The 60,948-nt window shown below is 43.1% G+C and overlaps 1 protein-coding gene across 2 annotated transcripts; it reads left to right on the forward strand.

Moving 5' to 3' along the window:
• Positions 1–13,092: 13,092 nt before the first annotated feature.
• LOC126344512 (apolipoprotein D-like) lies at positions 13,093–55,325 on the forward strand. 2 transcript variants are annotated; one of them, XM_050002025.1, is made up of 6 exons: positions 13,093–13,215; positions 25,715–25,859; positions 29,741–29,874; positions 39,406–39,494; positions 40,816–40,908; positions 55,026–55,325. In XM_050002025.1, the coding sequence occupies exons 2-6, from the start codon at positions 25,734–25,736 to the stop codon at positions 55,151–55,153; spliced, it is 570 nt and encodes a 189-aa protein (XP_049857982.1). In that variant the 5' UTR covers positions 13,093–13,215; positions 25,715–25,733; the 3' UTR covers positions 55,154–55,325. The 2 variants fall into 2 exon arrangements, with proteins under 2 accessions (XP_049857982.1, XP_049857981.1); XM_050002024.1 differs by having other exon boundaries at positions 13,094–13,215; positions 25,728–25,859.
• The last annotated feature ends 5,623 nt before the right edge of the window (positions 55,326–60,948 follow it).

Here is a 60,948-nt window from a genome sequence, read left to right on the forward strand (position 1 = left end):
GCCATCAGACACTGTGATGCTCGTGGTGAGAGGTAATGCCTGAAATGTGGTATTCTCCTGACACTTTGGATCTCGGATTATTGAATTCCTTAACAATTTTCGGAATGGAATGTGCCGTGCGTCTAGCTTCAACTAGCATTCCACGTTAAAAGTCCGTTAATTTCCGGCGTGCAGCAATAAACACGTCGGAAACCTTTCCACGTGAATCACCTGAGTGCAACCGACAGCTCCGTCAATGCACTGCCCTTTTATACTCTGTGTACGCGACGCTGCCGCCATCTGTATATGTGAATATCGCTGTCCCGTGACGTTCCACAGCGGTGTAATACGCATGCAAACATTACTCCAAAGTACCTGCAGTATTAAAATATTGTTTACAGACAAGAGAATTTAAAGTGAATATGAGAAAATAATTTTAATTCAATAGTAAGAGATTTAGAAAACATCCACAATGGAAGATAACAGGACAAGCAGCTACCCCGCGCAGCTGATAAACAGTCTGGATGAATGGTCTGCAAAACCTATTGATTCTGAATATAGCGGCAGTGTGGCAGATCTCCATCTAGGCTAAAATTACATGTGTGCGAAAATTAATGTTGTGCTTCTGCAGAAAGGTGCAGTCAATTTGATGTCTGTGTGGCAGAAATCAGTTTAACTTCTGACTGCTGTTGTTGCTCAACACTCCTACTCCATTTCACGTCCTGCTGGTTGGGGATGGACACATCCATATTTGCTCCCCAACACCCTCGTCTCAGACAAATGCTAAGCATCGGCGTGGGCTGTTGTAGAGACTCCTATGTTGTTGAGAATTGTATCACCTCGCGGTATGCTATTTACTCTAAGAGGATATGCGAAAGATACACTAAGGCCATTAAAATTGCTACACCACGAAGATAACATGCTACAGACGCGACATTTAACCGACAGGAGGAAGATGCTGTGATACGCAAATGATTAGCTTTTCAGAGCATTCACACAAGGTTGGTGACAATGGCGACCCCTACAACGTGCTGACATGAAAGTTTCCAACCGATTTCTCATACACAAATAGTAGTTGCCCGGCGTTGCCTGGTGAAACGTTGTTGTGATGCATCGTGTAAGGAGGAGAAATGCGTACCATCACGTTTCCGACTTTGATAAAGGTCGGATTGTAGCCTTCACGATTGCGGTTTATCGTATCTTGACATTGCTGCTCGCTTTGGTCGGGATCCAATGACTCTTAGCAGAATATGGAATCGACGGGTTCAGGAGGGTAATACGGAACGCCGTGCTGGATCCCAACGGCCTCGTATCACTAGCAGTCGAGATGACAGGCATCTTATCTGCATGGCTGTAACGGATCGTGCAGCCACGTCTGGATCCCTGAATCAACAGATGGGGACGTTTGGAAGACAACAACCATCTGCACGAACAGTTCGACAACGTTAGCAGCAGCACGGACTATCAGCTCGGAGACCATGGCTGCGGTTACCCTTGACGCTGCACCTCAGACAGCAGCGCCTGCGATGGTGTACTCAACAACGCACCTGGGTGCAGGAATGGCAAAACGTCATTTTTTTGGATGAATAGAGGTTCTGTTTACAGCATGATGATGGTCGCATCCGTGTTTGGTGACGTCGCGGTGAACGCACATTGGAAGCGTGTATTCGTCATCGCCATACTGGCGTGTCACCCGGAGTATGGTATGGGGTGCCATTGGTTACACGTCTGGGTCACCTCTTGTTCGCACTGGCGGAACTTTGAATAGTGTACGTTACCTTTGAGATGTGTTACGACCCGTGACTCTAGCCTTCATTCAATCCCTGCGAAAACCTACATTTCAGCAGGATAATGCACGACCGCACGTTGCAGGTCCTGTACGGGCCTTTCTGGATACAGAAAATGCTCGACTGTTGCCCTGGCCAGCACATTCTCCAGATCTCTCACCAATTGAAAACGTTTAGTCAATAGTGGCCGAGCAACTGGCTCGTCACAATACGCCAGTCACTACTCTTGATGATCTGTGGTATCGTGTTGAAGCTGCATGGGCAGCTGTACCTGTACACGCCATCCAAGCTCTGTTTGACTCAATGCCCAGGCTTATGAAGGCCGTTATTACGGTCAGAGGTGGTTGTTCTGGGTACTGATTTCTTAGGATCTATGCACCCAAATTGCGTGAAAATGTTATCAGTTGTCAGTTCTAGTATAATATATTTGTCCAATGAATACACGTTTATCATCTCCATTTCTTCTTGGCGTAGCAATTTTAATGACCAGAAGTGTAATTACCGCACAATTAAGGAAACTATTCAGCGATACTAGCAGGGGCGTAAGATACAAGGTAAGGTACACCCAGATACAAGGGAAAAGTTGAATGACGGCCGCAGTGGTCTCGCGGTTAAGGCGCTCAGTCCGGAACCGCGTGACTGCTACGGTCACAGGTTCGAATCCTGCCTCGGGCATGGATGTGTGTGATGTCCTTAGGTTAGTTACGTTTAAGTAGTTCTAAGTTCTAGGGGATTGATGACCACAGATGTTAAGTCCTGCTCAGAGACATTTTTTTTTTTTTGAAAAGTTGAAATCTGGTGGTAGTCAAGGGAAGGCAGGATTCGGTTACGATTGTGGACGGGGCCGTTATCAGTTACTACTGGCTGTCTTTTACAATGACACACAATTTATTTTAAACCAGTAATTCCAGACTCAACAATAAATAAAAAATACTACACGTTATTAATGAAGAAATAAAGAACATTGTAACTAATAGAGTTTTCAGTGAGTTACAATTTAGCAAATCACCATTAAATACAGATACAAGAGATAGTGGTTTAAAAGCAAGGCCTTACACACCAGGAATGGAAGTAAATCAAGAATTGTTTAAAACTCGCTGAAACATACAAATTATAGGTATTGAGATATTACAGTCAAGTCGCCACAAACACAGCACAAGGCATCAACTCCAGGAATGGCAGTAGATAAGGTTTTAAGGCTTACTACTAAAAGACAAACACCAAATTATAATTTTAAGGCATATGACCACATCCATGGTGAAAGCCTTACACGTCAGGAGTGGCAATAATATAAGAAAAATTGAAACAGCAAATACAGTAGCAAAAGTTAATTAAAAAACAAGCAACTGATCCAGACAGTGCTTGAGGAATCGACCTCTGAGAAGGTCCGGCGACAAACACTTTCGCGAGCAATGAGGTAGGCAGCCAAGAGGTGCATTCACTTCGCTTCACTCAGATTAGTGGCAGTCTAACGAATGACTAATGACAATCTTGCAGAAGCTACCTGACGTCCGATAAACCAAATGCAACAATGAGACAATACGCCAAAGCCGGAACCAGTGGGTCTGCACTACGTCCAGAATATTGTGTTTAGAGCTCCCGGAACGAATAAGGAATCACTACCACCAGAGCAGAGGAATCACCAACTGGCCTGCAATCAAGAAAGCTGTCAAAACTACACGCCTTACCGGCCGGCAGCGGCAAGGCCGGGAAACGTACACTGTCGTTACATACATTAACTTCCAGGGCAGGTAACTGGGGTGTTAGCGGCCACCAGGCAAGAAAAATCACCGCTGGTTAAACTTAACAAATTGTAACAAGTTGCACGCAATAAATAGTAATAAGGAGTCGAAGAAAGCTAATCAGATTCGCCTTCCCCAAGCACTCCACTCGCTGCTCTTCGCCTCAGCGACAGTACGAGCAGCAACACTAACCCAAGCCACTGGAGAATCGCGGGATATCAAAGTGGTGGAGGTTTCTATACTTGGATTGAAATGCACTCATCTTAAAGCTTGCTGGATCCGGCTTACGACGAGGTCGTGCACCCTCGTGAAAAACAGCCCTTCCATCCGACAGTCCATGCGTGCCGCCAGCGGCCCCGGCGTGTTCTGGCACAGTGCGGACCTGGCTTCCCCTGAGTCCTCAACCGAACTGGCCCACTCAACCGACCCGGAGAAACAACGATGTCGCCCCAACGATAGGGCAACAGTTACTACATATCGATAACCGCCGTTGCTATCACTAGCGGACAGGCAACGCTTGCGAAACCGAGTGGCGCCAGTCAACACGAGAAGAAGACAAACAGCTGCAACCTTGCCAACTAAACGATACCTTCTGGCCTCCAACAGAGGGCGGAAACCTACAAACAGCACCAACGCGAGCCATAGCATGGCTCAAAAGCGAGGAAAAATTGCAAGTGGAAGGAAAAGTTTGAAAACTAGTAAAATCGAGCAGCCAAGAGAATTCTTTGAGTGTATTAAACTGATGAAAGCTAGTTCCCAGAGTCATTCTGGTGTTACGATCTGCGAATAATTTGCCTCCTTTACCCAAGTCAAAAATCAGTCTGCATTAAGATATAAAAATCAGGTAAATGAATATGTAGGACTCAAATCTACAATATAGGGATGTAAGGTGAAAGGCTAGAGCCCAAGTACCACAATGACTCATTTCCTGTTGCTACCTTATTGATATAAATACCTCTGAAACAGGTAGGCCTTTACCAATCAATTTCAGTTAATTGCAACACAGATTGAGTAAGATATCAGATTTGAATAATATTTCGATAGAAACAGGAAATTTTTTGCACCGCAACGATTGGCTCCTCCCTTGAAAAAACAAAGACGCTGCCTGTTGTGCTGTGGAGAGAAGTTTTGGGAGAAAAAAATGGCCCTGAGCACTATAGGACCTAACATCTATAGTCATTAGTCTCCTAGAACTTAGAACTACTTAAACCTAACTAACCTAAGGACAACACACAACACCCAGCCATCACGAGGCAGAGAAAATCCCTGACCCTTCGGGAATCGAAGTTTTGGGAGAGGTCTGTCATTGTCGTCTCAGGAGACCTCCAGAGTAGCGCCTTGTAGTGAGAACAAAAATCAGTTGTTTCTTTTTATACATGACAAATCTGTCGGCCAGCATTACACTGGGCTGCGCCAGAAAAATTTCTTCTAGAAGCAGATATATATGCGTTATCTGGCGACATTATTGAGGCAAGAATTTCAATTTATTCAGAATGATCTTTCAGGGCCATGACGCAGCACTGCTGACGTCCAAATTTACCAGTTTAAATTCATAGTCAATTATTGAAAGGTTATAAGTGAGCCACAATTTTATTGAGAGATTAGTCACGTCATTATTGTGAGGTTACAGAACAATAAACTGTTGGGAGATTACGCTAAATGTAAATGTTATAAATATTTTTTCTGTTGCTAGGTTACACTAAATGTTAATGCTATACATATTTTTACTGTTGGGAGGTTACACTTGGCGACAACCGGCCAGGATCGTATTTTTGTGAATTTCTGAGTAGTCAGTTATGTATCTGATCTTGTTTACCTAATATTAAATGTAGTTTTGTATTCTCTTGTGCACTGTGCGTAAGAGTGTGAACTCTCAGTGTTGTTTGTCAGCATCTGCGGACAGTTTCGGTAAAGCTGGATCGCACACCACCTGGCGTCATCTAAGGAAGCGGATACATGCAGCAGTCCACGTCGGCAGCCACACCGCTGGACGCAGCTCCGTCTGAAGATGGTAGTATACTCTCCACCGGCTTGTAGGCATCTCGATCACGATTCCAACCCACCTTAGAGTGGCTCACGCAAAGCAGCAGACTTCCAGAGGAGCACCTTGTAGTGAGAACAAACCGCAGGAGAGCGTTCCATCACTGCACTATCGATGTCAGTTGCTAATCGTCCGTTCAGATTGATAGTATAGATGTGATAGAGTCATACCGAACACTCGTAATATTCGTACTTGCCCAACTAGGAGTATTGCCAGCATATTTGATTTCTCATCGTCTCACTGAATGAATTGTCTTTCTAGGAAATATTCGAGCCATAACCAATTTTGTGTACACTTTATAAGAAAGTGTCATTCAGGCAGTAAGTAATTGTTTATCAAGAAATTATAGCATTTCACACATTTGCATATGCTCTTCCCTGACGCTTCCCACATGCCACCCTCTTTTTGGAGGTAAGAATCAATTACATACGTAGGTAGTAGGTAAATTAAATTATACTTACTGTGTTAAGTTAGCCAGCTCCACCAGAGCTGTAGTGGGGTTAGTTGTCAGACCAGATCACCTGGCGCAAGAGAGGTGCACTCTGAGTGAGCGTGGAAGGAGGCCCCGAATAATTAACTTACATAGTGTAAGTAGGCTGTTTAAGTATTTTTATTGGTAACGCCAACACCACGTAGCGCTCTGTATGAAAAATCACTGGCTGTGCCGTGTGCAGTCTGTGGCTGGTTTGCATTGTTGTCTGCCATTGTAGTGTTGGGCAGCGGCAGCTGGATGCTAACAGCGGGTAGCGTTGCGCAGTTGGAGGTGAGCCGCCAGCAGTGGTGGACATGGGGAGAGAGATGGCAGAGTTTTGAAATTTGTAAGAATTGGTGTCATGAACTGATATATATATATTATGACTATTAAGGTAATTACATTGTTTGTTCTCTATTAAAACCTTTCATTTGCTAACTGTGCGTCAGTAGTTAGTGACTTCGGTAGTTTGAATCTTTTATTTAGCTGGCAGTAGTGGCGCTCGCTGTATTGCAGTAGCTTGAGTAACGAAGATTTTTGTGAGGTAAGTGATTTGTGAAACGTATAGGTTAATGTTAGTCAGGGCCATTCTTTCGTAGGGATTTTTGGAAGTCAGATTGCGTTGCGCTAAAAATATTGTGTGTCAGTTTAAGCACAGTCTTGTATAAATTTTTCTAGCCATAACCAACTTTGTGTACACTTTATAAGAAAGTGTCATTCAGACAGTAAGTAATTGTTTATTAAGAAATTATAGCATTTCACACATTTGCATATGCTCTTCCCTGACGCTTCCCACATGCCACCCTCTTTTTGGAGGTAAGAATCAATTACATACGTAGGTATTAGGTAAATTAAATTAATCATACTTACTGTGTTAAGTTAGCCAGCTCCACCAGAGCTGTAATGGGGTTAGTTGTCAGACCAGATCACCTGGCGCAAGAGAGGTGCACTCTGAGTGAGCGTGGAAGGCGGCCCCGAATAATTAGCTTACATAGGCAAGTGGCACGCACCAGACCCCGACCATAGGCTAACGTGCACTCTCTATTCCTCAATACTTCCACATCCCACGTCTTTGCACACTGATTCTTCCTGACTAGACTCTTAAACTTCGGTCTACTCCTCATCACCACTAAATTGTTGTCAGGGTCTGTTGTATCTGCTCCTGGGTACGACTTTACGACTTACAACCCAGTGTCGGATTTCGGAATCTCTGCCTGTCCATGACTGAATCTAACTTCAATCTTCCCGTACCTCCGCGTCTATTGCAAACATATCTCCTCTTCTTGTGATTTCTGAACGGTGTATTCGCGGTTACTACTTGAAATTTACTTCAGAACTCTGTTATTCTGCCGGCCGGCGTGGCCGAGCTGTTCTAGGCGCTACAGTCTGGAACCGCGCGGCCACTACGGTCGCAGGTTCAAATCCCGCCTCGGGCATGGGTGCGTGTGATGTCCTTAGGTTGGTTAGGTTTAACTAGTTCTACTTTCTAGGGGACTGATGGCCTCAAAGTTAAGTCCCATAGTGCTCAGACCCATTTGAACCATCAGTTATTCTTACTCCTTTCTCATTGCTAGTACCAAGCCTAGGTTCTTCTGTAACGCTCTGTTCTACTCTTTCCCCTCCGGGTGCATTCCAGGCCCCCATGACTATTAGATTTTCATCTCCCTTTGCACGATGACCTACCTGTCCAATATTCTCATTTACTTTCTCTATCTTTTCATCTTCGGCTTCCGATGTCGGCATGCATACCTGAAGCGACATTGTTGGCGTTGTTTTGCTATCGTTTCTGATGATAACAACCCTCTCACTGATATTCACAGTAACACAATCTCTGCCCTACCATCCTATTCATAATGAATCCTACCCCCATTATACCATTTACTCCTGCAGTTGATATTACACTACACTCACCTGACCAGAAATCCTTGTCTTCTTTCCATTTCACTTCACTAACCCCACTACGTACAGACTGAGCCTTAGCTTTTCCCTTTTCAGATTTTCTAGCTTTCCTACCACATTCAAATTTCCGACGTTCTAGGCCCCGGCATGTAGAACCGCCAAATCATTGAATACGGAATTTGTTCGCAATAGCGCTCAACGAGACAGGATGTGAAATTTCCGTCACCATGATAGTGTCTAACATGCGTCTCTATACCAGGCGCTTGATTATGGCCGCCAACATGTCGACGACAGTATTGTCATTCACACTGCAGTCTGAGCAGTTTCCCACGGATTGGGACGCGCAACCAGTTCCGTGCGCAGCGTGCAGGTCCACGCCTGACGTATTGCACCGTCAACCGACCAACACGGTGGACAAAGCAATTTGGGCCGGCCGCTGTGGTCGAGCGGTTCTATGCGCTTCAGTCTGGAACCGCGCTGCTGCTACGGTTGCAGGTTCGAATCATGCGTCGGGCATGGGTGGGTGTGCTGTCCTTAGGTTCAAAAGTCTAGGGAACTGACGACCTCAGATGTTAAGTCCTACAGTGCTCAGAGCCATTTTGAAAGCAGTTCGGTACGCTACGGTATACAGACATGATGACGGTAGGTGCGCAGAATCACCACTGTTTATCAAAAAACCATGAACGAGCCATGACGTCGCGAAACGACAAATCTATTCACCAGCGATTGAACATTGTGTCTCTTGGGTACTTAATCAAATGCTGGCATCGCTCCTCTTGTCACTAAACATGTGGAACTTACTTTCAAGTGTACTCATGGTCTGTTGGTTTTTCATCCGAAGAAGTTGGGCCAATACTGATAATCCCGTGCACAAACAAGAGTGCTGATACATATACTTGTATCCCAGTAATCCGTAACCTCAGCTGGAAGACTGTTATAGGCAGTCTTTTAGTTGAGATTTATTCAGGTTGTTCTTTATGGATACGAACGTTATCGCACATGAAATTTCTCGTAAACTGAAACTGTTTAGGTTCTCGTGGCCACTCGCTGACGTGATGCCTGCTGGCCTTTCTCACTGAATCTTCGGTGGGTTTTTTAGGGAAGAAATAGAAATTCATAAACATGATGATAGTTTTAAAAATAAAAGGAAAGCCGCAAGGTTAACGGATCCTGGATTTCCATGCTACATCGACCGGCCGTTGTAGATAACAAGAAGAGAACCACTTTGGCAACGACAAGGGAAAAGCCCCCCTAAGAAGGAACCTCTTGAGTACGAGGTCACAAGTTCAATCTTTAGTAAAGGCCATTGTGTTAACAATTATGACAGAATTTTTTTTAGCTGCTAATGACTAACCACGTGCAACAGGATGACGATAGAAAATGTGAGTCCAGGAGGTGCAGAGATCAATCTCCTATGGGATGTATGTATTACACTTCACAAAATGGACGTCGGTGACATTCCAGAAATGTTCCAAACAAACCTTTGATATGCACCATGAACGCCAAATGAAAAATGGCGTGCCACAACGATCACAAAGGTTCGCACCATCAAGATCGAACGCGAACTGCTTGGGAGTTACAAAACATGCAGGACCTTTAGTTGGATAGCCACTTTTAAAGAGTGCGTAAATAATCATTTTGATGTAACGTGGTCATGAGAACTGATGGAATATAATGTCATGCAATCGAATGCGAAACAGTTTGTCATGGAGCTTATCGTGAAACTGACTATCCTCTAAGGCGTAGGTGCAGGTAATTCGAAAATATGTGATTACGTAGGCTTCCCGGCGTAATAAGTCTTGAAGGTCTCTTCGGGTTTGCTGCCGGATCCTAAAATCAACTTGACTCTAGTTGATTTTAGGATCAGCCAGCAAACCCGAAGAGACTTTTCAATGCGATAATATGTTTGATAAGCAAGGAAAAAGCAAATATCCAGAGGCTGAATTTGTCCAGTCGTTCCAGCTAGTATGAACTGAAATGTCACACACTTTTCACGAAGGATAGTTTACTCTAAGGAGTATGGTTTTTATACGCAGACAAGGTATCAAGTGAAAGTAATTTTTGTCATATACTGGGCAAAAAATAGTGCTTCTACCATAGCTGTAGTTATCTTACAGCCATTTTCCCACTCTTACTTGCTGTTACGTAAATATTCCCTTCTGACCTTTCAAGATCACGCACACGATAAAGAATCATAAGCTCCAGAGCACCTCCAACTTCTCGCAGCACTATATATAACTTTTCAGTCAGTTCACATACAGATTAACAGTCGGCGTAATTGTCTACGAATGCGTTAAGGTATTGATGTTAGTCAGTCTCAACACAACTCTCTTCGTACCTTAAGTTCCAGAGTTCCTTTCTTATGCATTTATTATGCATTCCTTATTGAATCATGGGATACGTTTATTTACCTCATCTACAAATTTTCGGGTTGATTCCACAGTTTGCAATGTGTCGTTAAGTTGACGCTTTGTTTGAAATTTCGTAATCTTACGTCTACTGAGCGAGGTAGCGCAGTGGTTAACACAATGGACTCGATTTCAGGAGGACGATGGTTCAAATCCGGGTCCGGCCATCCAGATTTAGGTTTCTCGTGATTTCCCTAAATCGCTTCAGGCAAATGGCAGGATGGTTACTTTGAAAGAGCACGACCGACTTCCTTGCCTAATCCGATGGGACAGATGACCTTGCCATTTGGTTCCTTCTCCCAAATAAACCAATCTCAGGTCTTCCATATGTGTAGCACTGTCTGAAATTATGCAACCATTCATTGCTTCTCTTGAAATCACTGTAACCTATGTCACGCGCAATTTGCTACGCATAACGTAGTAAGTCACCACCATGCACATTTTGTAAATCGCATCGAGAATCCTTGATACGCGCAAACACCAGTTTCTGTAACAAATGCGCCCTGTTCTCCCTCGAATATCAGTAGTTTTTTTATGCACTATACGATCATATTACTGCAACTTATTCGAAATTTGCTCCATTCTTTTCATTATTTATTTTTTATTTTTATTTTTTTTTATTTTTACTGTCTGTGGATGATCTTCCATGTGCATATCGATGTTTAATACCCGCTTCTTGGAAAACGATTGTATTTTACTTTGTCTTTACGTTTCACTGGGGACGGATTTTGTGGCTCCCTGTCCGACTAGGACGATGAATGAAAGGGCTCGACGCCTGCTTCAGTATCACTTTCATTTGTTAAGCATACATCTTCATCAGTGTACTGCTCATGTATATTGTCCGTACAGTCGGGCGTATACGGCACCGCCCATTCTACTGACTCATCTTGTAGAATTGCTAATATTTAATCTGCAGCTAATTTTTCACTCTGAGAAATTGCTTGGATTCCTTTCTCACGAACTGTCAACTTCAACAACTCTGAACGTATAACGCAATGTTTGCGTAGTTTATCGTTACCATTGCTCTGCTTTGTATCAACACCACTAGCACTGTATCAGTATTGTGTTATTCGTTGACTTCGGAGTTGAAAAGGAGGAGGAGAAGGAGGAGATTAGTGTTAAACGTGCCGTAGATAATGAGTTCATTAGAGACGGAGTGCCCGCATCTCGTGGTCGTGCGGTAGCGTTCTCGCTTCCAACGCCCGGGTTCCGGGGGTCAGGGATTTTCTCTGCTTCGTGATGGCTGGGTGTTGTGTGATGTCCGTAGGTTAGTTAGGTTAAAGTTGTTCTAAGTTGTAGGGGACCGATGACCTACGATGTTAAGTCCCCTAGTGCTCAGAGCCATTTGAACCATTTTTAGACGGAGCAGTAGCTAGGATTGAGAAGGATAGAGAAGGAATGCCGCGGTGTCCTATCGAAGGAACCATCTCAGCGTTTGCTTTAACTGATTTAGGGACATCATGGAAAATCTACATCAGGATGGCAAAACGCGTGTGTGAACCTTGGTCCTCCCGAAAGCGAGTCCAGTGTGTTAACGACTCCGCTACCCCACTCGGTGCTAAGCGGATCAACTACGATCCGTAACCTCATGCCATTCTCACCACTGGATACCTCTAATCCCATCCTTTTTCCCATTAGCACTCAAGATTGTTGTTGCATAGTATTTTTCGAGGAGGTACTATGGACCAAGGCAAGAAAAAAATGTCCGCTAAATAGGGGCCCCAAAGTGCATACCACAAGAGCCATCCTCAATTAATGATATTCGCTAATTTGACACGCGTCTGTTCTCCTGTAGAGTTGCCCATAGCTCGTGAGGTACGAATTTTAGAGTGCACATCTACTACACATTTTTTTTGTTTTGATCCACATTACATCCTACAAAATTATAGAAACCAAAGATATTGCAGTTGAATAGACATGTTTCACACTACTGAAGGTGAACAAGTGCCCACAGCTCTAAGGTATGCCATTTAGAGACCATATTTACGAAATATAGTTTTCTTCTTTTGGTCCATACTACCACCTTTGGAAGCTGCCTACCCTACAACCTTGCTAACAACATATAACAGCACATGTATTCCACTGTCAGAGGCATCAGAACTGTTTTCGCTAATAGCCTTCGACTCTTTCGTTTCCGGACCAGAGTCCCTTACCTCAAATTGATACATCTACCCTTCTCCATCATCCATGAAGAGTTTGTAATGCTGTGGCGCGCCATTTTTCATTTCTGGAGTGTCACCAACGTCCATTTTGTGAAGTGTAATACATACATCCCATAGAAGATTGATCTCTGCACCACCTGGACACACATCACCGCTGTACCATCTCCGGCCGCGGGTTCAACTTCAACGGCCACCAGCAATGAATGGTGAACTTTTGTGAATGCTAGCTATTCGTGTTGGTGAAACGACAGGAAGTCGTTAAACGAATGCCAGCCTGAGAACTCGAGAAGAGAGCCAGTAGGCAATACGTTTCGCAAACCATTCGCAACCCAGCACATTCTCTGCACTTTTCTCCTGGGTTATTAACCGACCCTCCTTCGATATCAAGCGTTAATCTATAAGATGTTTATTATACGTGTTTCAGAATGGCATCACTTTCCGCTTGGTTTGAGGGCGTCAAATTGCCACTAATACTCCTTCTCGGAATTATTTTTACTGTCTCGCTGTACACAACAGGATAACCTAGGTCTTGACACATACGCATCTGCGAGATAGAGAAGATAAGAAGCGTCAACAGTGAAGGCGTGTTTCAGGACAAAAGCACGCAGTATTTAGGAACTAAGCTCAGTAACGCCGCGTAATCGTAGCGTTCAACACCGCCTCTCTACCCAAGACGCTTGCTGGTTGTGGCGTACTGGTCAATTACATCCTTCCTCTAATTAAAGGTAATGATCTGTCAGTTGAACTAAACGCACATGCTACATTCTTTACTTAGTGCAAACAATTCTTATTAACGTTTTAGAATTTACACTATGAGCCTTTATAATCGTGAGTCAACGAAGAAACGCCTGATGACGAGTATCATACATGAAAGTAAAGATTCAGAAAAGTAAATTTAGGTTTGTCATGCAGGCAGTTTCCAACATTATTCAGAAGGAAGAGTAACACAAACACTTCCCTTTTGGCCATCGTCAGAAAAGAAAGAAATAATCGTCAGTATATCATGATCAGAGTGTAATATTGTCTCATAACTGGGCACATTTTATTTACCAAATTTGTAAATGTATAGTGATAATTACTGTTGTACCGTGGAACTCTTCAGTATGTGTGTTACATTATTATTCTACTGCACAGGGGAGCAATGGTGACAGAAGGATGTGGGGAGGACAGGCCACAGGGACACAAAAAATGTGATTTTGTCAGGTGTTTTTCTTTCAAGGAAATGATTTAAAAGTCGGTATTACGCTGTTTTCTTAAGGGTGTCGGAACTGAAACTTTTTTATGGATACTTACAAGTTGTCATTCGTCTTCCAAAATATTAAAAATACTCCAGCGCCCAGGTCTGGCCCCCTGCTCCCTACAACGTGGCTAGTTTCAAGAATATGTAGAAATTGGATCACCATGAAACCCTGCAAATGAAGAGTTAATAATATCCTCCAAATAGTAAACACACCATACGTTGTCTTCTCTCTTTTTCGGCCTCATTTTTCCGCCGTCGCAGATAAACAAGTTATATGGGTTATTAACGTCTTTGGCAACTGTGATGAAAGTTTTATGAAGACCAGAAGCGTTTCACTTTATTCTAAAGCATCTTCAGAGTTCAGATTTTTTTGGTTACTCCATTCGTGTTGTTCTCCCACGTGTATGTTTAGGGTATTCAGCACACAGTACATTCACTACATCAAAAATTCACGTTTCTATGTTGAGAAGAACTACTGTCATCCCACCATTTCGTATGATCTGAATACCCAAAACACACCCGTACAAGAACAACAAGAAGGAGCAAACAAAAAAAAAAATTACCTGGACATTCTAGGTGGTTTAGAATAAAGCAGAACGCACCTAGTCTTGATAAGACTTTCCTCACAGTCGCAAAAGACGGCAATTAACCTGTACAACTATCAAACCTACGTTGTGCAGCGTTTAAATATGTACAACTAATAGTATTTACAAATGCTGCACAAATCGCAACGTCATGTCTCACAACAACGGAAAACAGTAGAAAAAGCCGGAAATTGCGTATCGCGGTCTCTGGTGCACTTACCTTCATATGATTTTAAAGTCGGTCATTAGATAGAAAACCCGACCATGAAACATCATGTGTTCCTACCTACACTACTCTCCAGGCACAACACTCTCACCTACAATAAAATTACGAAGTTTATTTACGTACTAAGTTTGTTGAATACCTTAAGAATTTGTTAGATACTGGTACTTCAACAGGATTCTACATTACTTATGTTTCTTCTTTTCCTTCTTCCTCGTCTTCATCTCCGTCTACAAGCAGAAAATACACTACTGGCCATTAAAATTGCTACACCACGAAGATGACGTGCTACAGACGCGAAATTTAATCAACAGGAAGAAGATGCTTTTATATGCAAATGATTAGCTTTTCAGAGCATTCACACAAGGTTAGTGCCGGTGGCGACACCTACAACGTGCTGACATGAGGAAAGTTTCCAACCGATTTCTCATATACAAACAGCAGTTGAGCGGCGTTGCCTGGTGAAACATTGTTGTGATGCCTCGTGTAAGGAGGAGATATGCGTACCATCACGATTGCGGTTTATCGTATCGCGACATTGCTGCTCGCTTTGGTCGCTATCCTATGACTATTAGCAGAATATGGAACCGGCGGGGAGGGTAATGCGGAACACCGTGCTGGATCCCAACGGTCTCGTATCACTAGCAGTCGAGATGACAGGCATCTTATCCGCATGGCTGCAACGGATCGCGCAGCCACGTCTCGATCGCTGAGTCAACAGATGGGGACGTTTGCAAGACAACAAACATCTGCACGGACAGTACGACGACGTTTGCAGCAGCATGGACTATCATCTCGGAGACCATGGCTGCAATCATCCTTGACGCTGGGTCACAGACAGGAGCACCTGCGATGGTGTACTGAACGACGAACCTGGGTGCACGAATGGCAAAACTTCATTTTTTCGGATAAATTCAGATTCTGTTTACAGCATCATGATGGTCGCATCCGTGTTTGACGACGTCGCGATGAACGCACATTAGAAGCGTGTATTCGTCATCGCCATACTAGCGTATCACCCCGCGTGATGGTATGGTGTGCCATTGGTTACACGTCTCGATCACCTCTTGTTCGCATTGACGGCACTTTGAACAGTGGACGTTACATTTCAGATGTGTTACGACTCGTGGCTCTACCCTTCATTCGATCCCTGCGAAACCCTACATTTCAGCAGGATAATGCAAGACCTCATATTGCTCGTCCTATACGGGCCTTTCTGGATACAGAAAGTGGTCGACTGCTGCCCTGGCCAGCACATTCTCCAGATCTCTCACCAACTGAAAACGTCTGGTCAATGGTGGCCGAGCAACTGGCTCGTCACAATACACCAGTCACAACTCTGTGGTACCGTGTTGAAGCCGCATGGGCAGCTGTACCTCTACACGCCATCCAAGCTCTGTTTGACTCAATGCCCAGGCGTATCAATGCCGTTATTACGGCCAAACGTAGTTTTTCTGGGTACTGGTTTCTCAGGATCTGTGCACCCAAATTGCGTGAAAATGTAATCACATGTCGCTTCTAGTATAATATATTTGTCCAATGAATACCCGTTTATCATCTGCATTTATTCTTTCTGTAGCAGTTTTAATGGCCAGTAGTGTATTAAGTGATAAAGCGATAAACAAAATTGAAATGAATGGTAATTACTTGAAAGGGAAAAAGGAAACAATATTATGTTAAGGCGATTTGAGGTAGTAACAAAGGGGTATTCACTAATGACTAACTTGTCAATTGTTCTGTGTAAGACCTTGAAATAATTATTACGGACAGAAATGTGTATGACAAAGAGACGTACCATGAGGAAAGCAGTGACAGGACTATTCTTCTGGTCTCCACGAAGACTCTCCGTGGCCTCTCCTGTCGAGAGCGACGGTCTTGTCGCTGTGGGGTGACTTGATTTCTTCAAAGATAGCGTAAGTGCAACCAGACCACAGTGGTGTCTGCAGAGAGGCCACGCTAACATGGTTCCTGAAAAGGGGTAGCAGCATTTTGAGTAGTAATAAGGCCAATAGTCGTGAACCCATAGGGTTAACCGATGTGGTCTTGCAACGTTAACCACTTGACATATTTGTGATGCTACTGCAACACGGCTGAAATCGAGGATTAACTACAGCCGTTATATTTTTCGAAGTTGTGCAGCCTCTCTTGGGCAGAACAGTTCGGGGTAAAATATTGCCTCAAGCACTTCTCCTGGTGGGGACTGCTCACGAAGCAGTTATCATCAGAAAAAAAAATCGTCCTACGCATAGAGGCGTTAACTGATAGCGTTCTTAATCGTGTAGGCGGTGTACAGAACTTGAAAAGAGAACTTGATAGTTTGTGGTTAGATATAGAGACAATTACTAATGTACGATAGCAGGAGGAAGAGAAAGTCAAGTCAGGTGAATCAAATATTATCAACACAAAATCATGTAATGGCAGACCGGGACACTTAGGTCTCACTGCACTCTGGCATATTGGTATTATTTCGTTCAATTGCAGTTGGAAGACACCACCGACCAAGGAGACTGCTGACAACAATACCGTCATCTTTCCACGAACGCATCAGTGCAGATAGATTGTCGAACGAGGACTGTCACGCGTCTTATGTTTTCTTCTTAGTGACAATAAATTTTGTTTATTCTGGATATTTTGATGTATACGTCAAGACAACGTTCTTAGTAAACAGCGATTAAAGTTCATATGACATCGATTATTGTGACACTGTATACGGCGGAAATGTTTAAAACGTTTTCGTAAACGAAATAAAGTGATTTCAATTTGGTGATTGGGCATAATGGCCCACTTCAACAGGGGCATGTCGGATCAGGTAGCCAACCTGCTTCGCTGTTTCTTTGTAAGTACTCTTACTGTCTTCAGTAGGTCCAATGTAATCAACATCTAGATAATTACCAATGCGATTCTTACTTAAGCAAATTGTCTCCTGAATTGATTTTAAACCGGTAGCTCTATACGATGTTTGATTTTTTCTTCTTCTGTTTTCTTCTAATACTTATAGCCTGTGCTCATATATTCAACTAAAACTATTGTATAGTAAATTGGAAATTATTAGTCACGGGACATCGTAGGATAAATATTTTCAAGTATCAAATAAATGTGTATCTTCTAAATCAGTCATATTTCTATTAATCATCATCCTACCTTTTTTTAGGCAGTTTAAAATTATAGAAGGGCAACTCCCAGAGGCAATGTTTCTGCGGCAGCTACGAACTTATCACTATGGCTTTAGCTCTTATTCCAATTGGGAATAGAGTGTTTCCATTTTTCATATCCCTTAGGATTAAATTGTAGCCACATTTTATCAGGTAAGGCTCTTTGTGTGCAAATGTGGTGCATAACCCTCAGGCTGGCTGAGACAAACTAGCAGCTTAAAATACATGCAACATTTGCACTGAAGAACAAAAGAAACTGGTACACCTGCCTAATATCGTGCAGAGCCCTTGCGAGCACGCAGACGTACCGCGACACGACATGGCATGGACTCGACTAAAGTCTGAAGTAGTGCTGGAGGAAACTGACACCATGAAATCTACAGGGCTGTCCATATATCTGTAGTAGTACGAGGGGGTGAGGATCTATTCTGAACAGCACGTTGCAAGGTATCGCAGATATGTTCAAGTGGAACTCAGGAGAATGTTCCTGGAGCAACTCTGTAGAAATTCTGGACGTGTAAGGTATCGTATTGTCGTGCTGGAATTGCCCAAGTCCGTCGGAGTGCACAATGGAAATGAATGGATGTAGGTGATCAGACAGAATGCTTACGTATGTGTCACTTGTCACAGTCGCGTCTAGACGTATCAAGGGTCCCATATCACTCGAACTGCACACGCCCCACACCATAACAGAGCCTCCACCAGCTTGAAGAGTCCCCTGCTGACATGCTGGGACCATAGATTCATCAGGTTGTCTCCACACCCGTACACGTCCACCCACTCGACAAAATCTGAAACGAGACTCGTCCGACCAGACAACATGTTTCTAGTCATCAACAGTCCAATGTCGGTGTTGACAGGACCATGTGAGGCGTAAAACTTCTTGTCGTGCAGTCGTCAAGGGTACACGAGTGGGCTTTCGGCTTCGAAAGCCCATACCGATGATGTTTCGTTGAATGGTTCGCACATTGACACTCGTTGATGGCCCAACATTGAAATTACAGCAATTTACGGAAGGGTTGCACTTCTGTCTTTGAAGAAGTTTGTAAACTCCGCGTGAATGCATGGGCGACAGCAAACGAAAGACCAGTGACAATATACGATCTCTCAGGCATTGTGAAAACTGCTCTACCAAACGCAATTAGGCTTAGAAACATACTGGCTGGATTCAGAGTGACAGATATGTCTTCCTTAAACAGATACATTTTCATTGATAGTGACTTTGTGTTTTCTTACGTAACATACAAACCTGATTCTAATGCATTTGCTTTAATAGCTGAAGTTGGCCCATTCTCTGCTCAAGAACACAGCGGAGAGCCTATGCTGTCGTTATAGCGCTTGTTAAGTGAAACATCACATCACATGACTAATTGTGCTTCCCAACAGCTGAAGAAGTCAAATCATTTGAGAAATAGCACCAAGGAAAGGAACAGCATCAACTGAAAAAGTACTTTAGCAATACTGAAAGACGTTCCTGTTAAATATGGACTACAATGCAAATAACAAGACTCCACAGACATCACAGAAAACACTTTGAAGAGAAATACGAATATTCTACGTAAAAACCTATTTTCCAAAAAAAAGTGGCCGTGGCCAAGCTGCAAAGCTGCTCAGATAAAGCGCAGAAAGGAAGTGGGCATTCCGAGCAAAGTTCTTTATGAAGAAGAAAAATCAGGATGAGGATGGTGATGAATGGATTAAGTTCACAAACTGTAAGAAGGTGGGCATGTCGGTCACCTGTTAAAAACAACGTGAAAGGACTTTTATTTGAATGTTGAGCTGGAAAGGTCCTATCGAAAATTCAGGCGAAGACATAAATATTTTAGATGTACTTTTCTGTCACACTGTTATTATAAAATGATAACATGATATCAGATCAATTGTGTGATTGGATTGAGGAGTTCCTAGATAACAGAACGCAGCATGTCATTCTCAATGGAGAGAAGTCTTCCGAAGTAAGAGTGATTTCAGGTGTGCCGCAGGGGAGTGTCATAGGACCGTTGCTATTCACAATATACATAAATGACCTGGTGGATGACATCGGAAGTTCACTCAGACTTTTTGCAGATGATGCTGTGGTGTATCGAGAGGTTGCAACAATGGAAAATTGTACTGAAATGCAGGAGGATCTGCAGCGAATTGACGCATGGTGCACGGAATGGCAATTGAATCTCAATGTAGACAAGTGTAATGTGATGCGAATACATAGAAAGATAGATACCTTATCATTTAGCTACAAAATAGCAGGTCAGCAACTGGAAGTAGTTAATTCCATAAATTATCTGGGAGTACGCATTGGGAGTGATTTAAAATGGAATGATCATATGAAGTTGATCGTCGGTAAAGCAGATGCCAGACTGAGATTCATTGGAAGAATCCTAAGGAAATGCAATCCGACAACAAAGGAAGTATGTTACAGTACGTTTGTTCGCCCAATGCTTGAATACTGCTCAGCAGTGTGGGATCCGCACCAGGTAGGGTTGATAGAAGAGATAGAGAAGATCCAACGGAGAGCAGCGCGCTTCGTTACAGGATCATTTAGTAATTGTGAAAGCGTTACGGAGATAATAGATAAACTCCAGTGGAAGACTCTGCAGGAGAGACGCTCAGTAGCTCGGTATGGGCTTTTGTTAAAGTTTCGAGAACATACTTTCACCGAAGAGTCAAGCAGTATATTGCTCCCTCCTACGTAATACTCGCGAAGAGACCATGAGGATAAAATCAGAGAGATTAGAGCCCACACAGAAGCATACCGACAATCCTTCTTTCCACGTACAATACGAGACTGGAATAGAAGGGAGAACCGATAGAGGTACTCAGGGTACCCTCCGCCACACACCGTCAGGTGGCTTGCGGAGTATGGATGTAGATGTAGATGTAGATTTATGGTAGCAGTTTCTGTTATAAAGCTGTAGAAATTTGTAATTAAATAGATTGTCAGCATTAAAAGTGAAATATTTTCCATTAAGTGATCAATAGCGTAGCTAAATTAAATAATAGAATATTGTAGTCCAACTTGATCCAACTGCAGGGCGAGCTTGCTCTGTGGGTGGAAGAGGTCGGTCCCGGTTGCATTACTGTACTAAACATTTTTTAATACGAAACCAGTGATAATCCTTAATTATTTAGTTGTAAAGTTGCAGAAACAAGGTACAAATTTTTCCACAGAAAAATATCAGTAGAAAGGTTTAAAACACACGCTGGAAGAAATCAGGAAAAAAGTGGACCTCACCTATTGCATAAGCATCATAAAACAAGAAAACAGGAATGTGTGTACACTATTGAAAACAATGTAGTGACGATATCTCAATATTCAAGACAGGTGCAAAGCCACGACTAAATACAACAACTGAAGTATGCCTATTAGGTTTGCATGCAACAAAGAGACTGAAGAACGTATGGTTAGATGAAAGAAATTATACAGTACAATAACGAAGACGAAAATTTAATTGATGGTGGATTGGAATACACTTGTCTAGAACGGAGCACAAAGAAAAACAGAACGAAAACATAGACTGACTGAAAGAAGTGTTACGCCACAGAAAAATTTCGCTTTACATGATTAATCTTTTAAAATTTCTACCCGGCGTGCACACAGCCAAGAACGCTAGCTCTGGCGCTAGCTCTGGGACGGTGTGCCAGTCATATGCCAAGTAGACATACCGCAGAGGCATAGCCGACCTCATGCATACCACAGCTCTGGTCTGCCGTTTCTGTCTACTTGGACATCGCGGAGGGGCCCCACTGAGGGCCAATGGCAGATAATCTTCAAGCTGTCACCTCCACGGCAGCCAGGTGAGGTACATTTGCACAGACCCTGTGAGTCGTGAGCACCTGCTGCGGTCTTGGTCGATCTATGGTGGACGCCCAGCGCCTAATTTTCACGACAACCGACATCCTGGACTACACTGTCAGTTGTCCTCACGGGAGCATGTGACGGGCTGTCTAGAGACCCCTGAGGTGGGAGGCGCACTGTACTGCACAACATATGCCTCCACCAGCACATCACGCACCCATGGCTCACCGACCTGTGGCTGTGACATGGCAACTTGCTGAGGAGGTGTGAGCACTTCACCGCGGCATGCACTAATCCCAGGCCACCCTCCCTGAAAGCTAAGTGTTGTAGCAGTTACCACTGTGTCACTGACGCCTCCGGCCATAAACTGTACTCGGAGCCCGGCCTTCTGCACACAACACGACCCAGGCACTCTGGGTTGCAACAGAATGAAAGGCGAAGACGCTTGGTAGAATTTCACATAGAAAGTAGTTTAATCATCGCTAACACGTTTTTAAGAAACATGGGAAAACGTTGCATAAGTGGAAGAGACTGGAGTACACCGGGAGGTTCCGCATAGATTTTGAAGTGGTAAGAGAGAGATTTCAAAACGATAACTTAAACTATTTCAAAGATAGGTGTCTGACCATGAGTTATGTGTTGAAATATTCATATTAAGCTGAAGAAGTTGCATTAAGATAGGAAACTTGCATAAGTTGGATGAACCAGGGATTGTTGAGAGTTTCAATGGCAGCATTAGACCACGCCTAACTGAAACGGAAAAAGTATGTAATTTATCCCTTGTTGTTCCTATGTGGTCTGGCTGGTTGCGTAAACTCCTCTTATCGTAGTATAGTGCAAGCTATGGTTCGACCTCATAAAAAAAAAGATACGTCGATTGTGTTTATCTGTCACTTTCTTATTAAAAGTTCCCAGTATTTAATTAACACCGACCCACACGCAAGTAAATTAAAGTTCGTAAATAACTGAAATTTGCCGCGTGGCAGATCAGACAGAATAAATATTCTTGTATTTCCTGTGAGAATAGATGGCTCTGATCCAGTAGTATTACATTAATGCCGGCCGAGCGGTTCTAAGCGCTACAGTATGGAACCGCGCGACCGCTACGGTCGCAGGTTCGAATCCTGCCTCGGGCATGCATGTGTGGATGTCCTTAGGTTAGTTAGATTTAAGTAGTTCTAAGTTCTATGAGACTGATGGCGTCATAAGTTAAGTCCCATAGTGCTCAGAGCCATTTGAACCATTACGTTAATGACACTACGCACTTTAATGAAAGGATTCCCAAACTATCGCTTATATTTATGTTTTAAATCCTTATTCCATTTTTCTACAAGAAATTTTTAATTAACTTTCACTTTAAATATCGTATTGATTTCAGTCTCCTATTGCAGATGCCAATTAATATATGGCTATTCAATGTTACGAGTACGAAAAATGATGTCTCGGGATCATACGCGAGCGAATAATTTTTATGAAAGAATAAATGGAAGTCCTTTCAGATATATATTTCACAGTTTCAACAGAACTCATACATAAACATTGGTTAGCACAATGGAGACGCATTCGGGAGGACGATGGTTCAATCCCTAATCCGGCCATCCTGATTTAGGTTTTCCGTGATTTCCCTCAATCGCTCCAGGCAAGTGCCGGGGTAGTTCCTTTTAAAGGGCACGACGGGCCTCCTTCCCCCCCTCCTTCCCTAATCCGATGAGAGCGATGACCTCGCTGTTTGGTCTTCTCCCCCGAACAACCCAACCATAACATACAAAAGTGACAAGGTACACAAGAAGAGCAAGAACGACAAGAGACAAGAAGAGTGACAGACAAGTTATGGCTTATATGCTACTGATACAGAGATTACAAAAAGAAAAGACAAAGTATTCTTTGTTTTTCAACTAACATTCTTATTACTCTTAATATTATTTTTTTAGCTTTTACTACACAAACTCCTCAAGTATTAATTTTCCTAGTCTGCATGACATAAAAAATATTTTTGTGTCTTACGTAACTTTACTTGTTGTTTAGCGAGGCCTATAAGGTCGGTTACAACAGGAATACAGCAGAATAGAAGTGGGTGCCTTGAGAAATGAAATTGTGAAGAAAACAGAACAACGACTAGGCAAAAAGACAAAGTACATTTAAAATACGTGAAAGCCACATTATATGTTAGCTGAACTAAAGTCAGGGAAACAGAAGAATGCAGCAGTTGAAGTAGGCCAAAGACCTTAGGGACGTCTAAAAATGAAACTGACAAAAGATGTATAGCACGAAAAGCTGGAAGAGATACGTAAAACCGATAGAATCATGCATGACTATACGAAAAGTAGATGCCACCGATAAGAAAATCAAAGGAACCTCTTACCGAAACTGAAGCTTCGATATGATGGCCAAAAACTCAGACAGCAAGCCAGAACTAAGAAACGACGGCTCAAAGATGGAACAAATATGCACAGGGTTAATATAAAGTACAAAATCACGAAGACAAATTTTGGAGAAAATGAAGAGGAAGTTCATGAAGATGAGATGTGATATGCCATACATCGACAAGAATTTGACAAAGGACTGGAAAACCTAAATCGAAACATGGCAGCCGTATCAAATGACATTCCTGCAGGATTGTTAAAACACCATTGGGATTAATGTAAAACCTTAATATCGAAGAAGGTAGGTGTTGAAAGGTGCCAGTATTACCAAATCATTAGTTTAATAAATTGTGATTGCAGAATACTAACATGAATTGTCTACAGCACGATGGAACGAGTGCTTGAAGGCGAGTGTAGGAGAATCAGTTTGGGTACAGAAGAAGTGTGCGAACACACTCGGCAGTACTCATCCTGTTCATTTTGTAAGCAGAAGTGAGCTACAGGTACAAGGATAGTACTTCAACTAATACAATAATAGTTGTAAAGAGTACTGTATGTATAAGTATGTATAAACTGTGATGCACGATGTAAAGCTTTCTCAATAACTCTTGCAACAAATATAACCGTATAGTTAGTTACGCATTAATAGTATGAAAAAATTAAAGAAACGTAAAGAATTATAATACATACAGCAACAATACTTCAAACGTTTTATCTAAATTATGAGCAATGGTATACATCTATGCTACATCTTCACGTCTCACTATCCCTAATTCAACAATCCAAAGAATTACACTACCAGAGGTTGGTGCTATGGTACGACTACATCGGCGTGTTGAGTGCACAATACAACAATTTTGCATCTGATGAATTAACGTTTCAGGGAGAAATGCTAATAAAAACAAGACTTACAAATTGAAAACGAAAGACGCATTAAGCAAAATATGAAAATAAGGAAGTCTTGATGGAAATTTGATACGTCGAGGCAAAATTTGGTAGACTCTCGGAGTAGCTAATTCGACAACTCAGGGGGTAGAAGAAGAAAAAGGAACAGTCAAGACGCCAGAATAGACGTATGTAGAGTATTCAGTACGTTGTTGGGTATTTCGGGTCCAACAAAGAAGGGACCCGCACTGTCTATAATGTACTTTAATGCGTTCTTCATACATTAATACAGAGAAAATGAATGACTAACTTTAATATAGGTACTTTTTAAATATTTATCTTACTATAATTAGTAGTTGGTGAGATGATTGTTTTGTGAGAAATATAGAGGCAGGAAATAATTTCCATTCCTATGGACATGTCAGTAGCTATCTATGAAGGAAAAAATGTAACTTCATTTATACTTGAAGCTAATAAATTAAGGCCTGTAGAGTAAATCCATTTGAAAAGAAAATAGCTAGTGTCTGAATGTCACGGTATTCCATAACAATGGCCAGTCCATTTAATTTAAGCGAGAAATAAGCGGAAGACCACGGCCTTTAAAAGATTGTAGGGCTCAGACAGATTATAAGTTTTATGGGATACATGACGCAAGTGAATTTGTTCGTCACAATGAAACTCATACACTATTGATGAATTGTTACAGTACACAGAGATGTTAAACGCAACGTATTAGGATAAGACAAAACATTCAGGAACTTCACGAAAAGTTAATATTGAGCATAATGCATCCTTTTGACCACTTCCGCTTTTGACCTCTGAGTTTAAGTACTGTTTCCTATTTATATGAAATTTGTTCTTTGTAGCTGCTAATTCCTTCGTTTCTTTTCCTTAAACTACCAACTACTATGTGGCTAATTTCCCGTAAAGTCACATACTGAAATAGATACACGGGGTAATAATCTCTCCTCTGGTCTGAAGTTTGTTGTTGTAGGTGGCCATGACGTCGAGAACAATGCCTGTACTGCTTTTGCTTATGGTGCTGGCATCTCCAGCGCTGGGTCAGCTACTAGGAATTGGGTCCTGCCCCAGCGTCACTGCGATGGCCAACATCGACACGACTTCTGTGAGTATACATAACTCCGCTAGCTATGATGGCTATTCATTGGTACCTCAACCCACCTGACTTAATCCATTTCACAATAAAGGCACCTGAAACGCATTACGCTTCAAACAAGAAACTGTAGTTATGAAATCTTCACGGGTTATCAGCCGAGTGGCGTCGTCTTCTAGTCACAACGTTTCAATGGATTGCGTATCTATCATCTTCAGGCGAAGTCTTCTTCAGGGGTCATCAGCCGCGTGGCGTCGTCTTCTAGTCGCAACGTTTCAATGGATGACTTATCCATCATCTTCGGGCATGGCGTCGTATTCTAGTCACAACGTTTCAATAGATTGCGAATCCATCATCTTCAGGTGAAGTCTTCGCCTGAAGATGATGGATACGCAATCCATTGAAACGTTGCGACTGGAAAACGATGCCACTCGGCTGATAACCCCTGATGATTTCATAGCTGAAATAGGCCAAGAAAGCCTGCGATCGTAAGAAATTGTATTTTATATAATATCCACCCATCATTCTCCTCTTTAGTACGTCACACTACATAATTTAAAAATATGTTACAACAATGGAACTCCATTAGAGATACCTGCTGTGTTGGAGCTGCTTAGGTAGCCATGGTGAATGAAATATTTCGATGCAGTACATGACTGGAGCTTCTCGGCAAGTGATACAGCTGTGAGAACTGGATCAAATATACCTGTGATGGCGGTGATCATGTAACCAGAGTGAATGCAATATTTTGATGCAGTAATGACTGAAACTTTTTGCCAGATTAAAATTATGTACCGGACCGAGTCTCGATCCTGGAATGTGCTTTCGCTGGGAATGCTCTTACAGACTTTTTTCACCTTACCACATTTATAGTTATCTAATTTTTTAAAATTATGGATTAAAAAATTTGTATAAAACCAACTCAGAGCACAAGTTTGTGTCACGATGGTTGTTTGTAGCGCTTTTTATAGTGAATAAGGTTTTTTCTGTGCTCTCTGACAATGCGTGACACTATTTTCGAGTAATGGTGTGCGAAGAGATTTTGCTTCCGTGTTGAATACAGTGCAACGGTGACCTTCGCAAAGCTTCAGAAGACGTACGGAGACAGTGTTTTGTCAAGGACTCTGGTGCCTCGATGGTTTAAGGCTATAGCAGAAGGAAGATGAAACTCGCAGTGGAAGCCCTTGGGTTTCAATAACTCATGGAAATGACGACAGGGTCCGGGATCTTATGTATGCAGATCATTAGTTGACAGTCAGAATCATTACGGCTGAGATGGATTTGAGTCACACCACCGTTCATCAGATATCGATCAATGAATTGAGATGAAAAAATTCTGCTCTACACTGGTTCCGAGAAACATCCGACAGGACAAATAGGACATGAAGAGAGACAGATGTGCTGATGTTTTGGAATAGATTGAAGATGTTCTGGATTTTCTGGTACGTGTCATAATCGGTGATAAAGTCTGTGTGTTTGAATACGATCCGGAGATCATAGATCAACTGAATGCTGATATGCTTTTTTGATAGCTAGAGAATTGTTCATAAAGAGTCTGTGCCTCAAGGCCAAGAGGTTAAGAAACCCTTTTACCGAGAAGTTCTTGAAAGACTACACAAAAAGGATCATGCCTGTAAGACCAAAAATAAAAACCAATCGTCTTACACAGCAGTTTCAGTTAACCGGTTTTTGGCCAGAAAGTACATTTTTGCGGCTTCTCTGCCTCCTTATTCGCACGTTTTGTGTCCCTGCGACTTTTTTCTCTTTGCGAGATTGCAAAACACGGACGTTGCTTTTGGGACGCGGACAACATTCAAATGGCAGCAACCGATCAGCTGAGAGTTATTCCACTATCCAGCTTCGGCACTGCTATGAGGAGTGGGAAAACCATCCCCGGCATTGTGTAGCTTCCCAAGGTAAGTAATTAAAAGGAGGCTACGTTCAAATCGCAGTGTTACTGGGATAATCGCATTATTTTATTTACACCAATAAAGTGCCTTTGATGATTTTTCAGTTTCATGGATTAGCTTATAGTGTATTCCTTATTTTTTTAGAACACCAACCAATACGTTCCTCAGATCTTGACAAATCAGCGGGGATGTAGTTGCCACCACCATGTCTCGATTCCGATTCACTGAACTGTGTAGCGCAGGCATTTTCTGAGATTACAAAACCTAATTTATTCCTTATCCACTAGAAAAGATTCTGCCTGTACATAACCTTTTGGAACGAACTACTTGGTTTTCCGTCGTCGACAGGTGTCTTGTGAAAACATCTGTGAGTATTAATATTATTCAAAATTTTAATGTACAGGCTGCAATATGTGTCTAATAAAGATAAATATTGCATCTGCGCAGTAATAGCTTGAATTCTCAAAAGGTGAACGTCACTATCGAGCCCCATTTTTATATCACAACATCGTAAAAGGAAATTTACATTCTTATACCCACGAAACAAATCGTAAAATCAGCTCTAGTTTTCTCTACCTCCTTTATACACATAGCTTAAAACCTCAATGCAAATTATACTCCTCTTAACACTTTCAGCTGTATGTCAACAGACCAAGGTACAGAGCTACCCAGGCACGATTCGTGGCGCCCCCACACGGCTGTACTTAACGTCAGTAGGGCTCTCATGTTTTCATAGTTTACGCAAGTTCTCCTGGGCACCTTGCTTGACTAGCTCTTCTGGAAGGACTTTCTCTCAAGAGAGCTAGTTCAGCAAGGTGTTTGGAGAACTTCTGACCAGTGTGGAAAGACGAGAGCGTTAATGACGGAAGTACGTCTTTGTGGGGGTGCTCTGATCGTGCCTGGGTAGTTCAGTTGGTAAGAACGAGGCTCGAGGTCTAGTCCAGCATGGCATACAGTTTTCGTCTCCCACGAAGTTGCAAAACAGCACCAGCATATCAAAAGAGTACAAAATACAGTCACACTTACAGCCAGGATCTGTAATTATGCTTTGATTTGTCCTGTCTACGATACAAAGCACTGTTTGCTTCTGCATTGCAGTATGTTAGTGCCACTAAATATCTCTTAATAATACTAATAACTAATTACCCGGTAAAGCGATTATTAGACGTAGCCAGGCTGACGGCAGTCATGTTTGCGATGGAGACACAGATAGGGACGGTATCTCTCGGAATCGGAGCGCTGTCACATGACAACTAAGCACTGACTGTCATTTTTATTAGGCAGTGCTCCTCAGACACTATCGCTGTGACAAGTATTCACAGTATGTGTCCAAATAAACCACTGGCCGCTTTAACTCAGAATTATTCATTTTTTGGTGAAAATATAATGTAGTATTTTTTTTAAAAAAAAAAGCTATTTCGTTCTTTTCGCACATTATTCTCGAACCTTATAAAACCAAACACCTTAGACGAAACAGTTTTTCTCAGAGTTACCATGCTAGTCTCGATGGCCATTCCTATCAGCCTGTGAAGCTGTAACAGAATTGGCATTTTGGCGTATTGTTCATAACATCGCAGACGCCTAATAACCTATTTATCCATATAGCCAATGGGAGATTTATTGTGTGCATTTTGCTTCTTCTTTGGGACAGGTACTTGAACCCCACTTCAATCAACATTCTGTTCCTCCTGCAGCAACTTACACACCATTCTCTCGCTGGACTCTAAAATTTAGTGACGTTATCAGCAAGTCTTAGTCTTATAATTTTAGCGATAGTTTTCCACACTTATCCTGTAACTTGACGACGTGCGCTACTTTGAAATAGAATAGTATCGAGATCATGACGTTTCCCACTACTGGGTCTACAACCCGCATTGTCGACTAACGTTATGAACTCACAGGCCGCAGTTTCCTTGACAGATCTGGCAGTGTTTTCAGTGATTTCTGTAATTTACGCAAGACTCTTTGTTCCTCTGTTGACAGCTGCTGGGCACGTGGTACGAGTACAAGCGCTACTCGAATTCCTTCGAGCTGGGCAGCAAATGCGTCACCGCAAACTTAGAAACCGCCGCAGACAACAGCACCGTCGACATCACCGTCTCCCTGACCAACTTCTTGTAAGCATCTCCTGCTGCTCACCTGTCTCGTATCATTATGAGCTCTGAACGCGACAAGGAGAGCGCTACAGAATACTATGCACAAGCATTTCTAAGACACTGTCGACTAACATTGTAGTCTTACAAAAAATAAGACACTCCTTATGTTGTCAGACTGTTTATTTAATCATGAACCGCTTTTCGTTTCCAGCATCGTAGGAGGTTGTCAGGTGATAACAGAACATCGGAACCACAGATAAAATGACATGTGACTTCTAGAGATATTAGTGATATAGAAACAAAGTACTTAAAAAGAAAAGTATAACATTGTTTTATACTCTACAGGAAACACAGCTGAAAATACGAACAAAAATGTCGTTGCCAGTAATGTAATCTAAATTTTCATGGCTGAAACTTACTTTAACAGGAGAGAGAGATGAAGTTGTCTTGGATAATTTAAAACACTACACCAACTTACATTTAAATGAGATTGTTAAAGTAAGTTAAAGTTACGAAAATGTTAGATTACAATAGTAAAGTCCACTTTATTCTTATCATTTAACAAAATGAAGTGATTTCTTTTATACATTAAAAATGTAACACTTTTCTCGTAAACAATCTGTATCACTAACACACTATGCGATCTAAAGTATCAAGACACCTGGCTGAAAATGATTTATAAGTTCATGGCACCCTCCATCGGTAATCCTGGAGTTCAATATGGTGTTGACCCACCCTTAGCCTTCATGACAGCTTCCACTCTCGCAGGCATACGTTCAATCAGGAGCTGGAAGGTTTCGCGGGGAATGGCAGGCCCATTCCTCATGGATTGCTGCACTGAGGAGAGCTATCGATGTCGGTTGGTGAAGCCTGGCACGAAGTCGGCGTTCCAAAACATCTCAAATGTGTTCTATAGAATTCAAGTCAGGACTCTGTGCAGGACAGTCCATTACATGGATATTATTGTCACGTAACCTCTCCACCACGGGCCGCGCATTGTGAACAGGTGCCCGATCGTGTTGAAAGATGCAATCTCCATCCCCGAATTGCTCTTCAATAGTGGGAAATAAGAAGGTGATTAAAACATCAGTGTAGGCCTGGGCTATGATAGTGCCACGCAAAACAAGAAGGTGTGCAAGCCCCCTTGATGAAAACCACGAATGTACCATAAGACCACCGCCTCCGAATTTTACTGTTGGCACTACACACGCTGGCAGATGACGTTCACCGGTCATTCGCCACACCCACACCCTGTCATCGAATTACCACATTCTGTACCGTCATTAGACAGCCCACACAACGTTTTGCCACTGTTAAATCGTCCAATGTTCTCGCTCCTTAAACCAAGCGAGGCGTCGTTCAGCATTAACCGGCGTGGTGTGTGGCTTATGAGCAGCCGCGAAAGCCATGAAATCTGTTTTCTTACCTCCCGCCTAACTATCATAGTACCTGCAGTGGATCCTGATGCAGTTTGGAATTCCTGTGTGATGGTCTGGAAAGATGTCTGCCTATTACACATTACGATCATCTTTAACTGTTGGCCTGTACGCTTTTTTGCTGTACGTGACCCTTTACGTCTCCCCTTCACTATTACGTCAGAAACGGTAGACTTAGGAACGTTAGGAGTGTGAAAATATCGCGTACAGGCTTATGACACAAGTGACACTCAATCTCCTGACCACCTTCGAAGCCCGTGAGTTCCGCGGAGCACCCCATTCTGCTCTCTCATATTTTCTAATGGCTACTGAGGTCACTGATATGGAGTACCTGATAGTAGGTGCCAGCACAATGCACCTAATAAGAAAAATGTATGGTTTTGGGATGTCCGGATACTTTTGATCACATAGTGTATCTATGTAAGCTGGGCGTCCTTTTATCTGTGATTGTAACTCAATTCGTGACTGAGTAAATAGTAACTGTAGAACTTCAAAAGTTTTCACTTCTTCGTATTTACGTAGGCCTAACTGTTGAAACCATTGTGGCCACTTGTTACAGTCTTGCAGTCTTCGTATGATGTTTGCTTAGTACTTGTCCTGACATTTCATCAGCAGGAGTGGCCGGCACTGTCCAAGGTTACGCTCCAGTACATGTGGTGGCTCACAATAGGAACTTCTGTAGGAAGTGATCCTCCCCCAGATTCTGATCGAGTTGGAGCACAAAGCGCTACACCTCCTTAATCTGGAGCTGCAGAAAAATTATACTTCTCTCGTTTCATTGTCGTCTTTTGAGATTCATCTCTCTTCTACTGTCGTCAGGAGGGCTGCGAGGACTATGAAGGCCAGCAAGATCCATTGTTGTCGCCACTCCAGGATGGGACCGCGTCGGAAGCGTGTTGGTTAGGCTGGCTGTGGAAAAGTTGGCGTGGTTGCTCGGACACCCATCATCAGGGCCTCGAAGGCCTGCTGTAGCGTCACAGCAAGGCGTGAAACCGCGTCAAAAACCGCAAACAGGGTAGCGCTGAGTGAAGCCAGGTCGCCACTGCTCACAGCTGCTGTTGTAGTGTGCAGGGGCGATGCTTCGGCGCGGACGGCGGCTGTGACATGCCGTGGCGCTGTTGGGCGCCCAGTTTTCGCCCCTGGTTTCGCCCCTGGTGGGATCGTCTCGCTGCTCCTCTAGCGTGCTAGCTCTGGCTTGCTTTCTGGAGCACACGCGCCTTCGTCTACCGCCTTTCTGGGTGGAAATTCTGACTGGAGTCACTCCAGTGAGCGATGTCACTCCTACTATGATTTTCCCTTTGTTACCTGCATCGAAAGTTCACTACAGCACAGCAATGTTGAATCTGCTTATTTTGAGGCTTTATTCTTTCTTGTTGGAGCTACTGCTAAGTTTGTGAATTGCTATAGCTCCTAACATAATAAAATTCACTGACATTCGGGTTCTCATTGTGGGGAAGGACAACTACACATTCTTACTCAGAAAAGCTATAGATATTAAGAAACATAACAGTTTCAACTCAAAAGAATTAGGCAGCCCAGATTCCCATGCTACAGCAAACGATTGTTGCAGATAAAACGGGGAGAACCAGGGCAGGTCACCAAGGAAAGGCCGTCAGATGTTGATGCAACAGGTGCATATTATCTCTGGCCACAGACTCGACTGCAGTCTACCACCACAATTGAGAATCAACCTTTGACAGCTATTGGCTCAGCGTCAGGCAAAGTATTAAACAGATGACAGCCAGAGATCCTGACAAAGAAGCCTACTTTCCTACATTTATCGTGTTTTGCCAAACACTGACAGTGAATTCACTTGATGTAGATATGTTAAACAGAAAATGGTGCAGTGAGTAGAAGAAAGCGCAGATCACGTGAGAGGCATCAGAGATGATCCTCAAAACTATCGTCCCATCTCATCGATGTCCATCGGTCGTACAATTCTTCAACAGATTCTGGAATCAAACAGAATGAGGTACCTCGAACAGAATGATCCCTATTCCAACCAGCCTAAGTTCCCAACGCACTGATCATGTGAAATGTGACTTGCACTTTTCTCACATGACATCCTCAAAAACGCTTATATCAATACAATCAGGTGGACGCAGTATTTATCGACTTCTGAAATCATTTGACATGAACTCGCATCAATGAATAGTAACAAAAGTTCGATTGCATTAGGTATAAAACAAAATTTTTGACAGGATAGAGAATTTAACTGTAAGAAGGATGTTGTAGTATGTTATCTTCAATGCAGACTCATCAACAGAACTAGAAGTAACTTCAGGTTGCCCTACGAACCATTGTTCATACTGTATATTGATGACGCTATAGAACAGGCCTTTGCGCTCTTGGAGTACCCTCGTGCTCCACAATGTCTGCTCAGCACTCTGACCTCCCCCATCATTGCTCTATTCCGACCAGGTGCGAGAATGATACAGCTAAATGCTGAAAGCTACATATATGGAAAACTTAAGAAGACGTGTTTGCAACACAGTGTAACTAATTCTAACAGGCAAATATTGCTGGATACTTTTGTATACAGAACTTTATCATATATTTTTATTTTCAACTTTTTTACTTTTCTGCCAAAGCAACAACTTTCATTACATTAAATAATGCTAATACGATTAGTAGAACTAGAAAAACCTTACAATAGAAACAGGCATTTAAGATAGTCATTCTTCAGAATGTGTAATGTATTTGGAACTTGATTCGTGATACAGTCAAAGACACGAACTTACATGATCTAAAATACGAACGCTGGTGAGACTTCATAAATTTTATAACAGGAAAAGAGACGTTCACAAGCATGTGTTTTACCAAACATGGAAACAGTTTTAGCGGCTTCTCTGTGCAGCTGAGGATAGTGCTCTCGAGGTAATATTTTATTAAAGTATCGTAAATTGCTTGACTGGACAAACAGATGGCTGAGCTGGGCGATACACTGTGTGTCATTCAGCTAAAGTAGGAAGTAATAAGGTAGCAGCAAAAAGCGAGAGCAATCTGGCAGATAAATCGAAATCCGTCTTTACTCATGCAATGTCTTGGAATCTCTTTTAGAACTCATAACGAAACGTGTCAATTAACATTCCGCCAAGCCGCGGAAAGCAGGTACAAGTAACACCGTCTACGTTTTTTGCATAAGGAAATATTACAGAGAGAGTTTCTCTTTCAGAAATCACATTTGAATCTTGGTTTTTTGTGATAAGATTGTATCAGACATCGTATAAGAGGGAGATATGTCTACCAGTATTTGCCGGAATTCGGAAGTGCAGAATCGTGACTATCAGGGCTACATAAGGTGTCATGAGTAACGTATCCATCTGTGAAGGCTCTTACGAGAACGACCGTTGTTGTTGTTGTTGTTGTCTTCAGTCCTGAGACTGGTTTGATGCAGCTCTCCATGCTACTCTATCCTGTGCAAGCTGCTTCATCTCCCAGTACCTACTGCAATCTACATCCTTCTGAATCTGCTTAGTGTATTCATCTCTTGGTCTCCCTCTACGATTTTTACCCTCCACGCTGCCCTCCAATGCTAAATTTGTGATCCCTTGATGCCTCAAAACATGTCCTACCAACCGATCCCTTTCTTCTAGTCAAGTTGTGCCACGAACGTCTCTTCTCCCCAATCCTATTCAATACCTCCTCATTAGTTACGTGATCTACCCATATTATCTGCAGCATTCTTCTGTAGCATTTCGAAAGCTTCTATTCTCTTCTTGTCCAAACTAGTTATCGTCCATGTTTCACTTCCATACATGGCTACACTCCATAGAAATACTTTCAGAAACGACTTCCTGATACATAAATCTATATTCGATGTTAACAAATTTCTTTTCTTTAGAAACGCTTTCCTTGCCATTGCCAGTCTACATTTTATATCCTCTCTACTTCGACCATCATCAGTTATTTTACTTCCTAAATAGCAAAACTCCTTTACTACTTTAAGTGTCTCACTTCCTAATCTAATACCCTCAACATCACCCGACTTAATTTGACTACATTCCATTATCCTCGTTTTACTTTTTTTGATGTTCATCTTATATCCTCTTTTCAAGACACTGTCCATTCCGTTCAACTGCTCTTCCAAGTCCTTTGCCGTCTCTGACAGAATTACAATGTCATCGGCGAATCTCAAAGTTTTTACTTCTTCTCCATGAATTTTAATACCTACTCCAAATTTTTCTTTTGTTTCCTTTATTGCTTGCTCAATATACAGATTGAATAACATCGGGGAGAGGCTACAACCCTGTCTCACTCCTTTCCCAACCACTGCTTCCCTTTCATGCCCCTCAACTCTAATAACTACCATCTGGTTTCTGTACAAATTGTAAATAGCCTTTCGCTCCCTGTATTTTACCCCTGCCACCTTCAGAATTTGAAAGAGAGTATTCCAGTCAACATTGTCAAAAGCTTTCTCTAAGTCTACAAATGCTAGAAACGTAGGTTTGCCTTTTCTTAATCTTTCTTCTAAGATAAGTCGTAAGGTCAGTATTGCCTCACGTGTTCCAACATTTCTACGGAATCCAAACTAATCCTCCTCGAGGTCCGCATCTACCAGTTTTTCCATTCATCTGTAAAGAATTCGCGTTAGTATTTTGCAGCCGTGGCTTATTAAACTGATAGTTCGGTAATTTTCACATCTGTCAGCACCTGCTTTCTTTGGGATTGGAATTATTATATTCTTCTTGAAGTCTGAGGGTATTTCACCTGTCTCATACATCTTGCTCACCAGCTGGTAGAGTTTTGTCAGGACTGGTTGTCCCAAGACCGTCAGTAGTTCTAATGGAATGTTGTCTACTCCGGGGGCCTTGTTTCGACTCAGGTCTTTCAGTGCTCTGTCAAACTCTTCACGCAGTATCGTATCTCCCATTTCGTCTTCATCTACATCCTCTTCCATTTCCATAATATTGTCCTCAAGTACATCGCCCTTGTATAAACCTTCTATATACTCCTTCCACCTTTCTGCCTTCCCTTCTTTGCTTAGAACTGGGCTGCCATCTGAGCTCTTGATATTCATACACGTGGTTCTCTTCTCTCCAAAGGTCTCTTTAATTTTCCTGTAGGCAGTATCTATCTTACCCCTAGTGAGATAAGCTTCTACATCCTTACATTTGTCCTCTAGCCATCCCTGTTTAGCCATTTTGCACTTCCTGTCGATCTCATTTTTGAGACGTTTGTATTCCTTTTTGTCTGCTTCTTTTACTGCATTTTTATATTTTCTCCTTTCATCAATTAAATTCAATATTTCTTCTATTACCCAAGGATTTCTAGCAGCCCTCGTCTTTTTACCTACTTGATCATCTGCTGCCTTCACTACTTCATCTCTCAGAGCTACCCATTCTTCTTCTATCGTGTTTCTTTCCCCCATTGCTGTCAATTGTTCCCTTATGCTCTCCTTGAAACTCTGTACACCCTCTGGTTCTTTCAGCTTATCCAGATCCCATGTCCTTAAATTCCCACCTTTTTGCAGTTTCTTCAGTTTTAATCTGCAGGTCATAACCAATAGATTGTGATCAGAGTCACCATCTGCCCCTGGAAATGTCCTACAATTTTAAACCTGATTCCTAAATCTCTGTCTTACCATTATATAATCTATCTGATACCTTTTAGTATCTCCAGGATTCTTCCATGTATACAACCTTATTTTATGATTCTTGAACCAAGTGTTAGCTATGATTGAGTTGTGCTCTGTGCAAAATTCTAAGAGGCGGCTTCCTCTGTCATTTCTTAGCCCCAATCCATATTCACCTACTACGTTTCCTTCTCTCCCTTTTCCTACACTCGAATTCCAGTCACTCATGACTATGAAATTTTCGTCTCCCTTCACTACCTGAATAATTCCTTTTATCTAATCATACATTTCATCAATTTCTTCATCATCTGCAGAGCTAGTTGGCATATAAACTTGTACTACTGTAGTAGGCATGGGCTTTGTGTCTATCTTGGCCACAATAATGCGTTCACTATGCTGTTTGTAGTAGCTTACCCGCACTCCCATTTTTTTATTCATTATTAAACCTACTCCTGCATTACCCCTATTTGATTTTGTATTTATAACCCTGTATTCACCTGACCAAAAGTCTTGTTCCTCCTGCCACCGAACTTCACTAATTCCCACTATATCTAACTTTAACCTATCCATTTCCGTTTTTAAATTTTCTAACCTACTTGTCCGATTAAGGGATCTGACATTCCACGCTCCGATCCGTAGAACACCAGTTTTCTTTCTCCTGATAACTACGTCCTCCTGAGTAGTCCCCGCCCGGAGATCCGAATGGGAGACTATTTTACCTCCGGAATATTTTACCCAAGAGGACGCCATCATCATTTAATCATACAGTAAAGCTGCGTGTCCTCGGGAAAAATTACGGCTGTAGTTTCCCCTTGCTTTCAGCCGTTCGCAGTACCAGCACAGCAAGGCCGTTTTGGTTAATGTTGCAAGGCCAGATCAGTCAATCATCCAGACTGTTGCCCCTGCAACTACTGAAAAGGCTGCTGCCCCTCTTCAGGAACCACAAGTTTGTCTGGCCTCTCAACAGATACCCCTCTGTTGTGGTTGCACCTACGGTACGGCCATCTGTATCGCTGAGGCACGCAAGCCTCCCCACCAACGGCAAGGTCCATGGTTCATGGTTCATGGTTCATGGTTCGTTACCGGACTGAATTCGTCATATCACACGTACCTAGCCAGCATCTGATGTGACTGTATGGGGTGCCACTCAGTACACAACAAGAGATGGGTTGTGTTGTTTGGGGGAAGAGAGCAGACAGCGAGGTCATCGGTCTCATCGGATTGGGGAAGGATGGGGAAGGAAGTCGGCCGTGCCCTTTCAAAGGAATCATCCCAGCATTTGCCTGGAGTGATTTAGGGAAATCACGAAAAACCTAAATCAGGATGACCGGACGCGGGATTGAACCGTCGTCCTCCCGAATGCGAGTCCAGTGTGCTACCACTGCGCCACCTCGCTCGGTACAGAACAAGATTAACTCTGTTTGTATAGCCAGTAGTTCAGACAGGAGCTATTACAATTATAACGAGTGAACGGCGATTATTATGTTCTATTTTCAAGTTGCCCGTGAAGTTATTTTTTAGCAAAATGAAACTAAAGAGCAAGTTGCCCATGGTATCCAGATACAGTTCGATACAGAGAGTGTTGGAGTGCTGTCCTACCTAGCACTTTTACCACGGGCCGTTGTGCGAGTGACTCTCCGCCAGTCACCAGCCGCTACGACTGTACTCTGGCACAGAGTGAAAGCAGCATGGGATGAAGTATCCGACTCTGCCATCCACGCTCAATATGCCCCGATTCCCAACCTCGTTAGAGACGTTCTTGCGGACAGCCCTATATGCTAAACCACCAAAAAAATTAATCATGCATTCTTGCTAAGTACATTTTATTTGCACAGTAAGTAAAATTTCGTTTTTTGCCATCATTTCTGGTGTTGAAATTTTAATACTCACCAACGTAGATAGAAACCGCAGAAGAGGTGCAGACGGAAAGTAATACCATACAAATTACTTCTTGTTACCTGATGAGAAGTTTTTCTACTTTGAGACTTATAACAAGTAATACCTTTCATTATATCGAAAAAGTCTATACGCAAAGAAGGACGAAGTACAGCAATACGTGTAACATGAGACTTTTAGCTGGTGTTATCATCTCTACGCCGATCTACTAGATGCCAATTTGAAACATTCTATGTTCTGCAGATACATAAAAGAATTCCTCTGATACGGGAATATCTCAGAATGTATACTAAGATAACTAAACCGAATGCATTTCACAGGTAGTGCCCCAAGACACTCGACTACAGCAACCCTGACGATTTCCGCGTTGTAGTCCCTTACTCGATACGCTGCATTAAAAGACTTGCTGTTAATTACTTCTTGAAGTTTTAAATATTGTCTCGTCATTGCCTAATTCACGTACCAGTTCGATTGTCATGTATGCGGGAAAAGAATCAATAACACTTTAAAATTTCCATAAATTTTGGTGAAATTACGACGGAATGCGCGTTGACTAATTTTTGTATCTGTTATTTATGTAAATATGTACTGGTATTGCCTTTAATATCGACTCATTCGCCCTTCTCGGTTACATCTTTTTCACAGGACTCGGAAGGAGACCATCGCCGAAGGCACGGCGTTACAGACCAGCAGCGACGGTAGTGGAGTTTTCACGCTCAACTTTCCTGATATAAGTAAGTGGGAAGTGCACTTATTGGAAGTTAGCTTTTGATGCAGTGAACTGCATCATATTCAGACATAAAAAATCCATGATAGTTTATTCAGTGGGAACTATTAGTCTAAAATGTGCTTTTCCTTATGGTGTTAATCACGATGCTCCAAAACTTTTCACAGGAATATTTCAAATAACAAGGAGCACAGCCACTGTACTCGAGCAATCTAATGAAGAAACATTTCTTCCTACTCTTTCTTGAGAGAGCAAATACATGCACGTCAAGCAGTTAGCAGCCAATCCATGTCTTGACAGAAAAATGAAGGGAATGTATTAATTTCCACAGTTGAGGTACTCGACAATACCAGAGCTACTCCACAGTAAGACGACTACCATACGGAAAATACACAGAGGTGCCAAAAGGCATGCGATACCTCCTAATATTGTGTCGGATCTCCTTTTGCCCGTCGTAGTGTAGCATCTCGACGCGACATGGACTCAACAAGTTGTTCGAATTCCCCGGCAGAAAAACTGTTAGCTCCGACAATTCTACCCAAATGCCGTAGCTCTCGGTCGTTAAGTGAAGGCCGTTATCCGTTATCCGTGGTGAGAGGTAACGGCTGAAATTTGACATTCTCGGCACACTCTTGAGACAGTGGATTACCCCTTCTTAACAATTTTTGAAACGGAATGTCACATGCGTATAGCTCCAACTACCATTCCAAGTTTAAAGTCTGTTAATTCCCACTGTGCCGTCATTATCACGTCGGAAACCTTTCCACATGAATCGCAGCGCAAATGACAGCTCCGTCAATCCATAGCCCTTTATTCCTTGTGTACACGATACTACCGCCGTCTGTTTATATGCTACCCCATGACTTTTATAACCTCAGTGTATGTGTCTTCAAAACGTGCCGAAACACATCATCTGCTGTCAGGTAGTCGATACTAAATTTCATAAAGTGGGTTTGTCTCCAATCCGTTTTCGTTTAACTGTGTTGATGCGACCTCTGCATCGCGAGGAAACGTTGAATGATGGTAATCAGAGCTGCAGTTCGCGGGCATATCGTCTTACTTCGCTGCAAGAACAAGGAAATTTACCCTGCCATAAGGGAAATATTATGTGTCCAACACGAACTCTACAAGAGCGCAGGGACTCATTGATACTATTCTGAATGTGGCGGGATTCGAGGAAAAGAACCTATATCTAGAAAATTAAGTTAGGACTATGAGAGTCTCAGTGCAAGCGAGGGTGCAATGTATTCCCCATCAATGCTGTTACTCATGTATCTTCTTTTGAAGTTTATGAAAACTTGTTGATAATTAATAAATTTTGCTTGCAGATGCTTCTGGTGCAGTGACGATTCTCGGATCGGATTACACAAACTACGCAGTAGCGTGGTCGTGCAAGAAGATTCTCGGAATTTTCCACTATAGTAAGTAGCTGTGTGGTGTATCTGTCAGATGTTTCACTCATAGATCTTTCACTCAGTCTCGAGGTAAAGAAAATAGTAATGTGCGATAGAAAGATTATAATGAAAGTACAAACACAAATAATGCAAAACTCAAATAATTTTTAGACGTATAATAATCTTAGACCCTATGCATCTGCTGTAAGCATTTCTATTATTTCTAGAAATTAAATGGCGCAATCTTTCATCAATTATACGCTAACCGAGGAAAAAACAGTTAATTTAATAGTAATGTACACTGACTAGCCAAAACATTATGACCATCTGCTTAGTAGCTTGTTTGTCCATCTCTGGAACGAAATACATCACTGATTCTGCTTATCAGAGATTCGATAGCTTATTGGTAGATTTGTGGAGGTAAGCGGCATCAAATGTCTACGCGCAGGTCACGTAATTGGCGTAAATAACGGACCGCTGATTTGCGTACATGGTGTTGGCACCCTATAGGGCCTAGATGGGTTCCATAGGATTTACACCAGGAGCATTTGGTCGCCTAGACCCAACGTGATTCCATTAAAACGCTCCTCAAACCACGGTAGTAAGGTTCTGGCTCTGACTTACGGACAACTATACTGCTTGAATGATGACATCGCCGTCGGGAAGACATCAAGCATGAATGGATGCAGGTGGTTCGCAGCTGTCAACGTGTCTGCGATTACCACCACAAGTCCCATGCAAGCGCACGAGAATGTCTCCCTTAGCATAACATAGCACAATACTGCTCCAACCGCCTGCGTCCGTGGCGCTCTGTACGTTCCGAGTCTCCGTTCACCTCGATGCTAGTGTTTGTGGAGACGACAATCGATCTAGTGTAGCAAAAATGTGATTCACAGGAAGAGCTGATATTTTTCGATTGACTGACTGTCGAATCCCGATGACCCCGAACTCAATGCAGTCCATTTTATTATAGCGTTTGGTCAGCGAGTGAACACGTTGACCAAACGAGAGCCTCATGTTCAACAAAAAAAAAAATGGCTCTGATCACTATGGGACTCAACTGCTGTGGTCATTAGTCCCCTAGAACTTAGAACTACTTAAACCTAGCTAACCTAAGGACATCACACACATCCATGCCCGAGGCAGGATTCGAACCTGCGACCGTAGCAGTCGTACGGTTCCGGACTGCGCGCCTAGAACCGCGAGACCACCGCGGCCGGCTCATGTTCAACAATGCACGATGAACGGTGTGCTCTGAAACAATCGTGAGTGCACCAGCATTGTGCTATTTCGGCAGAGGTCCTACAGGTCATCATTAAGATACTTTACATAGCAGACAAGCCTCCGAACCCCACGTTCTGTGAAGAGACGCCAAGGTACTTCCACTGTCGCTCTGCCTCTTTCCAGGTGCTCACGACAGCAGCATGTGAACATTCAACCAGCTTCGCCGTTTTTGAGATAATCGTTTACAGCCTCTGCGTAATAATAATCTGCCCTTCGACAGAGCCGCTTATCTCAATCGATTTCCCCATCTGCAGCCCACATCTTCGCTTGGGGGTTGCTCCGTCTGTGTCTGCAACGCTTACATATCTTTTCTACTTCGTCACCTGCTCGCAACACCACAGGCCAGCATCCAATGTCCCAGTGGGCAGTGGTCATGATATTTTGGTTGATCAGTGCATGTTTTTGTTGTTGTTGTTGTTTTCGTAGTGACCTTCATTCCGCAGACTGGCTTCATGCGTCTCTCTATGTCAGAGTATCTTGCGCATATCTCTTCTTCTTTTCGTAACTAGTACACGCAACATACATCTGAACCTGCTTACTGTTAGTTAGTTACTTAGTTACATGTTGTAACCTCCCCACAGTAAAATAATATAAATAATATTCTAATTTAGTGTAACCTCCCAATAAATAAATTGCGCAACCTATCAATAATAAAATGCGACTAATCTCTCAATAAAATTGCGACTCACTTATAACCTTTCAATAATTGACTGTGAATTTAAACAAGTAAATTTTGGATGTCAGCAGTGCTGCGTCATGGCCCTGAAAGATCATTCTGAATAAAAAATGAAAATTCTTACATCAGTTAAGACGCCGGATAACGCATATATATCTGCTCCTATAAGAAACTTTTCTGGCACAGCCCAGTTCAATGCTGGCCGATAGATTTGTTATGTTTAAAAAGAACAACTTATTTTTCTTTGCAATAATCGGTATGACCATGGATTGTAGAAATTAGTAAATTCTTTAAATTCAGATGAATTATTGTCAAAAGTTAATTTTTATAAGAAAGATTATTATTAAGAGATTTTTTTTAAACATTTACATGGGACTTGATATAACAATACTACATATGCGCGAGGCTGCTTTTACCTTATACTACAACGCTCAGGCTCCGCCATCGCTCCCCACGATCGGCCCAGCCTTCTCGATACACCAGACTGCTCGCTAGCAACAACTACTACTACTAACACACAATTCCTACTGCAGTCAACACTGCTCTTTGGTCTGAGATTCTCTTATAGCTTACGTATCGCAGGCAGCGCGTGAGCAATCCATCGAAATTACATCTGCTCGAGTGCGCTAGCAACAAATTCCTTAATCATGGACCTCTTACAATGCGGCATAGATCATTTTATCGAAATGATGTGGAACTTGGCCGTTTACAGGATATGCATACATGATTTGTGTCAACATTAATGATCACATTGTTATTTTGTTCCTAACCATACAACTATACTTAAAAACAAAGTTTTTTTGGTTAATCCTTGGTCTCCATCTACTGCTTTTACCCACAAAGCACTTCCTTCTGTCATGTTTAAATGCAGACTGAAGCAACGAACGAAAATTTGTACAAAGGCCGAGATTTGAAGCTGCGTATCCTGCTCACTAGGGAGATGGGCTAACCAGTATACCATCCTGGCAAATGGCTTTCACACAACTGCAAGGACTACCCCAGCATGCGTCCATTCTGAATAAAAATTCCCATTCACTTGACACCAAACGGCATCGTGGCTTTTCACTGAACATACTAACCTAGCTCGCCTCCTCATTCCAAATTCTCATTCTCGCCTCAGCCCGCCATGTGGAATTTGGTTTGAGATGGGAAGCGTGCTGTGGTAATCCGTGCAGTTGCGCAAAAGCCACTGTGCCAACGTCGCGTGGTGATTAGCGCACTTGCCTAGTAACCAGGAGGCCCGGATTCGAATTCTCGTCTTGCTACAAATTTTCATTCATCGCTGCAGACAGCATTTATACATCATAGGTGTCTGAGACTTGAAACGGTCTCTGGAACCATGTAGCTTCATCTGATTTCCCTCTATCCTCAGACTGACTGCCTCAGAATGCGACCTATCGACTTGTCCCTTTTCTTGTCAAGTTTATATACAAAGTGGTCCATTGATAGTGACGGGGCCAAATACCTCACGAAATAAGCATCATACGAAAAGGCTAAAAAGAAACAAACTTGTCTAGCTTGAAGGGAGAAACCAGATGTAGCTATGGCTGGCCCGCTAGGTGACGCTGCCATAAGTCAAACGGATATCAACTGCGTTTTTTCTAAGTAGGGACCCCCGTTTTTTATTACATATTCGTGTAGTGCGTAAAGAAATATGAATGTTTTAGTTGGAACACTTTTTTTCGCTTTGTGATATATGGCGCTGAATTAGTCACAAACATATGGCTCACAATTTTAGAGGAACAGTTAGTAACAGGTAGGTTTTTTCAATTAAAATACAGAACTTGGGTACGTTTGAACATTTTATTTCGCTTGTTCCAGTGTTATACATGCACCTTTGTGAACTTCCAATTCTGAGAACGCATGTTCTTACAGCGTGATCACCTGTAAATACCACATTAAGGCAATAAATGCTCAAAATGATGGCCGTCAACCTCAACGCATTTGGCAGTACGTGTAACGACATTCCTCTCAACAGCGAGTACTTCGCCTTCCGTAATGTTTGCACATGCATTGACAATGCGCTGACGCATGTTGTTAGAGTTGTCAGTGGATTACGACAGCAAATATCCTTCAACTTTCCCCACAGAAAGAAATCCGGGGACGTCAAGGCCAGGAGACCGTGCGGGCCATGGTATGCTGCTTCGACGACCAATCCAACTGTCATGATATGTGCTATTCAATACCGCTTCAACCGCACGCAAGCTACACTCCTGGAAATTGAAATAAGAACACCGTGAATTCATTGTCCCAGGAAGGGGAAACTTTATTGACACATTCCTGGGGTCAGATACATCACATGATCACACTGACAGAACCACAGGCACATAGACACAGGCAACAGAGCATGCACAATGTCGGCACTAGTACAGTGTATATCCACCTTTCGCAGCAATGCAGGCTGCTATTCTCCCATGGAGACGATCGTAGAGATGCTGGATGTAGTCCTGTGGAACGGCTTGCTATGCCATTTCCACCTGGCGCCTCAGTTGGACCAGCGTTCGTGCTGGACGTGCAGACCGCGTGAGACGACGCTTCATCCAGTTCCAAACATGCTCAATGGGGGACAGATCCGGAGATCTTGCTGGCCAGGGTAGTTGACTTACACCTTCTAGAGCACGTTGGGTGGCACGGGATACATGCGGACGTGCATTGTCCTGTTGGAACAGCAAGTTCCCTTGCCGGTCTAGGAATGGTAGAACGATGGGTTCGATGACGGTTTGGATGTACCGTGCACTATTCAGCGTCCCCTCGACGATCACCAGAGGTGTACGGCCAGTGTAGGAGATCGCTCCCCACACCATGATGCCGGGTGTTGGCCCTGTGTGCCTCGGTCGTATGCAGTCCTGATTGTGGCGCTCACCTGCACGGCGCCAAACACGCATACGACCATCATTGGCACCAAGGCAGAAGCGACTCTCATCGCTGAAGACGACACGTCTCCATTCGTCCCTCCATTCACGCCTGTCGCGACACCACTGGAGGCGGGCTGCACGATGTTGGGGCGTGAGCGGAAGACGGCCTAACGGTGTGCGGGACCGTAGCCCAGCTTCATGGAGACGGTTGCGAATGGTCCTCGCCGATGCCCCAGGAGCAACAGTGTCCCTAATTTGCTTCGAAGTGGCGGTGCGGTCCCCTACGGCACTGCGTAGGATCCTACGGTCTTGGCGTGCATCCGTGCGTCGCTGCGGTCCGGTCCCGGGTCGACGGGCACGTGCACCTTCCGCCGACCACTGGCGACAACATCGATGTACTGTGGAGACCTCACGCCCCACGTGTTGAGCAATTCGGCGGTACGTCCACCCGGCCTCCCGCATGCCCACTATACGCCCTCGCTCAAAGTCCGCCAACTGCACATACGGTTCACGTCCACGCTGTCTCGGCATGCTACCAGTGTTAAAGACTGCGATGGAGCTCCGTATGCCACGGCAAACTGGCTGACACTGACGGCGGCGGTGAACAAATGCTGCGCAGCTAGCGCCATTCGACGGCCAACACCGCGGTTCCTGGTGTGTCCGCTGTGCCGTGCGTGTGATCATTGCTTGTACAGCCCTCTCGCAGTGTCTGGAGCAAGTATTGTGGGTCTGACACACCGGTGTCAATGTGTTCTTTTTTCCATTTCCAGGAGTGTATGTACCAGACATACATCATGTTGGAGGTACATCGCCATTCTGTCATGCAGTGAAACATCTTGTAGTAACATCGGTAGAACATTAAGTAGGAAATCAGCATACATGGCACCATTTAGATTGCCATCGATAACATGAGGGCCAATTATCCTTCCTCCCATAATGCCGCACCATACATTAAACCGCCAAGATCGCTGATGTTCCACTTGTCGCAGCCATCGTAGATTTTCCGTAGCCCACTAGTGCATATTATGCCGGTTTACGTTACCGCTGTTGGTGAATGACGCTTGGTCGCTAAATAGAACGCGTGCAAAAAATCCGCCATTGTCCCGTAATTTCTCTTGTGCCCATTGGCAGAACTGTACATGACGTTCAAAGTCGTCGCCATGCAATTCCTGGTGCATAGAAATATGGTAAGGGTGCAATCGATGTTGATGTAGCATTCTCAACACCGACGTTTTTGAGATTCCCGATTCTCGCGCAATTTGTCTGCTACTGATGTGCGGATTAGCCGCGACAGCAGCTAAAACACCTACTTGGGCATCATCATTTGTTGCAGGTCGTGGTTGACGTTTCACATGTGGCTGAACACTTCCTGTTTCCTTTTAAAAACGTGGATATCCTGCGAACGGTCCAGACATTTGGATGATGTCGTCCAGGATACCGAGCAGCATACATAGCACACGCCCGTTGGGCATTTTGATCACAATAGTCATACATCAACACGATATCGACCTTTTCCGGAATTGGTAAATGGTCGATTTTAACACGGCTAATGTATCACGAAGCAAATACCGTCCTCACTGGCGGAATGTTACGTGATACCACGTACTTATACGTTTGTGACTATTACAGCGCCATCTATCACAAAGTCAAAAAAGTGGTCCAACTAAAACATTCATATTTCTTTACATGCGATAAAAATGGGGGTTCCTATTTAAAAAAAAACGCATTTGATATCCGTTTGACCTATGGCAGCGCCATCTAGCGGGCCAGCCATAACGCCATCTGGTTTCCCCCTCCAAGCTAGACGAGTTTTGTTCTTTGTAGTTTTTTCGTTTGACGCTTATTTCGTGAGATATTTGGCCCGGTCACTATCAATGGACCACACTGTATATTGTCTTCCCATTTTGATTTAGTCCCTCCAACTATGCAATCTAGGTATTAGACTCCAACATTGTTCTGTTATGGCCACATTTCATAAGTTTCTGTACTCTTCTTATATGAACTGCGTTTCGCCCTAGTTTCACTTCGGTACAAGACTATACTCCTAAATGACTACTTCTTAATATTCAAATTTTTATTAGGTGTTAACAAATACCTCTTTTTCAAGAAAAGCATTTCTTGCTATTTCCAGTCTGCATTTTACTTTCTCTCTGCTTCGTCCATTTTAAGTTGTTTTGCTTCGCAAACAACAAAACTCAGCTACTGGTTTCGGTGTTGCCTCGTCTGAGCAATGTAATCGCACCTCTGAAAATTACGACAGCAGTGGTTAGGTAAGACCCAGCGAAGGCCGAGGGCGATGAGTACCTTCTGTGTACGCAGAGACAACACTCTCCTGACGGCACCGCCAAAGGATTGTTGGGCATACTTTGAGTGTTCTGGAGTAAACTCTTATTGAAACGTATTCCACATGATGTTATGAACAGTGGCGCTGCCTCGAAGTAGCTACATCTGTAGCCACTGTGCCCAGCGTGACAGTTGCCAAGAGGTTCCCAGAGTATTCGTCAGAGGCCGCGAGATGCAAACTGAATATGGACTCTGAACATCCTGTGATCTCGTAAACGGCGGATCTGACGTTACAACCCGCGGACGAACGTTCCGAACTTTAGTTCAAAGTGGATAATCATGATCTAGGGAGTCGTCATGCGACAGTCTGTGCAGCCTCGAGACTGTAGCTCCCCTGTTTAGCTGATTGGTTACGTGCTCGCCTCCTATGCAATGGGCCTAGGTTCGTTTCCCGGTGGAGTTGCAGATTTTCTCCGCTGGTGAACAGGGTGTTGTGTTGTCCTCATTATCATCTCATCTCCGACGAGCAAGTCGCCCAATGTAGCGCCACCTGAAATAAAACTCGGAAACCGGCGGCAAAACTTCCCCTCAAGAGGCCTCTCGGGCAACAATGCCACACGATCATTTCATTTTTGTGCAGACTTTTCTTTACTTACTCAAGTCAGAAGCCGCACAATATATCATACTGCGCCGCCTCCAACCTTCATCAGCCACTGCATGAAACAGGACTGTATAGATATTGGCACACGTAACACACTGCTTGTTCTCCTCCACATTTACATTGTGTCGGCCCTGTGGAAAGCCCGTACTTGAGAATGTCATCCTGAATTTACCAACACCTAAAAATTAGCCTGTTCATTGCTCTCCATGTGGAGCAGTCAAAAGTAATTCCAGAAAACCAGCAGGTCTTGCCACTGGTGTACTTAACACCTGTTTGTTTAACCTTTAACTCATAAGTTAGTAAACCATTAGCCAAACATTAAGAACCGCCACTCAGGCAAAATATGACCGTTAGTATAATGTCAAACCATCGCTTCGCAAGACCATAAGTACCCTCAAAGGAAGCGGGCACATCCAAAGCTCACGAGGTTGCCGGAGAATGCACAGTGCCGGCCAACTCCCGCCGACTGTAGTACAACCACGTGACAACCGCCGCCCGGCCTCAGGAACGCCGTCCTCACTCCTGTCCACCAGCCAATCGCCGACTCGCGCACCGCCGTAACGTTCTCAAAGCTTTGTTTACTCCCTCCGACTCACGGTCGGCACACCCGTATATCTCTAGCCAGCCCAAGCCCAAAGACAAACCTCTGCAGTAGGAAATCGATCGTACTCATGTCAGAGATACTACTGGTGCCAGTCCCGCCACGGCTCAGGTCTCATCTACGATGAGGCTGGTCACAGCTAAAGGCTTACATTTGTTCCTTGGCAGTGGATCGAGACATAATTAGTACTGAAGTAGCATCCTCTGGATTTCATCTACATGCACATCTACATTAACAAACATACTCCGTAAGCCACCGTATGGTGCGTGGCGGAGAGTATTCTGTACCACTACTAGTCACTTTATTTCCTGTCCAGCTTACATGGCGGTTACGGAGAGAGTGTAAATGATTTAGCTCAACGTTTTTGCTTTCAACGATTGCAGATACTTCGTGACTATGTCATATGGTGCAATATCTACCAAGCAATAACCCTTGTCTGTAGGTGTATGTTTGAGAGAACCAGTATTCAGTAGCGCAGTTTCATTTAGTGCGACGTCCGTTTGTTTTGTACGGACAGAGGCGTACCATTCAGGGTACACATACTCACCTGCAGAGGAAGAGCGTGCCATGGCGGAGATTCTGATGCCTTGAGGTTCGAGGTTGGGCTTCCATGTTATTGCCAGACAGTTTCAGTGTGATATTATTTTGAGCTGGTGATGAGACAGTGCTTGCTGTATGTTAAAGACCTGCCTAAACTTACGTCAAGATATTCAGGCGTAGAGCAGTGTTTCATCTCAGCACTGTCCCAATTAGCTTCAAATTTTCTATTTGCCTGTTTGCTTCGGAGCTGGAAGGCTCAGCCCATTGTTTCCTGAGGAGTAAGTCTCAGGTGGTTATTAAGGTAATAGTTCGTGAGCGTTGTCAGTGCTGTTGTAATAAGTTGTTCGTCCTCCTTAGTCACCTTTGTTTGGGTCGCTAATGCGAGATCGCCGGTATATATGAACCTTTTGCGCGTGTTGGGCTTCGGCTGATCATTAATGTATATACACACATCAAAAAAAGTTTTGCATCACCCCAGTTTCCAGAACTCCTGAAGACAGACTTTGACTGTGAATACTGTGTCACAGACACAGTCAATTTGACTGTTCGAGATATCACTAAACCAGCCCAAAGGTGTAGACAACCATGCATGAGCAGTGACTATTAGACGGATGGAGTTCGACACTCGATCAGTTCCAGTCATTCCACAAAGAGGGAGGTACAGGGCTCGTGTATTTTGTAGTTCAACAATGCCTAGACGATTCCGCGGTTCGATGACATCCGCATTGTTATTTTGTGCCAGGAAGGGCTCTCAACAAGGGAAGTGTCCAGGCGTCTCTGAGTGAACCAAAGCGGACATGGAGGAGATACAGAGAGACAGGAACTGTCGATAAAATGCCATGCTCAGACGGCCCAAAGGCTACTACTGCAGTGTATGACCGCTACCTACGGATTATGGCTCGGAGGAACCGTGACAGCAATAATGCAGCAGAATAATGCTTTTCGTGCAGCCACAGGACGACATGTTACTACTGAAACTGTGCGCAATAGGCTGCATGATGCGCATCTTCACTCCCGACGTCCATGGCGAGGTCCATCTTTGAAACCACGACGCAATGCAGTGCGGTACAGATGGGCCCACAACATGCCGATTGCACCGCTCAGGATTGGCATCACTTTCTCATCACCTATGAGTGTCGCATATGCCGTCAACCAGACAACCGTCGGAGACGTGTTTCGAGGCAACCAGGTCAGGCTTAACGCCAGAGAGACGCGCGAAATTTGGCACGTACTTCGATGCGAGATGCCTTTAATAGGTTCCACAACGAAACATTGTCTCGAAATTTGGTAGAAAATCCGAAGAAATTCTGGTCGTATGTAAAGTACACAAGCGGCAAGACGCAGTCAATACCTTCGCTGCGCAGTGCTGATGGTACTGTTATCGACGGCTGTGCCGCTAAAGCGGAGTTATTGAACGCAGTTTTCCGAAATTCCTTCACCAGGGAAGACGAATGGAATATTCCAGAATTTGAAACACGAACATCTGCTAGCATGAGTTTCTTAGAAGTAGATACCTTAGGGGTTGCGAAAAAACTCAAATCGCTTGATACGTGCAAGTCTTCAGGTCCAGATTTTATACCGATTAGGTTCCTTTCAGATTACGCTCATACTATAGCTCCCTACTTAGCACTCATATACAACCGCTCGCTCACCGATAGATCTGTACCTACAGATTGGAAAATTGCGCAGGTCGCACCAGTGTTCAAGAAGGGTAGTAGGAGTAATCCATTTAACTACAGACCTATATCACTGACGTCGGTTTGCAGTAGGGTTTTGGAGCATATACTGTATTCAAACATTATGAATCACATCGAAGGGAACGATCTATTGACACGTAATCAGCATGGCTTCAGAAAACATCGCTCTTGTGCAACGCAGCTAGCTGTCTGCCGGCCGCTGTGACCGAGCGGTTCTAGGCGCTTCAGCTCGGAACCGCGCTGCTGCTGGGGTCGCAGGTTCGAATCCTGCCTCGGGCATCGACGTGTGTGATGTCCTTGTAAGTAGGCTGTTTAGTTTTTTTTATTGGTAACGCCGCCGCTACGTAGCGCTCTGTATGAAAATCACTGGCTGTGCCGTGTGCAGTCTGTGGCTGGTTGGCATTGTTGTAATACTCGCCATTGTAGTGTCGGGCAGCGGCAGCTGGATGCTAACAGCGCGTAGAGTTGCGCAGTTGGAGGTGAGCCGCCAGCAGTGGTGGACGTGGGGAGAGAGATGGCGGAGTTTTGAAATTTGTAAGAATTGGTGTCACGAACTGATATATATATTATGACTATTAAGGTAAATACATTGTTTGTTCTGTATTAAAATCTTTCATTTGCTAACTATGCCTATCAGTAGTTAGTGCCTTCAGTAGTTTGAATCTTTTATTTAGATGGCAGTAGTGGCGCTCGCTGTATTGCAGTAGCTTGAGTAACGAATATTTTTGCGAGGTAAGTGATTTGTGAAACGTATAGGTTAATGTTAGTCAGGGCCATTCTTTCGTAGGGATTTTTGAAAGTCAGATTGCATTGCGCTAAAAATATTGTGTGTCAGTTTAAGCACATTCGTGTATAATTGTTCAAAGAGGACGCGTCACATAGACCAGTCTTGTATAAATTTTTCTAAGGGGACGTTTCATCCTTAGATTAGTTAGGTTTAAGTAGGTCTAAGTTCTAGGGGATTGATGACCTCAGATGTTAAGTCCCATAGTGCTCAGAGACATTTGAACCATCCTTGCTGTTTTGGGGTGGCATTATGTGGGGCCGATGTATGCAGCTGGTGGTCATGCAAGGCACCGCACCACCTGTACGATACGTGAATGCCATCCTCCGACCGATAGCGCGGCCACATCTTCAGCATATTGGCGAGACATTCGTCTTCATGGACAAAAATTTGCGCCCCCCATCTCGCACATTTTGTGAAAGGCATCCTACAGGATAACGACGTCGCCCAACTATAGTGGCCAGCATGTTTCTCAGATATGAACCCAATCAAAAGTGTCTGGGATAGATTGAAAAGGGCTGTTTATGGACTACGTGACCCAGCAACCATTCTGAGGGATCTACGCCGAATCACTGTTGAGGATGGGACAATCTGGACCAACACTGCCTTGATGAACTTGTGGATAGTACGCTACGACGAATACAGGCATGCATCAACGCAGGAGGACTTGCTACTGGGTATTAGAGGTACCGGTGTGTACAGCAATCTGGACCACCACCTCTGAAGGTCTCGCTATATGGTGGGACAACATGCAATGTGTGCTTTTCATGAGCAATAAAAAGGGCGGAAATGATGTTTATGTTGATCTCTATTCCAATTTTCTGTACAGGTTCCGGAACACTCGGGACCGCGGTGATGCTACTTTTCTTTTTGATGTGTGTATTAAAAAGGGCAAACGACAAAGCACTAGTTTGAGGCAAGCCGTTATTTTAGTTGATTCCGTCTTCCTTGAAAATCAACAAGGAATCCTCGATTGTACAATAAAGTGCCAATTATTTCCACGAAGGCGAAACCGGGCGCCATGCTGTAGATCTGGAGCATTATATGGTGCTGCACAGTATTATAGGCTGAAGATAGATCAGTGATAGAATCTCTTTCAAATTCGTCCTCTGTGTGTTGATTTAATTTGGCTACTTGTGCTGAGCAGTTCCTTTGAGATCTGAATCTTCCATTTTCAGCTAATAATAGTCTGTCAATCAAAGGGCTCAAACAGTTCAAAACAAGCCTTTCAAATACATTATAAAGATGACATAGGAGTGAAATAAGTCGACGACTTTTGCGGCTGAATGGATCTTTCTTCAAGCATTAAAATGGCAACTACTTAGGATTTTCCCCTTACTTTAGACATCTGTTTCTATCGCAAGCATTTATTAAAGTATTCGACAAGCCATTTCGTGGTGTTTTGTCCATATCGTTTTACTTGCTCCACCAGTGTATCATACAGGCCAGATGCTTTATGGTTCTTGCATTGTCGAGTGGCTACTGAAATTCTTCTTCACTAAATTTGCAAGATAGTTCATTAGTTTCCCACCTCAGCTTGTCTCTGTATCTTAGATCATTTCGTTTGCCTCCATTTATCAGAAATTCTTGAGGAAGGATTTATTCGGTCATCTCACGAATGCTGTTCTTCGCGGCATACTAAATAAAAACACTAAATAACGATAAATTCTTACTAGTACCTATTAAGGGCTTTTAAGGGCTAATCGAAGACTCGTATTTTTTTTTTTTTTTTTTGTTATCGCTTCCACTGAGTTTCTTGTCTGATAGGTTCACCCAGTACTGGAAAGACTTTTGAAATATATATACAGTGTGATATCCTTGGGACGCATTAGTGCCTTGTTGCGCTTCGTTTCGGAAGAAAAGGCACTCACAGGTGGCCAGGATGTTACAAAATCGCTAACATTCTGTTGAGAACAAAAACTGTGTTGCAGGACAACTGTTTGTTGTACAGTTATCACTTAATTTTTGCCGTGGAGGCTCTTTACACATCAATACATCAACACCATTATTTCATCAGAGCAAGGCAGAAATGTTGATTTAATATGCTACATTGTAGCATCAGTTAATGGTGGATGATCTCTTTTGATATAGAAGAAATAATCCGAAATATTATTTGCCCTTGGTTATTAATGCGGTTGGGAATGTATCGGTTATGGTGGCATTTTCTTGTGAGAACATTTATTTCTCAACTCTTGGTTGCTCTTGAGGAATGGATTGTGTGGTCATCTCATGAATTCCTCGAGGCTTTCTGAATAAAAAGACTAAATAACGATAAATGACTACTAGTACCTAAAATTTAAAATGACGACTACGATTATACTATGATACCACTGCCGTATCACTTAGTACTAATGATTAAGACAATGGCATAAGACCTTTCTAGAACAAGAATAACAATATAAACACCAAAGTTGCAAGTATGATATAGGCTGCAGTTCAGGACTATACCAAAAGAAAGCTAACTTAAATGAAGAAATGATACGAGTCTCTTCCTCTAAAGAATTGTTTTTCATAAGGGTCATTTCAAATTTTCTTGTCAAGCGGAAAAGAAGTTGCCTTAGATGTACTTCGACTCTTGAATAATTTATTTCGTAGCTCCTTTTCTGAATGAATTGCTTTTTTTGATACTTTTAAGTCTGCAGTCGATTTATACTTATTGACAACCCAGTAATGACACTAAAGCAGTCTTCCTTGGTGTTTACCATGAAACAGAAACAGAATTCAATGTGACATGTACCAATATAGTTGTTTCTCCTGTTTCAGAATATTCATGGCTTTTGTCCCGAGAGAAGTCACCAAGCAAAGACGTGGTAAATAAAATGAAAGCCGTCCTGAAAAACAACAACTTGTCAACGCTGTTTTACATAAAGACGTTGCAGTCTTGTAACTAACTTGTATTCGAATAATTGCTAGTACTGTCTCTAGATTCATATGTCGACGTTCTCTGGTGTTTAATTGGGTACCTGAGAAATTGCATGACAGTTGAATATTTTTGAGTTCGCCTATTTGTAAGAAGTTTAATTTCTAACTGAATAATAAATAAAAAGTTATTATCTAGTTGTATATGAAGTAATGTTTATGTATGATCATCTTGGATGTAAAGGACAAATCATAAAGCCATCCACTATCGTGAGGAAAGAAAAGTAGATACTACATTCTTTAGTGGTGATACAAGCAATGTACAACGGACTTTAACGAAACAAACCTCCTGCTTTACTGGTAGGTAAAATAAATAGTAGGAAAAACCAACGTCATGTATGCCTTTGTTGATGAGGTTAACATCGTATTTCGATAAGACTTGAGAGTGACTTTTACGATGGCATCAGTTACTGCTCTTAGTTTCAGTAGCATATTTATTTTCTTATTTTTTTATATTTTTAAAACTTTTCATTGCCCCTAAGTGGGTGTTGTACCAAGGATTGCTGAGTTCCTGTTCGTTATTTTACGTAAAAAAGTTTGCAGTTGACTCCGTTTTGCTTCTTCTGATTCTAATGTTGAAATCTCAGATCTTCTAGGTATTCTAGTAAACTAGCTGTAATGAAAGTAAGTGCACTGAATGTCAGTTTTCATGCAGGCCAAACACAAGCATTACACATGGCGATGGGGAAATGTTTTTGGAAATTTGTGGTAAGATCCTATGGTACCGAACTGCAGAGTTCATCGGTCCCTAAGCTTACACACTACTTAATTTAACTTAAACTAACTTACGCTAAGGACAACACACAAACCCATGCCCGAGGAAGGACTCGAACCTCCAATGATGGGAAGCTGCGCGGACCGTGACAAGACGCCAAAGACCGCCCAGCGATAGGCAAAAGTTTCCATTCTGGCCACCTGATGATGACGATGCTCGTGTTGAGTGTGGTTTTTGTGATAACACGCACCTTTCTCTGGTCCAGTTCAAAATGATAACGATGTGCTTGGATAAAAATGTACGAGTTACGGTTACCATTAAACTGCATTTATAACAAATGAAAGGTAGTATTACTTTTATTCTGTACTTATTTCCCAAAGACGAACAAGTTTCCCAGTAAATCAAATAAGATCGCATTCACGTTAATGGACAGGAATCTGGAATGGCTGTTGGTTCAAATTCGGCTCCAATTTGCTTCCGAGTATTTGACATGTCTTGCGACATATTGCAGGAGGAACTGCTACAGACGGGCTGTCGGCTGTTTCAGAATGTTTGGATCAATGTTAGTGATCTACAAACAATAAAGTTTATTATAGTTTGGCACTGAACTGTCTACATCGAGGGTTATCGTTGGACTGGCACCCATAAGGTGACATGAATTGAATCATATTTCTCAATGCTGCCATATTGTTACTAATAACTCTGTGAGAGTCTCTCACATATGGCCATACATTGTTTTACAGACTGTGCAAGCTCTCCTCTATGGCAGTGTGTGACAGAGCGTAACAAAGCAAAATTTGAAATTACATAATAAACTCCTTGCAATTCGTCTAAGATGCACAGATGCTATACCCTTCACTCAGCCATAAGTAGTTGCGCTTTCCTTTTCCAGTTTTGATCCATAATGTCTTCTGGTTTGATAGTAATTAGCATATGCAAACTAGAGTTGATGCCAAGACGTGTCTTGCGTTAACTGCTTATCACAGGTAAGATGGCTACAGTGTAATCGAGTTATGCAAGCATATAGCTATCTGTCCAAGTTCTCCAGATGCTGTGTCTTTAACGTAGCTTTAAGTAGGTGTACTTTCCCTCTTTGGTTTTGTTCTGTAATGTCTTGTGGTTTAGTTGTAATACCCAACTGGCGTCTAGGGTCTATTGCATTCAGACAGTTGCTCCGTGAATGTTGAACTCTCAGATTCAAGGCGAGGATTTAATTTACGCTGAAGAGCCAAAGAAACTGGTACACCTGCCTAATGTCGTATGATTCCCGCGAACACGCAGAACAGCCGCAACACGGCGTGGTATGGACACGGCTAATGTCTGAGGCAGTGCTGGAGGGAACTGACACCATGAATCCTGCAGGGGGTGGAGAACTTTTTTGAACAGCACGTTGCAATGCATTCCAGATGTACTCAGTAATGTTCATGACTGGGGAGATTGGTGGCCAGCGGAAGTATTTCAACTCAGAAGAGGGTTCCTGGAGGCACACTGTAGCTATTCTAGACGTGTAGGGGTAGCACTGTTCCGCTGGAATTGCGTAAGTCCGTCGGAATGCACAATGGACATGAATGGATGCAGGTGATCAGACAGGATGCTTACGTAGATGTCAGCTGTCACAGTCGTATCTAGACCAGGAGTCCCATATCATTCCAACTGCTAGCGACCCACACCATTACAGAGCCTCCACCAGCTTTAACAGTCTCCTGCTCACATGCAGGGTCCATGGATTCATGAGGCTGTCTCCATACCCGTACACGTCCGTCCTCTCGATACAATTTGAAACGAGACTCGTCCGACCAGGCAACGTGTTTCCAGTCATCAACAGTCCAATGTCGTCGTTGACAGGCCCAGATGAGGCGTAGGGCTTTGTGTCGTGCAGTCATCAAGGGTACACGAGTGGGCCTTCGGATCCGAAAGCCCATTTCGATGATGTTTCATTGAATGATTCGCACGCTGACACTTGTTGATGGCGTAGCACTGAAATGTGCAGCAACTTGCGGAAGGGTTGCACGTCTGTCTCGTTGAACGACTCTCTTCAGTCGTCGTTGGTCCCGTTCTTGTAGACTGTTTTCGGCCGCAGTGACGTCGGAGATCAGATATTTTACCATATTCCTGATAACCAGGGTATACTTGTGGAATCGTCGTAATAGAAAATTCTCACTTCAGCGCTACGTTAGATATGCTGTGACCCATCGCTCGTGCGCCGACTAAACACCACGTTCAAACTCACTTAAATCTTGATAACCTGCCATTGTAGCAGCAGTAACCGATCTAGAAACCGTGCCAGACACTTGTTGTCTTATGTAGGCTTTGCCGACCGCAGCACCGTATTCTGCCTGTTTACTTGAATGAGCAAGCCTCTACCAGTTTCTTTGGCGCTTCAGTGTAGTTTTGTTTAATAGCACATCAGTAATCCAATTTATTTATCTATTCTGCTCGTGTTTCATTGCCTTGGTTGCTCAATAAAACGCTGAGATCAGGTACGACAGTTTTTGCATCAAAGACCGTGATTTCTCCGATTTCGTCTTGCAGACTCTTTAGCAGGGGTATGTAGGTACGAAGTATTATAACGAGGCGGACGAAGGACAGCCCCGTCTCAGACGCAATTAGAGGTGGATTTTAGTTCTAGCATAACTTATACCATTCCTTATTGCAGTCGTAAAAGTTCTGTTAAATTCCATTTCATCCATGACGTGTGAGCTTCCCACGTGAGGTTAACAACGTCTCGATCCTCCACCAAAATGTCTTCATTTTAAGTCCAGAGACAGACTTTTGATATGTTTTTAAGATTTTTTGTAATACAAGTTTTAATGGGACATTACTTTTTCTTGTAAAAGATTAGGACAGTGGCCCTTATATTTGAAGACAAATGATTCTTGCCTTTTTTGAAATGAAAATTGTGGCTGCTTCGGCGAATTCAAGCGGCAGCATTATCCTTTACAGAATCGCGTTACATATGGCCTACAGTATTTCACTCAGTAAACGCCAAAATTTTGTGTAAAACTCTATAGGTAAGCATCAGATCCTGATGACATGTTCGTCAGGGGCCGATTTTAGGGCACTGAGCACTTCTTCATTTGGAAATAACGTCATTAATTGCGGTATTTTGTGCATCCGTAAGCGCAGTCAGATGGTGAATATTGAGCTTTTCACGGCGTAATTCATGACGAAATGGTTCATAGGTGAATAATGACCGGATATGACTGGCCGACCGCCACAATATTTCAGCCAGCGGCCACTCTTTCTTTTTTCGTTTTCTTTTTCCTACATCTACATCCGGAGGTGAGAACGCAGGCTATTTCCGGCCGAAATTGTAAATTCATGTAAAAGTACTTTAATTTATTTCATTTTCGTTATACACACGTTTCTTTACTTATAAATGTGAGCAAAAGGAATAAAGAAACCAGTTTTAAGATATAAATAATGGTATTAGGTGTTATTGATGTTGGTAGTAATAGAGGAACAAAATAAAATAATAATAACTTCAAAATAAAGGAAATTGTAAAATAGTAAGGTTAATATATTGATAAACAAAGGATACCTTGGGAAGTTGTAAGTTACAGTAGCATAAAAATACAAAACATCTAGCTGCGGGATCAAATTTGTGCGTAGGTTATTTGTTGTCAACTGTGAAATAACTTTATTTTAATTACTCACACAATTACATCTAACTGAAGGTACTCAAGTAAAGCTCGGCTATACATTCGGTTGTTTGATAGTAGCTGTTTTGTCACATGTTGATTGATATTTAGGTAATCCTGTATGCTATTAAAACTTGAAATGGTGTGCACTTACCTCTTGCACCCTCCTCCTCCCATGGACCTGCCAGTCTGTATGCGGTCCGTGCCCAGCATCACCCCCCCTCCCCCTTCCCGCACCCCCTTGTTCCATTTGCATACGGTGATACGTGCTTGCAGGATCTCTGCGTCCACCTTCCCCGAAGTCAGTTACATGTGGAATACCTCCTTCCTCCTCTTAATCAGACAAACTGTGAGTTCAAAGAGCTTACTAAGATCTTAGCCTCCATCACGATTGGCCAGCGGCTGACTTACATATCGATGGATTCTTTAACGAGTCGGTCTCACTAGTTACGATCTGTGTCAGAACCTTAGTATGGTCGTAAACCATTTCGTAGGGAGTGTTCCGTGACTGCCGACATGATGGCCTGTTGCAATCTGTGATGTCATTGGTGTTCTTGAAAACGATCTTCGACGGACAGCACCTTCCGACCTATACACGTCTTGCCACATTGACAGGGTGCGTGATAGCTGCAGATCTCAGTAGTCCGAGGTCGTCTTTGATACTACTAAGCAGTTGCTATGTGTTAGCTGGCGGGTGGGAGACTGTCGTCTCTTGGTGTTTCCAGAGCATTCGTTGTATCTCTCTGAACAGTGCGACGCAAAATGAAATAAATGCAGCGGGGCAGTTCTCGTGTTACCGCTGGTTGTACAGTGGGTGTAAGACGTAGGGATCTCTTACTTCGACGCTCCGTGTAGCCGTTCTTCCGGAACACCATCCTCAGAAGTTCAGTTTCTTCGGTGAGGCTTTCATTGTAGGAGAGGCTGCGAGCCCTATATATCAATGCACTCCGTGCCTCTGTCCCAGCTGGTGACAGTTGTCCACGTTTAGGTACAGGTAAGTGCCGCCCACTGTCCTTTTCTACCCGGACGTCCAGAAAGGGAAGCGCTCCACCCACTTCGACTTCTATGTTGAAACTGATGTTCTGATGTATCGAACTGGGATCTATGAGGAAACCGTTCAGCTTGTCTTTTACTTGTGGCCATATGACAAAAGGTTTCATTTGCATACTGGGAAAGAGCGTAGGTTTTAGTTGGGCTGATTCCAAGGCTTCCTCCTCAAATTTTTCATATACATGTCGGTAACAACTAGTGACATTGGTCACCCAATGAGAGCCCCTTCCATCTGCTCGTGGCAACTACCGTAGAAAAAAAGTATGTCGACTTCTAGACATGCCTAAAAAGAAAAATGTCAAATTTCTGGCCGATAAATGCCAAGGATTCTTGTAAAGTCATCCCCGTGAAAAAGAGACAC

Source organism: Schistocerca gregaria, chromosome 1, assembly GCF_023897955.1.
Source record: "Schistocerca gregaria isolate iqSchGreg1 chromosome 1, iqSchGreg1.2, whole genome shotgun sequence".
NCBI classification, from domain to species: Eukaryota; Metazoa; Arthropoda; class Insecta; order Orthoptera; family Acrididae; genus Schistocerca; species Schistocerca gregaria.

Coding starts and splice junctions, on each gene's coding strand:
- LOC126344512 (XM_050002025.1), top strand. CDS start 25,734: ATGACGTCGAGAACAATGCCTGTACTGCTTTTGCTTATGGTGCTGGCA. Junction 25,860..29,740: donor CCAACATCGACACGACTTCT/GTGAGTATACAT, acceptor CTCTGTTGACAG/CTGCTGGGCACGTGGTACGA. Junction 40,909..55,025: donor TCTCGGAATTTTCCACTATA/GTAAGTAGCTGT, acceptor CTCCTGTTTCAG/AATATTCATGGCTTTTGTCC.